Here is a 72,089-nt window from a genome sequence, read left to right on the forward strand (position 1 = left end):
TGAGTACTTTTATGATGACACAAAAGCAAAATAAAGTAGGAAGAAACACAAATACACTAAAATCAGATTTTTTTTTTAAGTGGAAAGAGAGAAAGGAGTAGTAGAAACTAAGCTGATTGGCCTTCTCAAATTTTCTCCCTGTACTGGGTAGAATGAGGTAATGACACTAGACTGGGAGGAGGGTCCCAGATCAAATTTACACTAGGGGTGGGCAACTGCAAAGCCACCAACTATAAAAACACTATACCAACAGGAAGGCAGGGTGGGAAACAAACTGCAGAAATGTTTCTCACAGCTGAAAAGCAGCGGTGAGCCTTTAAATGAAAGTTTTAAACAGCTAAAGGAGCCTCTAGAAAAAGAGTTTAACTGCAACAAGTTATCAGAAACAAACAACCCAACAGATGCTTAATAAAAGTGGACAATTTCCAGTTAATACCTCACACACAGTGAAACTAGCTAGAAAAATACACAGTACACAAAGTGCTATAAATAACAAAGAAATAAAGAACAAAATAAACAAAAAAACAGGATACTTAATGTTATATATTATAGCTCTGAGTTTCCTCAATGTCTTTCCTTCGATCAGCTCAGTGTGAAATGGCAGAACACTCACAACTGAACTTCTTAGGTAACAGAAAGTTGAAACCTGAGACAGCTTTTAAGAAAGAAATCTCAAAAGAACCAATGAGGTGCTTAGTCTAAGCTGTAGTCCAGGTGACCTCAGTCAGCCAATGACCTCAAACAATTCTCTCTCACTGAAATGCCTGATGGCTTTGGCTAAACCAAGATGCCCTGAATATGTGCTCAGACACACAGCCTCCACAAACACTAGGCCCAAATACAAGCCTGAATATGGAAATGCTACAAATATCCCCACTACTTAGAACAAACTTCAGAAATGTTTCTCACAGCTGAAAAGCAGCAGTGAGCCTTTAAATGAAAGTTTTAAACAGCTAAAGGAGCCTCTAGAAAAAAAGAGTTTAACTGCAAGTACATACCAAACTGTCAGATACATACCAAAAGGGGCATTGTACTCTATAATGGGTCTAATGAGTGATGAGTAGAGGGGAACAATGACCTCTTGTTTTCTGGATGAGAAACCTTTTGTGATGAGGTGTGCCATGTAGAAGGATTTCCTGACTACTGTGGCAATGTGATTATCAAAGGAGAGACTACTGTCCACCTGTGTCCCAAGGTCTCTTATCACACTTTTGCTGTTAAGTATACTACCACCTATGTTGTAGTTCATGGGTACAAAGTTTTTACCAAAGGGGATGACAATGAACTTTTTGGCATTGAGCTTGAGGCCATGGCTTTGACACCAGGCATCTGTCTCAGTGAGGCACTTTTGTAGGATGTCCACATTGTTAGGAGCTTTGATTATGGCTCCTAGTTTGCAGTCATTTGTGAACTTTGTTAGCCAAAGACCTTCTGTGTTAGCCTGTACTTCAGAGAAGTAGATACCAAACAGGGGAGGACCCAGGACTGAACCCGGTGCTACTCCACTTGTCACTGGTCTGAAGTCGGATTTGGAGTCTTCCACTTTCACAGTGTGGGTTCTGTCAGTGAGCCAGTTGGCAACCCATCTTGTGACATAGGGATTTACACCTAGTTTAGTGAGTTTATCTATAATTCCATAGTGGGGGATGGTGTCAAAAGCCTTAGCAAGATCTAGATAGGCTGTGTGAACCACCTTACCCTTGTCTACGGCTTTGGTGACTGCTTCAAAGAAGTCTATCAGGTTTAGGAAACATGATCTGCCTTTTACAAACCTGAAATGGGTGGGATCCAGAGTTTGGAGATTACCAATGTCTTTGTTTATAAGTTCCATAATGATACGTTTCATGGCCTTGCAGACCAGGCTCATCAGGCTAATGGGGCAGTAGTTCTCGGGGTCCTTGTGGAGTGGGATAACCATTGCTGTGCACCATTCAGCAGGCACAAAGCCTGAGGTGAGGCTATGACTGAACATGGTACTTAGGTGGGGTGCCAGTTCGTTCGATGTTGTCTGGTCCCATGGATGCTGTGTTCTTGGCTTTGGTGAGTGTGGTTTTTACCTGTGCAGCTGTGATTACAGGAACTTTGCATTCTTCCGGTACAAAGATGGGCTCTTGAGGGGGGTAAAGTCAGCACTGAACCTATCTGCCAGGATGTTTGCAATATCAGTTGGGTCTGTATATTTAGTGCCATTGTGCTGTAACTCAGAGCAGATCTGAGTGTTGCCATTGAGATTCTTGACATAGCTATAGAATGCTTTGTGGTTGTCTTTAGAATCAGTGGTGATTTTGTTTTCATAACTAGCTTTGGAGGATTTTATCAGGGATCGCAGCTTCTTACTGAGGCTGACCAGGTAGCTCCTCCACTCGTGGGATTTTACTGTCTTTTGCAAGAGTTTCTTCCTTCTGTTGTATAGTTTGTTTATGGCAGGGGAACACTAGTTTGGCTTCCTTTTTTGGGGGGAATAGCATCTTGGTTCTGTTTGGGATAGCATGATCCATGCACTCATGTAAGTGCTTATAAAGTGTAATTGTGTAGGATTCAGTAGTCGTAACTGTATTGTCCATCTGCATGGGTGTCATGAAGTTCACCACTTCTGTCTTAAGAAGCATGAAGTTGGCTTTGGAGAAATTTTTTACCATGGTTTCCTTAATGGGGGGTGGAGGCAGGATGTGGATATCTAGGGTAATTAGCTTATGGTCAGATCGGACCAATGAGGCGTTAACTTCAGCTGTGGAGCACCGGTCACTCACATTGGTAATGACTAGATCTATAATATTGTTGCCCCTGGTGGGGGTGTGGATAAGTTGATCCAGGGCATTGGAGTTTATGAATTCCAGAAAGCATTGAGCAAAGGAGTTGGTACATGAGTAGTTTTCCCAGTTAATGGTGGGGTAGTTGAAATCGCTCATTATTAGGGTGTTTGGTTGAACCCTAATATTTTCCAGTACATCAAGAAATGAGGAGTGGGAATCCTGGGGCATGTTGGGTGATCAGTAGTAAGCTACAATTTGGATTGCAGTTTTGCCCAGAGTTAGTTGCACTTGGATAACCTCAGCTGCATTATGCTGAGCAACTAGCCTGGAGGTGTGGATATCCTTAATGAATATGGACACACCTCCACCTTTGGTGTTCCGGTCCAGGTTACATGGCTGAAAAGTGTGGTAGTGCATGGGGTGCTCTCTGGAGCCTTGAACCAGGTCTCAGTCACTGCACAGATATCAATGTTCTCCATTTTAAGGAGTGCCTCAAGTGAGTGCTTTTTGAGATTTAGACTTCTAGCATTGAGAAGCATCACCCTCAGTTTTTGCTTGCCTGTTCCTGTTATGGTGGTGAATTTGTCATTTGAACCTTGCCTAAACAAGGCACTATAGGGGCGGCAAGTACCTTAGCCAGTATCCAGAATCCCAGGGGTGACAGGTGCAGGCCATCTCTGGCAAAGCATCATGGTCTGTCGACCATGTCATCCCAGGCAGACAGATACTTTTGTAGAGGAGCAAGCTCCAGTACCTCCCTTGTAAGGGGACACCCCCAAACTTATATATATATATATATATATTGAAATATTGCACAACAATGGAGAAAAGAGAAAACTCCACTATCTCTGAAAGTTGTTTTAGTGACATTACCTTGAGTCACTGGCTTTCAAAAAAACAACTGCTGACCATCTGTCACACTCCCATCTATCACTATGGCAAGTATACAAAAATGTTATTGAACATTACCCAGTTCATCCTCTTCAACTTCTAGGACACAGTGCCCTTATGAATTTTCCCAGACATCTTATGTAAGGATCTCGTATAAAATGGTGGGTCTGAAGGAGAACCTTTCCCTAGAGATCACATCCAGCTTCTAGTGTCTTGTTAAAGAATGCAGAGAAGCTCAAGCTGCAGCTGCAAAAATCTCATCCAAAGGATCTCTTGGAAATAGAGATTGTCTTAGTGGAATTAATCAGTGGAAATTGTTTGCCATGCTTCTCATGGCAGAACTTGATGCATTTTATCAACCTTCTTGCCAAAGTAACCTTTCACACCTTTTGTCCTAGCTTATTTTCTAAATACAAAAGAAACACCTGATTGTCTTTCCTATTTGACTTTGTTTTACGCAGCAAAAGTTGCAGTTGCCAATGTATACCCAAGCAATGTATCCTCCAGTGTCTGTGTAGTGTGAAAAGAAAGAAGGGTTTTCAACAGATACAAGTTTATATATGTAGTTCTCTTGAGTACAAAAGTTTGGCTGGTGCTTAAAATCAGTCTATCCTTATGGAAGGTCAGGAAAGGAGGTTAATACCTGAATTTCTGATAACATTAACTGACACTAGAAAATAGCCTTGAAGCATACTTTAGCTCTGTCCTAAATACTGGTTTAAATGGCGGTAAGGTTAGCTTTTACAGCAAAAAAAGTTCAAACTGTAAAAAGGGATATGGTCCTTTAGAGGAAGTCTGATAAGGAAACTGCTTCAAGGAATGCCTTGTATAACTTTAGAGACATATTATTATGTAGACCTTGGTGCTAATTTGATATGGCAGCAAGATGAACTTTGATAATAGAGTAACTTAGACACAAATTAAGAGTTTGAGCCAAATAAGATTCACAAGTTCATTGGAGATTACTAGGTTAACGGCAAGTCTAGCCAATATAACCTGATTTTACCCAATATATGGCCCCAGCAAGAGGATGGCATGAATTTGTGCCTGTGCATTGAGTATCTTACAGAATGCTCCTGTCCATAAGGGGCAAAGGCACTACCCCAGGTGTGAATTTGTGATTCCACATCCACTGATCCAAACTGCATTTGAAGAGGGTCAGGGAAGGGCTCTACTTAATGTGAACAGGAGGCCTATTCCAAAGAACGGCAATCTCTGAGACACATATCTGTCTTTCCAACATGTTTTGCTTGGGTTGCCAAGTTTAGATCCCTAGACTGGGTGACTCGTGCTGTTTGACTTGCAGATGTCTGGCAGATCTATCAGGGCTGGATTTGTGAGTGCCTTGTAGGTAAGGCATAGATCACCCTTTAATAGTTGGTAGGAGACAGAGTAAATAGATAGGGCTTTTAGTCTATCTGCATAGTTCACATTATTTACACCCTGTACTTCCTTTGCAAGGAACATCTGGGGTTGCTCCAGCTGCTGTAAGTGATTAGTCAAGTATATGCACTGTACTTGATTATTGGCCTAATGAGGGCTGAGTACAGGGGGACTATAATTTCCTTGGATCTGGATGCCATACCTTTACTTATACATTGTACCACATGAAGGATTTCCTCACCATTATGGACACATGACAGTCAAAGTTCAGACTTTTATCTATCTGTGCACCTACATCTCTCACCTCCCAGTCTACTCTAAGTGATGTGCTATTGATGATGTAATTTGCAGGGGTATTTGACTTCCAAAAGGGTATGATAATGCATTTTTTTTGCATTTAGTTTTAGGCCATGGTTCTGGCACCAATCATTTGTATGATCTATATCCTCCTGAAGATATCTACATCACTGGGGAGTCGATGATTGTCCACAGCTTGCAGTTGTTGGCAAACCTTGTCATTCAGAGGCCTTCCACATTTGCCTTGACTTCAAAGAAGTATAGTCAGAACTGGAATGGTTCCAGCACTGAGCCATGTGGCACACAACTAGCAGCTGGCCTCTTGCTGGATCTGGATTCACCCACTTTAACCACGTGTCCTTGTCAGTGAGCCAACTGGCTAGCCATCTGGTGACATAGGGATTTATGCCCAGTTTTGTGAGTTTATTTATAATACCTGAGTGGGGTATTGTGTCAAATGCATTGAACAGGTCAGGGTAGGCAGCATGTACTCATCTATGGCCTTAGTGACTTTCTCAAAGAAATCTACCAGATTCAGTAGGCATGACCTGACCTTGACAAAGCTGAACTGGGTCAGGTCCAGTGTTTGGAGGTCTCCTATGGCATTACTTATCAGATCTATGATTATACTTTCCATGGCCTTACATCTAAGACTAGTCAAACTTATGGGACCATAGTTTTCCAGATCAGTAGATGGTCCCCCTTTATGCAGAAGGATGACTGTTGCTGCCTTCCACTCCATCGGGACAAAGCCAGTCCAGAGGCTGTGATTAAATGGAGATCCTAATGGGCCTGATAAGTCCTGACTTAAGCTGTTTAAAAGGTGACCTGTTATACTTTCAGGCCCCATTGAAACCATGTTTTTAGCTTTAGAGTGCACAGTGGCAACCTGTTTTTGGTGATAACTGGAGAGGGAGTGGTGGAGGCTATTTCTTGGGGGAGAACTCCGGTGATGGGGAAGTGAAATTTGAGCTGAATTTGTCAGCCAGCAGATTTGCTATGTCTTCTAGATGGGCATAAGTGATGCCATCTACAACTAATTCTGCACATTGTTGGGTGTTGCCCTTAAGATTGCAGACATAACTGAAAAATGCCTTATGGTTATCCTTAGCTTTGGAGGCTATTTTTACCTCAAAGCCTACTTCCAGATACTTGACTAGTTCCCTGATTCTCTTGTTAAGACTAACGAGAGTCTTATTGCTCTGCTGTACACACCCCCTCTTACTTCTCAACAGGATTTTCTTTATTTTGTTGTACAAATAATACCAGGGGTCCACCAGGGTGGCTTGTTTTTGCGATTTGACCTGGGTTTATTTTGGTCTGGTACTGCTGTTTCTATATAGTTGTTTATATAGTCATACAGGGTTTTTTTTGGTGTATGCCTCTGTATAGGTTTCTCTGTTTTTATTTTGGATTTGCGTGAGCTTAAACCTTATCTATGTTGTCCCCAATAAGGGATAATTTACTTTAGAGAGTTTCCTAAAGTTTCTGGGGTTAAGTGAGAGACTAGTTTTACCTTTATTATAATGGATAATTGTGATATGATCTTATTAGTGAGGACATAACACTAGGGGGTGCAGTACTCTCCCATATTTGTGAGTATCAGATCTAGGATATTTGTTCCCCTAGTGGGAGTGCAGACTAGCTGCTCCAGGGCCTTTAAATTTACAAAGTCAAGAAATCTTTGGGCCTGCAAGTTAGTGATCATGTATGCCTCCCAATTAATGGAGGAGTAGTTAACATCAGCCATGGTGAGTGATTCTCGTAACTTCAGGTATGATGTATGGATTTTCTGGTTCATGTGGGGGACATGTAGCTTAGCAAGAATATGTAAATGGATTTTTCCGAAGGTTAGTTGGACATGGAGTAGCTCAAGCATTTCATATTGCTTGACCAGCCCTGATGTGTGCTTACCCTTTATGTAGATATACACCTCTACCTTTTGCTCTTTCATGTTCACTGGATGGTCAGAATGTCTAAAAGACATTATAGCCATGCACTGCCGGAGTGCTTCCATGGCTCTGAACCATGTTTCAGTAACTGCACTGACAGTAGCGCTCTCCAGGATGAGGAGAGCTTCCAGACAGTGCAGTTTCTTGTTGAGGCTCCTAGCACTGAGCAGTAACACATTTAGCTGTTGAGTAGCTTTTGTTAAGTTGGAAGGTTTGTCTGTTTGGCAATGCCTAAAAAAGGTACTATAGGGGTGGATAATGCTTTGGCCAATATACAAAAGCTTAGAGGTGGCAGATGAAGACCATCCCTGGCAAAGCAGTGTGGTCTATCAGTAAACTCCTCCCAGGCTGACAAGTATTGGACCCCTTTGGAATGACACCAATAGCTAAGCCAATTGTTAAAATCAATCATTTTCTGCTGGTATTGTAGCATCATACTTGGAGATGGTAGAATGCTGCTCAATGTTAGTTTCATACCTGCCTATGACACATACTCTGAGAGTGCAATCATGTCTCTCTTCTTATAGTCCAAGGAGAGACATCTTGGGTCATTCTTGCCCACATGGACTATGACTGAGTCATACTAATACCTAGGGGTTCATAGTTTCATAGGTAAATACTAGGCAATCAGTCTGCAGACTATTAAATGCCTAGCCAATAAAGAGACAGTGACCAAAGGTGAGAATGAAACCCAGTACCTTGTGTCTGTCAGGTAAACATCTTAACCATTACGCCGTCCCCCAAGTAAGGCAAGTGACCTGAGTGCTTATGTAATCTGGTGAATCCTGGCCTCTGACAGGCAACTAACTGTATCCTACTCCTTATCTAGCCTGGTAAGAGGGGCATCAGTGTGTCTCACAATGGAGTCTCTTATGACTAGAAAATTGGGTCATGGAGTGTTTCACTTTAAAGGCTTGGTATTTCAGACATAATGAGATATGGCTTTATGTGTTGTGATGGGAATTGATTTGCTTGTGTACGTGCAGAGTTTTTGAGGACTGTGCTTCAGAGGCCTTTGAGATTTGGGTAAGTTACATGTGAGCACTTCCGCACATGTGGGTCTTTGTGTGTTGTCCTTTGTGGGTGCAGTGAGTGATGTGCGTGAGTCACTGACAACCTGCTTGTTGCTTTTGGTGTCTGTATATGAAAGTCTAGCCTCCAATGTCAATGTGTAACTACGTCTCTCACATACTGTGTTTGTCTGTTCACAAATTAATTGGTTGTCCGTGTACGTAAGGCAATTGCTACATGGCCACAGGATACCCACAGTCCACCAAGCTGGATGCAGAGATAACAGAAAAGCGCCCATCCATGGATGCAGGTCTTAATGTGCACTTGAAAGGAATAGGAGTGGAGAATGTTTGTAATCTTATGAGGGAAGGGTGCTCATGTGATGTAATCTGCAGCTAACCTAACCAGGTGCTGCCTAGTGCCAAAATCAGATGCTCTCTGAGCAGCAATAGTCCTAGGTGCTATAATAAGGTAACTAGCACAGTAAACTTTCACAGTATAATGAAAAGAAACAATGTTTCCAGATGTTTTCATCTGTACAGTGTACTGACACAGTGAGCAGCTCAGTGCAAATGTGTTGAATATATACGAGCACTGGAAATACAGAAAATTGACTTGAGCTCTCTGGCCAATACAATGACTATACTTAGAGCCCTTTTGTCTGCTTCCCAGCTCTGACAGTATCAGAAGTGAACTGCTATTATAAACAAACTTAAAGATACAAATACAGCAGTGCACTTTAAACAGCTTATTAAAGTGTTAGTATTCAATAAAAGCGCTTTGCTTTGTAGAAATAAGCCAAGAGCCCCTCAACTGTATAGAATTTATAAAGGAACTAAAAACAAGATAAGCTGATTAATAAGCCCTCCAGCCAGCAAAACAACTGCATGCAGAAATCCCTAGTGTGTTTCCCCAACCTATACTGACCAGGCTACCACCCGTGCTACTAGGTAGAAAATCCACTGACCTCTTGATGTAAAAACACAGAAGAGTTGCTAGAGTGTATAAATATACTACTTTATCCAAAAGCTAGCTAGCAAATTAATTCAGAGCATGTATATCAGTAGAACAGACAAAGAGAGGCAAAATGCAATTTTTTTTCCCAAAATAACCACAAGGAAAGGCAAATAAATAATTCAAGATATGAACAGCACTGTAGAAAAGGAAGAGCTTGTAAAGCTCAATTTACAATAAGGGTGGGCAGCTTAAAATTATCAAGTTTAAAAAGGAGATCAAGGAATGAGAGAGTAGGTGGGAAAATAACCAGCAGGGAGTTACCAACAGTGCTTGTAGTTTTTGAAGGCTTTAAGTATCACTCAAGAAACAAATTAACCAATGGAAAAAAAAACATGTGAAATGTGCAGCCTATATATAATTTAATTATCTCCCACATACAACAAAAACACCAGACAAAGCAGATTTCTTAAAACAGAAAACAAAATGGAACAAGTAAAACAGAAAGCAAAAATCCACTAAAGTTGGAACCAGAGCTGAAATATGACATTGCTCTTTAGCAGTACCACAGGTAGCACGCTTAATTCCCTTGCTCTTGTACATAGAATCATAGGAGGTTACTAGGCTAATGGCCCTGGGGCCCTTACAAGCCTAGCCAAGAGTTTATCCCCAAAAAAGAAATCTCAGTCAGCATCTCTCACCCCTGTCAATGAGGGACAAAGGTGGAACACCTGGGACAAATTTGTGGTTTCCCATACACTCATCAAAGTTGCGGTTGAAGAGGGTCAGTGAGGTACTCTCTTTGACATGTATGGGAAGTTGACTGCAGAGACAGGGCAGCCTCTGGGAGACAAACCTATCTCTCACAGGTTTTGTTGATGTTGCATATTAGATTTAGGACTATCGCGTGGGTAATGTGTGAGGAGTTAGACTTACAGATATGATGCATCTCTAGTAGGGTAGGGTCCGATATTGCCTTGTAGGCGAGACACAGATCACCTCTGAGCAATCTGTATGATACTGAGTAAAGTGATAGTGATTTGAGCCTGTCCACATAAGACAGGTATTGGAGGCCGTGGATTCTCTTTGTGAGGCATTTCTGTGGCCTTTTCAGTTGGTGCAGGTGTTTGGAGAGGTGCATACAAAATGAGGCATTATACTCAATTACAGGTCTAATGAGGGAGGAGTACAGAGAGGTAATAACTTTCTTTTTTCTGGATGCAATCCCTTTACCTATTAGATGAACTAAGTAAAAGGCTTTTCTGACCGCTGCTGCCACATGATGGTCGAATGTGAGAGTACCGATGTCTCTCACTACAGGTTGTGTGCTTAGGGGGTTGCCGTTGATGTGGTAATCAGTAGGGGCTGTGTTCTTGCTGAATGGTATGATAATACATTTTGTTGCATTTAACTTAAAGCCATGACTTTGGCACCAGTTATTTGTAGCTGTGAGACCCTCTTGCAGTATGTTAACATCATTTGGGGAGTTAATGACAGCACCCAACTTACAGTCATCCGCAAACTTGGTCAGCCACAGTCCCTTTGTCTTTGCCTGGACCTCTGAGAAGTAGAAGCCAAAACAGTAGGGGTCCCAGGACAGATCCCTGGGGAACACCACTAGTGACAGGTGTACAGTTGGAGGTGGTGGCACCTATTTTGACCTTGTGAGTCCTATCTGTGAGCCAGCTGGCCACCCAACTGACAAGATAAGGATTAACACCAAGTTGTGTTAGCTTTTCGATGATGCCTGAGTGGAGGATTGTCTCAAAGGCCTCGGCCAGGTCAAGTTAAGCTGTATGTATTGACTTTCCCTCATCCAGGGTCTTGGTGGCAGTCTCAAAGTCAACTAGGTCCAACAGGCAAGATCTGCCCCTGATGAATCCAAATTGGGTGGGATCGAGTGCTTGGATATTGCTTATGTCCTTGTTTATGAGATCCATAATAATACGCTCTGTGGCTTTACAGATCAGACTTGTCAAGCTAATGGGGCAATAGTTTCCCAGGTCAGTAATGGCACCACCTTTGTGCAAGGTGATGACAAAGGTGTTTCTCCACTCTGCTGGAATGAAGCTTGTAATTACACTGTGGTTGAATAGGGTGCTCAATAGTGAAGCTAGTTCTTGCTTGAGATGGTGCAGAATACAGCCTGGGATACTATCAGATACCATGGAAGCTGTGTTCTTTGCCTTGGACAGGCCTTTAACACTTGATCTAAGGAGCTGTGAGGTGTGGGACAAGTATTGGGGATGTTGACTGGGCCTTTGTGGGGCACTAAGCGGGTAAAGTTTGCACTGAACGTATCAGTTAGAAGGTTGGCTAAGTCAGCAGGATCAGTGTAAGTGGTACCATTAAGTACTAATTTGGAACAAACTTAGGCTTTGCCATGGAGTTTCCTAACATAACTGAAGAAGGACTTATGGTTTCCCTTTGTTTCAGAGGCTAGTTTCAACTCATAATTGACTTTGGTGGTTTTCACTAGTGATCTAATTTGCTTGTTGAGGCAGAGGAGGGTTTTTTCCGATTTGGAATTTGTTCTTTTTTATCCTTGGACAACAGTTTCTTCCTTTAGTTGTAAAGCCTGTTGATAAAGGATGTCTGCCAGACAGGTTTGTATTTCCTTGAGGAGCAGGTTTTAGTTCTGTCGGGTATGGTTGAGTCCATGCAGTTGTACAGCTGCTTGTATACTGCAGTGGCGTACTGTTCAGCATAGGTGTCTGCATTCTCTGAGGGGGCGGTGGTGTGAAGCTGCTGATACCCTCCCCAGCTTTTGAGAAGTTTTTTAGCCTGGTTACAACTGGGAAGGGTTTGGGTGGGATAGAAACTTTGAATGAGAAATACTGATGATCTGATCTCATCAGGGAAGAATATACTATGGGAGTGGTGCAGTGGTCACCCATGTTGGTGAGAACCAAGCCCAATATGTTATCTCCCCTTGTGGGAGATGAGACCAGCTGGTCTCGTGCATTAGAGTTGATGAAGTCAAGGAATCGTTGGGTGAGTGCATTAGTCCAGGAATAGCTCACACAGTCTATGGTGGGGTAGTTGAAGTCAGCAAGGATCAGGGTGTCAGGGGGTACCTTGATGGAGTCAAGTAGGTCCAGGTAGGAGGAGTGGGCATCCTGAGAAATGGAGGCAGGTCTATAGCTGGCTATAATTTGGATGGCTGTCTTGCCAACTGTCAGTTGCACCTGGATTAATTCCAGTGCATCATGCTGGTAAACCAGTCTGGAGGTGTGCCTGTCTTTAATGAAGATAAAGACTCCACCACCCTTAGTCTTTCCTAGCTCATTTTGGGGTTGGAAGGTGTGGAATGAGGTATAACCTGGTAAGGCAGGGGTGCTCTCCGCACCCCTGAACCAAGTTTCTGTGACTGCACAGACATCGGCATCTTCCAGTGTTAGGAGAGCCTCCAGTGTGTGCATTTTCAGATTAAGGCTCCTAGCATTGAGCAGTATGACCTTCAATTTGCTTTTTGACAGATCTTTTATGTTGGAAGATTTGTCTTTGGGACATAGTCTAAAAAAGGCATAATAGGGGAGGCAAGAGCCTTGGCCAGATCCGGAACCGCAAGGGTGACAGATGGAGGCCATCTTTGGCAAAGCATTGAGGCCTGCCAACCATGTCATCCTAGGCAGACAGATACTGGATCCCCTTAGAAAGACACCAGAAACTAAGCCAATTGTTGAAGTCAATCATTTTTTGTTGGTATTGTGGTATCATTCTTGGTGAAGGTAGGACGCTCCTTAGGGCTTGGGTCATACCTGCCTGGAGCACATACTCTGAGAGCTCAATCACGTCTCTCTTCATATAGTTCAGGGACATACATGTCAAGTCATTCACACCAACATGGACAATGACAGAGTCATACTTGTACCAGCTGTGGAGAGACTTAAGTGCAAGTGTGATGTGGTGGATTCTAGTACCTGACAGCTTACTGTGATTTTTTCCTTGTTGAGCCTGGTGAGGGGAACATCAGTGTGTCTCACTATTAAGTCGCCAATGACTAATATGTTTAGTTTATTATTATGCCTTATGGGCTGCATAGTTTATTGTTATGCCTAATGGGCTGTGTTTGTGAGACAATGGTGTGTTGACTACTGTATGTGATGTGATTGGTGTTGTGTGTGGAATGTTTGTGTGTGTGTTTTGGGAGTCTCTGTTGTTTAGGTAAGATTTTTGTTGAGAACCCCTGCATATGTGGGTGTGTGACTCTGTGATGTGGGTGGTGTAGTGTTTGTGCTGGCAATCTTCTCTTTGCCAGAGTATTAACTGTGGTGTGAGAGAGCATGGATTCCAGCTTACTGATGTAGATGCATCTCTCGCAAGTAGAAGAATTATGTGCTAGGAGAAGGGGACTGTCCGTGAACATGAGGCAGTTGCTACACTGTCTCAGTATGCCCATGTCAACCAGGCTGGCAGGGGAAACTGATAGGCATTGTCCAGACACAGTGCTCTGAATACTTGGCAGATTTATGGAGAGCAGGGTTTGATAAGGGTTTGTCCACAAAAACCCTAAATGCAAAATAACTGGCCTGTAGCACAAGTGCTAAATCCAAAACTAAGATGCTTAGAATAGCATGTAAATTTAATCAGGCTACTAACAAGCAGTAACAAGTGCAGAATAAGAGCACTTGAACACTTAAGAGCACACAGAACAGTAAACTAAGGTAATAAAGAAGGTAGAAGACAGTTACAGTAAGAGGAGCTGAATAATTCATCTTGTGTTATGTCTTTGAGCGAATGTCAAGATTCATATGATCCTGGAAGGGTAAAAAATGAGCTATGAGAATCACTCTTGGTTAGTTTGCTTTTGTTTTTTGAATGAACGTGGTAATCAGAGAAAGGGATAAAGGTGTAAATGAGGCCTGTGGGTCAATTCTAGACTACAGCATTCCTGCTCCACTGCACCACAGGGGAGCAAAAGCAGTTGTCATATGTGATGTTGACTAGCAATGCAAAAATGTCATGGCCAGGCTTGTCCTGTGACATTACATATTCTGCCCTACTGCTAAACTTAGGGACCATTAGTACAATATCAGCAGGCAATGGCTGAGCCTACTTGCCAAAAAACTGGCCATTATTACACTTTCATGTCCACCTGACACAGAAGGAATGAATGGATACAATGAACTTTGTTGATCTGTCCTGTATGATGGCCATACTCTCTGGAAGATGATGGGATAGGAGATGAATGGGAAACTGATTACTGACCATCTCTATAGTGGAACTCTCAAGAAAGCCCACTGAGGCTCCACTGAAGCTGTTCTGCATAAGAGTTGGAATGAAACTCTTGGTTCTACTGATCATTTATGCCCCTGGTTGGCTGTCTGCTCTGAAAGCAGCAATAGCAATGTTAACTGATCCAAGATTGTTGACTCCAGTGTTGCTTAAAGCAAAGTACACTTACTTAGGACTACTCTGAGACCTGGTGAATGCTTATAGTTGAGGCTGAAAATGGGATGCCCACAGGTGTGAAAGTCTTGATGTCCCACTTACTTCCCTGACAACTCTCTCTTACCTGAGGTCCAAAAAAGTCAGTTCCAATGAGAGGAGTATTCTCAAAGGATGATTTGAAATTATTTTTTTATTTTTTTTTAGGATGATTTGAAAATATTGATAAAGTCAGTCACTCACAGCCAAGCATGGCAGCAAATCATGATGCTAGCATCTGCCGCTCCATCCACTGCATTATGTGCCTGATGGATGGACAGGTTTGATACTGAAGAAATAGTTGTTGTCTGAGAAATGGGTATAGCCTTCAGAGCTGTCACTTCTGCAGCAACTGATTCATTGCCTTGGTAACTCATCTGCATGATCGCACTGAACCCCGTACATATGAGACAAACATATTAGCACCCTGACATTCCTGCAGCAATCTATACTCCTGAACTCCATTAGGAAGATGGATTGCTGAGTTTGGAGAGTTGGCTTCCTCTTTAGGGCTGCTACAGAGACATTAGACTGCAAAATGAGCAACTTTATCAATACATCTTTGTCCACATACAGCCAAAAAAATCATTTCTGGTCTTCTTGGAATGAAAGGTCACCATACACAGGTATTCCAGGCCTCCCAGAAAGCCAAAAAATAATTTTCTGGTGATACCACTCAGGAAGTTGGAAGGGTAGAACAGAAGGCCTCCTGTAGAACCCTTTCTTGGGAAGCAGACATGTTAGGGGGTCACTCCCCTCTTATGCATTAGCTCAAAGATCAACCCAAATTTGGAGTCATCTGGGGAGAACTGAAGTGTTGGCTTCAACGCTTCATCCCAGTTATCAATGTCTGGAATGAGAGACCAGAGAGAAAATAGGATGCTTTCCCTTATATTTTTGCTTTTTTGGGGGCTGCTCAGGGTCCAAAGATGAGGAAGTGAGGGAGAAAGAATTGTACCTGTGGATGTAAGGTATAGGGGGGGTCTATGGTGGTTTTCCATTCATCTGTTCTAGGTATACTGGAGGACAAAAGTTCAGCATGAAAAGATTCTTGGATGGCTCTTGGGTCAAGGGGGTGCAACTCCAATGGCAGAGTCAATGCCTGAAACCTAGTCAGCACTGAAGTTATCATGGCTAAGGTAATGTGTCCTGCACTGGAGGGTTTAGACACTGAGCAGATGACTGGCACTCACTTTGAGGGGATCATCAACACTGACTAGTGTTAACTCTCTTGGTACCAAAGTCTCAAAGGCTGATGACACTGATGAGGTTTCAAGCAGTGCTGAAGGTACTGGTATTAACATCTGTCTCAAGTCCTTGAGCCCTGGTACTGAAGAGAGGATTGCCATTACAGCAGCAGCTGCAAGCAGAGCTGATATTATTTGCCAAGATGACAGATAAGAAAAAGAAGATGAAGATAACAATTTTGGGGCACCAACAGTGCCAAAAGCTGTAGACATCAAGGCTTCTGTCCATTCTGACATGAACAATTCCAGGACACTCCCAATCCCTCAGAAAACAATGCAGGGAATAGACTTGACAAGGCTGAGGTTAAAGCAGAAGGGAAAGGAACAGAATTCTGTCCCTCTTTGTATGTAGAGGGGGATGGGAGGGACCCATTTCACTTGTGCTGGGAGAAAAGCCTCTATGATCTTGGAATACTTTATGTCTATGGTAGCACTTCTGTGTGAGGATGCAGACCTGACAGACTTCACAGAGCTAGATGACAGAGGAGTAGAAGGGAACAGTCTAACCAGCTCTAGATCCAAAGCCAGAGACATACTTCCTTGTCTAGTAAGTTTTTGTATCTCAGAATCCAAGACAACCAGAAATGAGATGCCAGAAGAACTTGTAGTAGTTTCCTACTCTTCCCATTTTTTTTACAAGTAACAAGTGGATAACCCATATAGGAGAAAGAAGTCTTCTCTTTTCTCTTGACTGCCTTGTTTTTAGGCAATTGAAACTGAAGGGAGGAAAGGAGGATTTTTCCCATCCTTGCGACCTCATTGCAACAAGTCATTCAAAACAAGCTAGTTTCCAGGTATACCTGATTAAACAAATGTAAATCTCACAGGAAACATTCAGTTGTCCAGCTCCTAGACAAACCACACACATAAGAATAGTCAATTTTGTGGTGGCATCTTGTTACAGCCCTTGGTATAAGTTTTAAAGACAAAATGTTACATACTTGCCAAATAAACTCAAGTAATTAACAGAAAGACACTGCCAATAACAACAAAACAAAAAAACAAGAATATCACCTGCTCTGCCAAAAAACATATTGCAACTACAGGAAGAAGGCAAGATACAAACTTTTGCTGCCAAAAGAATCTAGATAAAAATAGAAAGCTCTGATATGACCAATGTCATTTCCCAAGAGGTACTAAAACAAGTCCAATTCTTAGAGGAAAATAAGCCACAATACCTGAAATGAGCTTTAGGCAATTTTACAAGGCACATTTCTTGAGCAGCAAAGGAAACCTTTAGTGAAATGAAAAGCACTGTCCATTATTACAGGAAAGGAGAAATTAGAGCCAGGGAAAGTTTTTGTTGCCAAGCAGGCTTAACTTCCAGCTAAGTTCAAGATTCCAAAGAGGATGAAGTGGATCATTCTAGAACAAAAGTTTCAACATTCTATGGTACATTTAACCAATAATCCACAACTAGGTGTTGGGTATAACAGGACTTACCCATGGTTGGTATGGTTTGATTATGCAGGTTAAGCCTGAGTGATCAAACAAAGCCAACTGTGGGCAAATTCTGATATACCCACACTGAGGAGTGGATTATTGCTATTATACAATGATATGATTTAAGAAAGAAATTGCTTACCTTTCTTAAATAATCTTTGTATGACAGCATTGTAGTGTTCCTCCATGTTTTCCCTTGTTTACTGATGTACTGTGCATACGTATGGGACTTACATTCCCATTCTTGCACAGTATATCAGTACAGTGCAGGAAAAGCAATGGATAAGAGAGAATCTCTGCTGCTGTTTTTTTTTTTTTTTTTTAATATATATATTTTTTTAACTACCGTGATTTCCTGAGGGACAGGGCAGGTTTCTGTTTTTTTGGTTTTGTAGAATATACATGCTTTTTCTCATATTTTGCTCTGACCCTCAGCATACATACCAATAGAAAGTCTGGCTGCTCAATGGTACTTCAGCGGCCAGACTTTTTGTTATTGGTATAGGCTCATTTTTGAATACTAATGAGAAGTCATTGCATAACAATACTTACTTAAACCTCTACCTTCAGTTTAATGCCATCCCAACAAAGACTGTACTTTTGTGCAGTCTGACATTGTGTAAAATGATAACTTTTGCATTTTAACATCTTGCACAGTTACCTTGGAGACCATCATAGCAATGGTTAACCACAAAAGGCCATGGTAAATGTGCCAAACTCTAAGATGAACATACAGCTCTCAGAATATAGCTGTGACCCATAGTCCCTTCCCTACATTCTAACAAATAATTAGGGGTATATCAAGGTTTTGTTTCCAATGTGGAGAGTTTAATATTGTACTTGATGTTTATAAACATTGCATAGAATGATAAAAACTATTCAATTGATTTGACAAACATTCATTAATGCCTGCTGAATGTGGAGGTGCAACCAAGGTGCTCAAAAGGCCACTAAGAGTTGGTACAGTTTAAGCCAGGTAAACGTAGGATGGGAGAACTCAGTTTGTAAATTCATTAAACTGAAAACCCTCCCTGCTAATAATTCCATGACAATACAGCTCATCAAGCCAGGCTAGTTTGTATCTGTAAATGAAGCACCTCAAATATACAGGACTAGACTGTAACATACAGGTTGATTGACATCCACATTTGTATAAATCTCCAGTACATTTTTAGATGCTGAAGGATGACAATACTCACATCCAGAGGAGTCTATCAAAATTCTGGGACAGCTGGCTCAGAACTATGACAGGGACAGCTTTGTCCAAAATTCCCATTTCTGTTCAGACACAATTCCATCTTTACAGACATGGAACTTTCACTATCAACACAGGAGTCAATCTAGACAGGGCATGGTGAATCCATGAGTCAGGCAGGTCATCTCCCACCCACAGTTAAGGATAATGAATCATACAGTCTTGTGATCCTTGGAAGTTTACCATTACAGAAGAATTATCTGAATGCAGTTTTTCAATAGTTAGTAACAAAAGGCAGTTTCTATTCAGTAAGTCTCCAAAATAAAGATGGATTTTAAATACTTGCTTTATACAGAAAGGTTAAAAGTCAAAACAGATTTTTTGAACATAAATATTATTCAAAAAGAGCAAGAAAGATAAAACGTAGCAAGTTAACAGAGAAGTAAAGGAGAATAATACATATTGAAAGGAGGAAGGCAGTTGTGTGTATCTAGCACATGCACCTAGTGGGGTATAGGGAAAAAGTGAAAAGCGATTAGGGGAAATGGGGGGGTCAGAGAAAATAAATGAGTAGTAATGAGTGATTGAGAACATTAAAGCCTGAAACTTCCTGTGGTGGGACATAAGTAACCAGATCAGAAGACAAGCAGGTGTCAATAGATACACGCTTTGAAGAAACAAACTTAAGTAATCTATTGGTTCATAGTAGTTTTGTCAATTCTCATAAACATATTATTTATGCATGCTTGATGAAGACAGATTATATATACAGATATAAATATTTCAGCATGGGCAGTAATGCCCTTCTATTCTGCCACTATACAAAAACAGTCATTTCTATAAGTGTGCAAGTTGTTCTTAAACCATCTAAAGTAGTAATTATGTTAATATAATTTTTTCAGTTGCTCTCTCAGCAGATCAATTTGTACATCTCTCATTCCTATATAATTTCCTATATAGGATGTCTGATGATTCTCTACTACTCTTTGATAATCCCAAACATTCCCAGAGGTAGTTGTCTCTCAGTGATCTATATATCTGAATACGATCTCCTCAAATAGATGTATGAGTCACTATACAAGTTCAGATATTTTAATCTTTCACTCAACTCCATGGATGCCTTTGGTGTACTTCCACGATCCTCTTTCCAATTTACTCATATTAGTTTTCTTATAAGATTTCCATTTTACTGTTCCATGCTTAGCAATGGTCTAATGTAAGTTATAATCAATGATTTCATCACTTCTGATTTCTTAAACTTTATAAATCGTTTTCTACAACATATTGTTTTATAATTATTATTAACTAATTGGTTGATATGACCAGAAATTCAATGCTGGATCTACTCATGTACTCAGGTCAATTAATCCACAGTTTCAATCACTGTCTATGTCCATGTCTTCCAAATCTCATACTCTATGTTATTGATTTATTTACCAGCCTGTTATTTTCCTGTGCCCAAATGATCAATTTAGTCAAATTCTTTTGCAGACATGCCCTCCCTCGAACAGATGTAATCAGTTTACTTATTTTAAAGTAATCTGTACACAGACTATATAACACTTCTAATTAAAAATGTAGATCTGAAAAATACAACTTAAACTAGTAAAAAGCCTAGGACAGAGCCCTGTGGAACACCCTGACTGTAACCTATAATTACCCCTGTTAAATTGTTGTACGATACTTGACAAGTCCTATTTATAAGCCATGCAGCTACCCATCTTATCTAGTTGTTCTGATTTATTAATCAGGGTTTTGTGTATTACCCTATCAAAGGGTGAAGTTAAGTCTACATAAATGACATCACAGCACCATTTTTTCATGTATAGCTGTAATTGTATTATAGAACACCATGTTACAGATAGTTATACATTTATTTTCAACATATGTATGCTGATATATGGTTTCAAGTCCCAACGTTTTCAATTCTGAGTATAATTTATCCACAATAACCTTCTTTATTATTTTTCCACAATAAGAAATTAAACATAGGGATCTGTATGACTGGATTTGTTCTATTCCCCTTTCCCTTAAAGATGGGTTTAATATCTGCATAACTCCAGTCTTGAAAACTTGCCCCATCCTTAATTGGCCTAGTGAATGATAGATCTAATGGCACTGTAAGTTCAAACTGAATTGTTCTCAGGGCATTATTATTAATTATTTCTCGTACCTGTGCTTTTTTTGGGGGTCAATCTTGCATAGTCTTTTTCTCTATAATCTAATTCATTTCAGTATCTGAAGTTACCTGGCTATTACTAGCACAATTTATCACCCCCTTAATGCACCCAAACGTCTTTGTATAAGATTTTGTAACTATATCTATAATCTGTTGTGTTTGAGAATACATTTTAGAATCTACACACAGTTTATCAAATTGTATGTCTTTACTCCTACCACATCTTGTATATTTATATAAGTTTTCTTCAAAATGTTCCTGATCTTATCTCTAGGGTTGCCACGTCTGTTTTTTTCCAGACTATCCGAAAATCAAACTGATTGTCCAGTAGTCCAGAAAACATTGTACAAACTCTGGTATTCTATTTCAAAAAAGAAACAGGCTATAGGAGTTTGCTAAATCGGCAGATTTACTATGCTTTTTTACAGAAAAGCATAGTAAATCGGCAGAAAGCAGGCATCAGGAATGGAAAAAGAGGGCATTCCCCATCAGCTGATATCATAAAGACATCACAAAACAGGTGGAACATGGATGGTAGAGGTGGCTGAAATGGGCAAGGTTACGGGGTGATGCGTGGGGTGTGGCCTTTCTCAGGTTTTAGCCACAGTGAAAGGTGGCAACCCTACTTATCACACACTGTCTATCCAATTTGTTCACTTTAGTTTTCAGTTATAATTCAACCTTGTTTCTATTTCTTATTTTTCTGTTTCATCTTAATTATCCCATCTTACAGAACTATATCCTTCTGACCTTGTGTGCCTAGATCCTGATGTTAAACTTTTTTTTACTTTTCTGCATTCAAACATTTTTTTCTTTCAAAACTTGCCACATTCCTTCCGTAGTATTTATACTGAATGCATCACTCCAATTTAGTTTTACAAAGCAACTATTTTGCTTCTGTATAGTCTTTTATTAATCTTCTGTACGTTTCAATTGTAGTTTGGTAGAATTATTTACCAGTAGTTTAACATTTGTAACCCCTTGATCACTGCACATCAAATGTGTTAATACATGTCATGAAGTAACAGTCACCTCCTTAGGAACACAAACTATGCCCAGTATGTTCAGTTCCCCGGTAGACATGTTTGCAGTTTTCCACAATTCTTGTTCCTGTACACACACGATAAACAATTTCCTTACTAATACTGTAGAAACAATATCATTTCAGTCTGTTTCTGGTAAATTTTAGTCCCTACCTATTATTATTTTCCTTCCTTCCTTTGTTTCATGTAAGAAATAGTAAACTCCTGTAGGCCATCAGCACTTTGCTTTGATGGTCTATACACTCCAACAATTGCAGTCGGTTCCAGAGGTATTGTTGTAGTCACAATTATAACATCTACAGTATTGGTGTTATCATCAAACATGTAATAATCAGAGGTTTCACAGTCTTTAATCCTTATCATAACACCACTACCTGTTTCTTTGTTAGAATGTTAGTTACAGAAAAACATTAATACCCAACAGAACTGGTTTCCAACTATTGTTGTATAACCTGGTTACATAAACAACAACATAATTTTTTGCCAACATAGCAGACTTTCCAACAAAAAATATTACTAATACTTCTGGCATTTACACCCAGCACAGATAAATCAAATGTTGCTATTTGTGAACTGTTAAATTTCTAACTTGGCAAAAAAAATTGTCTTGTGTTAGTCAAATATTGCAATGTATCTGCTGCAAAAATATCTTCCCTTGTTTTGATAAGTGGACGCCATTCTGTCTAATTACACGTGTGCTCACAATTAGGGTTGGATATGTTACACATTCACTCTTTTTAAAATGGTACTTATTCATGCAGGTATTTAACCCCAAAATATATTCACTCATGCTGGCCTAACTCTCCTTTAAATATTTACTTTGTGAAAAATATACCCTTACACCTGTACAGGCAATGTTATCTAAGAGGGATGTAAGGTCCCTACTGACAGTCAGTGAGTCATTGAAGGTGAGATCCTTTGAACCAACATGAATAAAAAAAAATCTCCATGTTTTCTTACATTAAGACATTCTGAGTTCCTACTCACTTTCTGTATTTTTGCTACAGGCAGGTATATAACATTGCCAAATATTCATTATCCTCTCTGCTGATTTAAGCATCAGTTCCTCTAATAATTGAATCTCCATTTACTAGTATATTATCTTTGACCAGATCTAAAGCATCTCCAACTTCTAATTCAGTACCATCTGTTCTTTCAACTGTTACAAAATAATGATCATCATCATCACCATTAGTCATATTAATCTCACTGTCTCTGCTTATTCCAATTGTAAGTATATGATTCTTCTCTATCTGCCTTTGTACTTTCACAGTCTGAGCCATGTTTTCAACTTTAGTGTATCTTTTCTCTTACAGTCATGTTTTTAATCCTTTCAAGTTCAATTAATATTTCTTAATTTTAGTTTGTCCCTTCCCTCTTTTTCTACCTCCCCATTGGAAGAATGTCGCTTTGTAGTTAAACAATGTTAGCATTCCCTGCAATCTGTAAGTTACATAGCTATATTCTCTGGGCATTATAGACATGAAAGTATTCTCATTTATAGCTATTTATTGTGAACCGCAGTCTTTCATTTTTATTTTCTTCTACAGGCTCTGAATTCTCAGATTGCTGAATACTTGTAGCCTGAAATCCAAAGTTGCTATCAATAGTACCATGTTTAACAGGGGTTGAGTGATCTTTACTGGCAGAAGAAACTTCTGCCCCTAAATGCATTCTGTTAGTACTTTACTTAATATTATTTATCTTATCAACCCAGTCATTAATATATGCAAAAAGAAATTATGTACTCACCATAACGTTCCATCTGTGTTGTCCATTCTCATTCTTCCTCAACCCTGTGAGGTTCAGATCCAAACCTCGGATCCAACTTCATCTCTTTTTATTGCCCTAGGATGATTCTCCAGCTCCTCCCTTACCCATAATGCCTTATTCCCCCAAATTACCTCTGATCGAGCTTGCTGCTAACATAGTATAGAGTACAGTATATCTATCTCTATATACAGATTAGAAACAGATAGGAAAAAGTTCAGGGACTCAAACAGGAAACAAATACCTACAGACACATCTGTCAGGTCTTTCACAGTTATGGGCAGGGGAAGGTTGAGGAAGAATGAAAATAGATGACACAAATGGCCCATTATGGTGAGTACATGATGTTGTCATTTTCATTTATTCCAAAAACCTGTGGGACAGAGTCCCCAACTACAATAACCTTGGGTGGCCTTCATGGATGTATATTCCAGAGCACTGCAGAACCAAAGGCAGCTTTATCTCTAGAGACAATATCCACTTTGTAATGTGCAACACAGGTATGAGAGATGAACCAAGTAGCAGCTGCACAAATGTCCTCAATTGAAACTCTGGACCAGAAGCCTTGAGATGTAGACATAGCTCTAGTAGAGTGAGCCTTGACATGCTGAGGTAGTAGAATACCTTTGGAAGAATATACATGACATATGCACTCTGTAATCCATTTAGCCAAAGTGACTTTAGAGACTGGCATTCCCATTCTAACATTTGAGAAGGAAAGAAATAGCTGGTCTGTTTTTTGGAAAGATTTGAATTTATCCAGGTAAAAACTTAATTGTCTATGAGCAGCTACAAGATGAAGAGTACAGTCACCTTTGTTTTGAAAATTGGGGAAGAAAACTGGTAGGTTAATGACCTGATTGAACTGTTCTTGGAGGCAACTTTGGGCAAAAAGGAAGGATTGCTACGCAAGGTCACTCTGTCTTTATGAAAAATCAAATATGGGGAATGTGGTTCTAGATGATAGTGCATGCCATTCAGATGCCCTTCTAGCCAAAGTGATGGCTATCAAAAGTGCAGTCCTCCATGAAAGATATTTAAGTCTACCTTGGCTGAAGGGTCAAAGGTAGGTTGAACAAGAGCTTGTAACATCATGGTTAAATCCCAAGGAGGAGTGGGGTCCTTTATAGGAGGTCTAAGTTAATGGGTACCCCTGAAAAAGTTCTTACATAGTTTAGATGATGCAAGAGAAGATTAATTGTCCCCAGTGTGATAATTTGAGATGGCTGCCAGTTGCACCTTAATAGTAGAAAACTTGCCCAGTCTTGGGAAAATTGAAGCAAGAAAATCTAGAAATGCAGGCATAGGAGCTGTAAAAGGCTCCAAATGTTTTTGGTGAGCCCATATCAAAAACCTCTGCCATTTACTTCTATAGATTTTTCTGACAGAAGCTTTGTGTGAGGATATTAAGATCCTCTGAACTGGTGATGAAAGCCTGGTGTTTCTAGCCATCACTGGAATTGGAGAAACCATGCAGTTAGTTTAAACCCTGGAAGACCTGGGTGAATCTGCCCTGATGGGTAGGACAGGAGATCTGGAGACAGTTCCAGTGAGACCAAATTAAGTGAGACCAAAGGACGGGGAACCAGACCTGACAAGGCCAAAAGGGAGCAATGAGGCTCACCATGCATCTGTGCTTTCTGAAGAAACTTGTGTATGAGGGGTAGGGGAGGATAAGCATAAAGATGACCAGAGGACCAAACATGGACTACAGCATCTCTAAGTAACCGTCTCTGAGGTGGGATCAAGGCAAAGAACTTGCTGCATTTGTTGCTGAAGGGTGAAGCAAAGCGGTCACAGCAGGGTTGACCCCACTTGTGGAAAATCATGTTTGCCACTGATTGGTTTAGAGACCACTCATGAGGCATCAGGATAACTCTGCTGAGCTTGTCCACCAGAATGCTGAACTTCCCCAGAATGTGTGTTGCCAACTAGGAAGCAGCTGGAAGTGACTGCTCATTGCCAAACCCTCATTGCTTCTCGACACAGGGGTTAAGATCCGGTTTCTCACTGTTTGGTAATATACCATACAATGGGCATATTGTCCATTTGTATCACAATAGTCTTTACAGGGAGAACGCTCTGAAGTGCTTTCAACACTAGAAGCACCACTCTCATCTCCAGGACACTGATATGCAAACTGGCCTCTTGTGTTGACCATGTACCTTGGACTGCCTGACCCAGGTAAAGCACCCTCCTCCACTCCAGCTGGGAAGCATCCTTGGTCAACGTGGCATTGGGTAAGGAAGGACAAGTGGTTGTTCTTGTTCAACTTCTTCCAAGTGGAGTCACCAAAGAAGTGAGTCCTTCCACACTCGGGACAATATGATTGGATGATTTAGCAGACAGAAGTGTAAAGACCATTGAACCACCAGTGTCCATTGATGGATTCTCATATGTAAGCATGCTGTTGAAATCAAGGTTATCATGGCAGCCATAAAACCTAATGCTTCGGGTACTAGACTTGCTGGTTGTTTTGAACTGTCCAGAATTTGTCTGATATGCAATCGTAAAGTGGATATCATGTCCAGAGGCAGGTAGATGAGACAGTTGGCTGTGTCCAGACATGCTCTTATAAGTCTACAAACTGTAGAGGATGTAGCCGTGATTTCTGCATGTTGATCGTGATGCCCAAGGTAGGGTCTAGGTGTAGGAGATAGTCCTTGGCTTGTAGTAGTAGATGCCTGGTTGATGCAGTTAGGAGCCAGTTGTCTAGGTAAGGAAACATGTTGAATCCATGCAGTCTCAAGTGAGTTGCTACTACTGCCATGCATTTGGTGAACACGTTGGGGGCTGTAGGTGAGACTAAAGGGGAGTACTCTGAATTGATAATGACTGTCCCCCAGCCAGAAGTTGAGAAACTTTCTGGAGCACCTGTTCATTTTGATATGATAGAACAGGTCCTGAAAGTCGACTGAGCACATTCAGTCATCCTTTCATAACAGAGGTAGAATGGAATGAACCGTGACCATCCAGAACTTTAAATTGTCTACTGATTTGTTCAGGAATGTTAAGTCCAAGACTGACCTGAGGTCTCCTGTCTTCTTTGGCACTAAAAAGAACACTCTTTTGAACTAAAAAGAACATTGAGTAGATTGCGAGTTGGTGTGGTGGGAATGCCAGGATGACTCTTTTTCAAGCAACTTTGTAATTTGTAACGCTGCTTTCTCCCTCTAATTGGGTAGAACATCAGGGAGGTTTTTCCTTGGTTTTGGCATTTCAAAAAATTGGAGGTAGCTAAGACCTGTGACTAAAGCCCTCGGCCAAGAAAGGGTCCAAGGGTATAAGGAAATCTAGGGGCAACTCGCCGTACCAAATCCCAGTGTCCAGATCATGAAACTAGAACAGCCAAAGCATGGGTTCAAAAAGCCAACATCCATTTTGGCTCAATTGTCCAACTCAAATCAAGCACCCCATGTAGATACCTTGTGCAAATCATGTTTCAAAATATTTGCTTTGCTAAAAAATAAAGCAAAGGCACCAGAAAAATGCTACAAGCAAAATCAGCATATGCATGCACTCAAGTAATTAGGTGGAACATGCTCCTTAAATCTCAGTTCAGGTATAAGCAAAACAAATGACTGAAACCTTAATTCTCAGCTCAGGAATGAGCAAAATAAACAAGTAGCATGTGGTTGGCCGCAAGACAGGTACTCCGAAGCCAACACACGAAATCTCAATTTAAAGTTGATTTTTAAAGACACTATGCCATCAGTGCCTAATCATTGTAAAAGAACTAGTACTTTTATACCTGTAAGTAATCCGGTCATCACAGCCTTTCACAACATCTGTGAAAAACAGATACGTGAGTTGCATAATAGTAATAACTTTAAAAAGCTGTTTAACTTAAAAAGCAAGAACTTGAGGCATTGAATGCTTTGCAGACTAATGAAGACATTATCATTAAGGAAGCTGACAAAGGTGGTTGTATTGTGTTAATGAACCATTGTGAATATATTACAGCAATGAATTAATTGGTATCAGATACTAAGACATTTGTAATAATCAATATAGCGGTACCTAGGATGATTTGTAGAATAAATATGTGTGTTTATGACTTGCAACTCATGAATAATATTTCTATTGATACTTTTATTTTTTTTTAGTTTTCTGTCCTGTTATTCCCATACTATGTGGTCTCCCGAAAATACAGAAATCCCTCTATCATTCACCCATTAGACCAATAGTGACTTGTAGGGGTTGGGCCATGGAGCCCATTTCTGTTTATTTACAGACTATTTTGAAAAAATATTTGTTATGTCCTGAGTTTTATCAAGGATACAGGGGACTTTCTAATGAAACTTTATGAAGGGTACAACTCAAAGGTTCATACTGATTTCATCTTTGTAACTTTAGATATAAAATCATTATTTACAGTTATTTTGAATGTATATGGTGTGAACAGAATTAGAGAAATTTTATGTGAATATAATACAAGTGAGATTGAAACTATCTGTGAATTACTTAAGCTGGTGCTTGAAAATAATGTTTTTCTTTTTAACCAACAAGTATATCATCAAATATCAGGTATTCCAATGGGTACTCTTGCTGCGAACACTTATGCTAACTTAACATTAAGCAAATGGGAGGATTTGAATATCTACAATGGATCAAAGAAATATAGTTCCAAAATACTCTTTTAAAAGCATTTTGTGGATGATTTTTTTATATGGTATGGACAACAGTGTGGGTTAGATGAATTCATACTTTTTTTAAACCAAGCAACACACTTCTTAATTTTTGAGATGAATACCTTGATAACTGAGATCAATTTCTTAGATTTAAGATTACAGCTTAATGGAACTGTGATTAATATAAGCATTTATAGAAAAAATTTACATACGAGCAAATATTTACATAGGAGGAGTATGCATGCTAAACATACATTTAAGGGCATTGTAAAAAGCCAATATATGTGAGTAAGTAGACTCAATACTGATAACTTAACATGTACTGAACAAATGCTCAAAATGACAAATGAATTTTTAGCATGAGGTTATGACTCAAACTGTCTAAATATTATTAAGAGTGAAGTGTTAGAATTAAGACAACATCAAGCGAGACCACACTTTTCAGACAAGGATGTAATAGATGAACAATTGTATATTAATAGGGATTTGACACCCCCGTAATATCTTACGATGATGTAGTCAGTTGGTTGAAAAAATTATTAAAAATAAGTGGAGTATTTTGAAGGCTTTGCCAGATTTAAATCAATGGGTAGGTGGTAAACCAGTATTTACTTATAAAAACTGTAAGAATCTTAAAAAGTGTTTATGTTATAAAGACTTTTCTATAAACAGGAAAAAAGGTGCTAGTTTTAATAAGACATGCACTTTTCCATGTTCTCTTTGCTCTTGTTGTAATGATATATGTACCTCCAATGAATTTACTCACCCCATCACATCTAAGAGGTTTATTTTTAAATGCTCTGCTACATGTACTACATCTTTTATTATCTATTTAGCTATGTGTAAGGGCTGTCCAGCCTTTTACATAGGGAAATCAACTAGGAAGTTGAAAGATAGATTTGTAGAGCATAAATTGGATATACACAGGGAGATTATGACTAATCATCTGGTGAAACACATAAATGATAATGACACTACACATATTTTTGTTTTAGAACAACTGAAGTGTTACAAAATAATATGAGGAAGGGTGATGTAAACAATAAACTTGAAATGAGAGAATATGATTGAATTGTTCATATGCAGGCTGATTCATATCTTATAAGCATATATATATATATATATATATATATATATATAAATATACAGAATGGTTTTTACAGTTGTGTGTTAAATAATGTTTCTAGGCTTCTTTAAGAAGAAATTAACTATTAATAGATTTTGCTAATTAGTTCCTGTCATTGGTTAGGTTGTGTCATGTGTGTTTAAGATTTAGTATAAGTACTGCAATTTTATATCTGTTATATGTTCACACTGATGAATGATTATATCCAAAAGCTCAGCAAGTGATTAAATATTTGATTTTCAGTGTTGTGAAGTACTGTTTCTCAGTTTTGACTAAAGTCTGTATCACAGGAAAAATACTGCAATATCAATTCTGGTGCAGGAAGAGATGTCTGTGATTTCTCCTGTACTCCACATCCTCAGATTCTACGAAGTAGGATCTTGGCTCGGTGTATGTACCTGTTACTTGACCAATCCAGTCAAAACCTTTCCCTGTCTGTATTATCACTGTCTCTCCTTATTTCAATGGATGAAGAAATCTGCACGATTTATCATAACTGGACTTCTGGAAAGAATGTATCCTGAATAATTGTGCTCTAATGGTTCTGTTGTTCTTAAATTATGCCTCAACAAACTGGAACTAACGGGCAATGTTTTTCTGGTTTGCCTGGATAGAACGAAACAACCAAGCCAATGAAAAAACGTTTATTTCTCTAGCGCCTCGGCCACAGTAAGCCTTCAAGGAGTTGACTCCTTGAAGGCTTACTGTGGCCTAGGCGCTAGAGAAATAAACGTTTTTTCATTGGCTTGGTTGTTTCGTTTTGTGCTGCAGCAATTTATCCACTTGTTTGTTTTATTTGCCTGGGTAGAAGTCTGTGAGCAGGTGAGCCAAGTATATCATCACAGGGTATGTTTCTGATATTGAGTAAATTCAAAAGGACATCGGTATTGTCACGCTTTGACCTTTCAAGTAATTGTTTTGCACTCTGTACTGCATGTTCAGCTAGTCCATTTGACTGTGGATATTCTGGACTACTAGTAACATGTATGAAGTCCTATTCTCTTGCAAATTTCTGAAACAAATGACTAGTAAATTGAATACCACTGACAGAAATAATTAAGTGGACTACCAGGGACTGAGAAATGACATTTCAACTTAGTGATAACAGTAGCAGGTTAGGTTATGTAGTAAATCAATCTCAAACCAGTTTAAGAGTCTACCAATATTAAGTAATGATAATTGTTCCACTCGAATATATCAGTGGCTACTGGTGACCAAGGTAGTTCAGGAACTTGACTTAGCTGAAGTGGTTCTCTTTGCAAATGTGGTTTAGTGCTGTTGCATACTGAACAAGAAGAAAGTACTTTAGCAATGTCTTTTACTAGAGAAATCCAAACTCTAGTTCCCTCACCCTTCTTTGGTAGATTTGGGACCTGGGTGACTACGATGCAAAATCTGGCTATATTCATGTTGTAAGGAAGCAGGAACAACAATTTTAGGACTTTTGAAAATAATGCCATCTTCCATCAGCATCGCATCTCTGTAAGTAAAATAAATTTGCACTTCAGGTGGTACACTAGATTGCTTTGATGGCCATCAAACATTAATGTAGTGGTTTAGCTTTTGCAAAACTGAATCAGTCTTTGTATGATCTCTCAGCTCATCAAGTCTTGTGGTAGAAAAATTACGCACTTCCATTACGTCAAAATTCTCTGCATTAAGCTGTTCCATTGTATTTCTGTGTGATCTGGATAAGGTATCAGCCAGATAAAGACGTTTGCCTTTTGTATAGGCCATTTTGAAGTTGCACTTTTGCAATTTGAGCATTATTCTTTGTAATCCTGCTGCCGCTGAACACATAAGCTTCTTTAGAACAGTAACTAGAGGTTGGTGATTTTTTTCAATCTGAATAACTTGACTACATATATAATCATGAAATTTAGAACATGCATATACTATTTACAAAGTTCTTTTTCAATCTGAGCATACTGCATATTTCAGTTTGGTTAAGGGTTCTAGATGCATAGGCTACTGGTATGCCTTCTTGAAGAATAACTGTGCCAACACCAAATTCTGAAGCATCACAGGAAAGAGTTACTGGTTTATTGACATCATAGTATCTTAATGTAGGTGAGGGGGGCAATTTTTCACTTAAGGTCTTCAAATAAATTCTGGTGCTGTTCCAACCAAAACCATGTAACATTTTTGCACGTCAGCTCTCTCAAAAGTGCTGTCATTTCACTAAAGTCTAGTATAAACTTGTCTAAATAGCTGACCATGCCAGAAAAATGCTGTAGAGGTTGAACATTATCAGGTGCTGGCATCTCAAGAATAGCTGCTTGCTTGGACAGGTCTGGTCTCAAGCCAGTGCTGGTAAATAAATGACCAACATAGGTAACTTCTGGTAGTCTGAATTTGCACTTTAGTGGATTGAGCTTTAAGTCCACTTCACATGCCCTATCTAGAACTCTCTTAAGGTTTCTGTCATGCTCTGCTTCACTATTGCCTCCAACCAATAAATCATCTTCTATTATGGCACAAGGATAACCTGAAATAATTTGCTCTTGGTTCAGTACATATTCTGATTTCATCTGAGCCTTTCTTGTGGGCTACCATGGACAACACCCATTCAGTTGGATCTGTGACTGGACAAATTACACTGTGTTGTAACATTTTATCCAATTGAGCTTTAACTTTATCCTGCATAGCTATCGGAACTTTTTCTTGCTGGTCTGACCACTGAACTGACCTCTGGATCAAACTTCATAGAATACACAACTGGAAGTTTGCCCGACTTGTCAATGAAAACATTAGCATACTCTGAGAAAGCAGCTTCAGAAAAATTGGAACTAGGATAAGTGCTTATATGATGAATTTCTTTGGTAAAAGAAAGCAGATTCATTCTTAAACTGTCACTGAGACCCAATAATGACTGCACAGGTCTTCGGACTACATAGAATAACAAGCTGTAACAATTGCTAGCCGAATAACATGAAAGCAGTACTGAGCCTTTGGTTTGAATTTCTTCACCTCCATAAACAACAAGTTTTGCACTGCTACCCACATTCAGCTGTTCACCAGCTCTCACTTTAGCAAATGTGTCTGCTGACATAACATTACACTTTGAACCAGTGTCTACTTTGAGCTCAGTGGATTTACCATTTATCTGGACAGTACAAAATGGTCTATATCATAATATTGAAGTATTAAACATTCGAATCACTAAACTTTAAACTTTAATGATCGAACCTTTAATACTTCGAATGTCAAAAAAAACATTTTAAGCCCCCCCCCCAAAAAAAAACGCTCTATGCAGCCTGCATCCCCCACACTCCCGCTACTTAAATATAGCAACTCGGAGATCTTCCCTTCCCGCACTCTATGGCAATCTCTGTTACATGATTTAAGGTTTTAAAACTTCGATCATTAAAGGTCGACCTTTAGTGATTCGAAGTTTTAAACCTTCGAACATATGATAGGAACCCAGTACAAAACACTTTGCTCTTTGCCAACAAATTCATTGTATCAACCTTTTCACCACTTACTGATACGCCATCTACACAGAAAGTAGAATTGCAACTCTCTATATGATCAACTTGCTTTTTTGAGTGACCCTTCTTTATAATTGTGTGAGGTCTACTGGATTTGCAATACTTTTGAAAATGATTCAATTTTTTTACACTTGCGGCATTGCTGACCAAATGCCAATCATTCCTTTATTTTAGACTCATGACTGGCACCACAATTACAACAGTTAATTATAAAGATAGATTTGAGTTTGAGTTTTGCTGATTCACGCTTATACTGCAATAAGCATGCTCCTTTCTTAGAATCTGCTGTAAAACTATGCAATTTCCCCAGGGAACCCACAGGGGCTGTGACTGCCATGTTCTTAGGCCTGCTTCTGTTTGCCATGATTTGCATGCTGTCTACATTTGCTCTGGAGCCTGCCAAAACCATGCTCTTATCACTTGCAAGCATACTTGTGTGCCTTTCTCTAACTTCATGAATTTGACAAATATCAGTAGCTTTGCTTAGCATTAAATCACTGTCAGAAAGCAAAATCTTTCTCACAGCAGCACTATTAATACTACACTCTGACTGACTTAACTCATCTTTTAAGTCACTAAGCTGATACATTTGAGCTTTATTCCTCAGGTCAGTAATATAAGTTGCAAATGTTTCCCCTGGTTTCTGATCTTTTGTGTAAACAAATGCCTCTCTAATGTAATATTTGTCGTGGGGTTACACATTTCTCTGAATCTGTGCTTCAAACACTCGGGGGCTTCCCTTGATTCAGTCTATACAACAATATGGCAGTTTTCACCTTCTCTCTCATATACTGCTGGTGCATACACAAATGAACGCTCCCTTTCAATGGCCTCTGACCCAGCTAGTTTTAAAAAAAAATGAATGCCCTGGTGCATGCATCTTTGTCAGAATAAGCTGCTTGTATAAAAATATCATACTCCTGCTCAAATATTCTCCATTTCTCTGCAATATTCTGATCAAATACAAGTGGTGAGGGCTTTTGAAATCCATCTGCTACATTAACACATACCACTTAATGGTTTTGCAAATATGGACGAACACACACACATATGCCAGAAATTTATGCCAGTATTCGTAACTACATCCAATAGCACAACAATCCTCTGAATAACTGAACTTTGCAAAATAAGTCTTTTGGGCACTGTAATACTCAAAATTACTGTACTGCAAGAAATCATCTCTTAGTGTAAGAAACATTTCAAAATAACTTCACTGTGTGAATGAACTGGGCAGAAGAAGCTCAGAGTAAGAAACATTTCAAAGTAACTGCACTTTGCGAATAAACACTACACCGCACACTGAAACTTCTCCAAAATGGTGGCACTTTGCTAGATAATTATTTACAGTGCAAGAAACACTCTGCAATGTTGGCACTTTGTGAATATACACACCCAGCACAAGAAACTTTTTGAAATGGCTGTACTTTGTACTTCACAAAATAGCTGCACTTTGCATACAAATAAACTCATCGGAATACCTGCATAGTAATAAGCACACACTGTAAGCACTTTTACACACTTTGAGATAATTTGAATAACTGTAGTTATGCCCTGAATACAATACGAAGTGGTAGTTATGCCAAAACACAGCACTTTGCCAAAAAACATGCAGTTGCCTTGCTTTATTCAGGCTTAATGTGAACCCTTTTGCCCTTATTATATTTGTTTTGCTCGCTTAATCTCTTTTCAAACCCATTATATTTTTCTTTGTGCTCGTTTTACTCTAAACATGCCCGTTTTGCCTTAAACATGCCTGTTTTGCAATTCTGAGGTAATTTCAAACCCCTTATGTACTTTTCTGATGCTCGTTTTATCAAATCTCTTAATTTTAAACATTTCATTTAATCAATAAACCTTCTGTGCCTCCTGCTTGTTTAATGTGGTTTGTGCCCTTGTAATGTTCTATCTTTTTTATAAAATAAACTGTTCTTGCAAGTTTTCATTGCCTTTGTTCTTTTCTAGCTCTATTTCCTGCTCGTTTCTCTTAGTTTAACTTCACAGTGAACTCTGCACCTCATAGCTCTGAAAAGCAGTCTCTGGAATCCCAGTTCTGACACCATGTCACTTGTCTAGTCAGGATATAATAGATGAGACTTCATGAGTTCTATTCAAGCAGCTTTATTATGTACAAACACATCAGGACTGAGGCTTAATAACTTTAACTTAGATAAACTTGTATACAAACTAGCTATTACACTCATGCATGCTCACTCTCTGGCTGAACTCTTAAAATGCTTACTATTTATATGCATGTTCAGTCCTTGAAATGCTTCATAAAGATAGAACACACATGCTCTGTTCTATACTACAGACTTCCTGGGTGTCAATGTGAGTAAAATGACTGATGGCTCATATGCACTTATCATAAACCCTTCTCTACAAATTCACCTTTGGAAACATCCAGTTGTCACCAAAAACATACAATTAATAATCTTCCTTTAATCACAATTTCTGTGTTCATACCTTATGGATTGTGATAAATGAGCAGACCTGAGGGACAGCTTTACCTCTAGAGGCTACCCCTCATCATTAATCAACACTGCAAAAAATACAGCATAGAATTTTTCTAAAACTGATCTTTTATCCTAAAGATCCAAATCATCTGATACAGAATAGAAATTCTTGAATACGTTACTGCTTATAGTAGAAATATATTCAAACTCAAGCAAACTGTTCAACAATTTTAACTGCTTAATAACTTGTTTTGGAAGGCCATTCCCACAGATACACAGACTTATATGAAGGACAACGTTTGGTTCCATGACTAGCATACTTCAAAGCTCCACCTATAGTTAATAATAATTACTTTGAAGGAAGTACTAAACAGTTTGGCTACTATTCATGTGGTTCTTGTTCCACAAGCCCACGTATGTAGAAAACTACCCCTGGGATTTGAAAAGGCCTACTATGATATGAATGCCTTACACTGGAAGTTTTCTGCATAGTGGTAAACCTTCCAGTACAAAGAGTGGTCTCACACTACAGTTTTCCCTCAGGTGGAGAATGTATCGGAGTAGTCTTGCTGGGGAAGCTTCATTTAATGCAGCAGACCAGAGAAGTGGCTGATGCTACCTAGTTATATGCTGTCCTCAAAAATGACAATGGCTGTTGAATAACTTGGCAGAGTGATTCAGAGAATCCCCCTGCAGACTTACGTTGTATAACAGGAATCAAAAGTAAAAGCTATCTTTAGATGGAATTCACACATTCACTCCTAAGCAAGTAGTCAAGGTACAAATAAGTGCAGTTAAGCTGTGTGTATGTCAGTCAGCCTATCTGTACGTGGATATAAAGGTGTGTGTCTGTAGGTGCATAAATGCAGCTGAATGAAAGTGTGTATGGGGGGGCGGGTCAAGAAAAATAAGAGACCTGGACAGTTGCACTACAGAATTTAGGTAGTGGATGTCAACTGTGTATGTGTGTGTGATGGAGCTGCATGCAGGTCTTTGGGCAAACATTGATGAATGTCAGTGGGTGTGTGGGGACTTCTTTGTGGATGACTTGATATTTGTGTGTATTCATGGGTGTACATGCTACTATGATGAGTGGACATTTATGGATAATACTAGCTCTGTCAGGTCTGACAGTGCAGTGTTCAATCCAGAGACATGGTTATGAGCTGTTAATGAGGTGTTTCACTATGCTTTACCATGTGTCTGAATCAGAGATTCTCTCCATTGCACTAAATGATCAAACTATATTGGCCAATCAGCATGGGTGGAAAAAATCTTTTTTGTTCCCAGTCTATGATTTTTTTTACATCATTTAACACCCACAAGGTTCATCATATTTGTAAACTTATTACATGTATCACAGAATGGATAACATTTGGCAAAATTTACATGTCACATGTATTAGGCTGGACAGACCACTTGCCTGCTTAAACAATACTTTTTTTTGCATCTAAGATCTGAATGAGGAGCTTTATTCAGACATATTTTTTCACAAGCGAGCAGTCTTTACATTTACTGGTATAGATAGTGTAACTCTTTCTGCTATGAACAAATTCAATTATATAAACTGTTTAAATTAAAAGGAAAAGAAAAGCATACATGGATTAAGTTAGGTACTTTAGAACATCCTGACCTTAATTATTTGTTTTTGAGATTTAACATCTGTTATAAATATATACATAAACAAGTTTCTTTGGTCCACTTTAGGAACTATAGTAATATTTTTCTGAATATTGTGGCTATAATTTTTTTAATTTGTGTTTGATTTTGTCAGTTTATTTTGGATCCACATACAGTATTTCATTATATCCAATATTCAATATGCGTTATTGATTGATTTCAATTATAATCAAATTTAATTAGCACATATGGATATTTTATTAGTTCAATTTCATCATGTGACAGGTGACAATATGTTTACATTAAGCATTCACGTAATTTTGAGTTTTAGTACTGAAGATACCCATAAGGGAGAAACTTGGTTGACTAAGTCAGTTGCCACAAATAAAGATTCATTTAGCTCTTCCAGTTTTGATTGTTTTTTTTTTTCCTAAATATTGTATGATTAACTACTATGTGCACCTGTTTTCCTTTTACCTGGACACCTACACCGAATGCAAAATCCTTAAATGTCAAAATGTTGAAACCTTACAATGCTGAAATCAAAATATGTGCGGATAGCATATATGTACACTGCACCAGTTTACAATCAGTCAACAAATAAAAATCACTAAAACTGATCTTGTGAGGAAGTGGGCAAGCCCAGCTCTGTACACATGTAAGGGAGTAGTTATTTTAATTTTTGTGTTATTCCCAGTACTTTAATATTTATCAACCACTCTAAATAATTCCTACTACTTCTTAACCGTATCTCTTTTTCTTTTATTTCTACCTTATTCTTAAACTCCACTTTCAGTGTATCCCACTCACTAGCTATAACTTCTGAAGAAATGTATTTCTTCCCTAATAACTCTTGAATAATTTCTACTACCTGTTCCTTAAATTTCTCTTTTGAATGGGTGGATGGGGAAGTGCCAGTGTCTCAGTTTTAATTCATTGGCCTGCATTTTTTTCTTAGTTATTTTTGGTATATGATCTGAAATCGCTATTGGATGTGTGTCAAAGCTTTCAATTAAATGCATATGTTCCTGTGAAATATAACTTCTGCCTAGTGCAGCCCAGTTATTGTACAGGGATAATATGTAAATTCTCTCTGACTTCCTACTATTGAATTCACATCTTTCATACCAAATATTTTCATAAATTTCTTCAGAAATCTACATTATTTTGTTATATTTTCCCTTATAGGTCCCCTAGATACATCCTCACTGTTGCAAATCAAATTTCAATCCTCACCTATAAGTAATATTCCCTGCTGAATGCTGACATTGTTAAGCTCCATAATAGCCATTTTAAGTGGAGTATAAATACATGCTAGTGTAATCCTCCTTCCTTGTCATTGGCCACTTACTAATATTAATCTACCATTATTATATTCCCCCCCTATTCTATCATTATTGGAACTCCTTTAGCAATTAGTATAAGTACTCCCCTTTTACAATGTACTGATACTCTTGTTGAATATCCCTCCTGAAATCATTTTTTATCAAATTCACACACTCATTTCTTTCTAAGTGTGTCTCCTCTGGCATTGTTATTTGCACTCTGCATTTCTTACTACAATTCAGTACTCATTCCTTTTTGTCTATATCTGTGAGGTCATTCAAATTCTAAAACAATATATTTAGTGTAGCCATTATAAGAAGTTACTATTCTTACCTGTAATATGTCAGCTTTTTTAAATGTCTAGCTCCAGCTTTTGTGTTACGTGCAGCCACTAATGTTTGGCAGGTTGATTTTTTTATACAGTTTTTCTTTTGTCATTTCCATTTCAATCTACGTAACATTTTACAAGACCTTTAATGAAAACCCACCAAAACCACCCACAGAACACCCCCATAACCTATTAACTTAAAAAACATACAAAACTATGTATATATTTAAATAGTGAAGTTTAACTGTGTTGATAGGAAAAATTGTCCCAAATTAACAACTGCATACACAGGCATAACCTAACCTAAAATAATTTTTTGTTTCTGGCTAATATGCATGTTACAGCCTGTGTGGCATAACCCAACCTACAATTAAGTTTTTTTTCAGGCTAATATGCATGTTACAGCCTGTGCTCCTGCCTACCTGAGTTGCTGTCTGCTCTTGACTTACATCCTTCTGGCTTTTACTTTATACCAGTCAGCTTGTCTTCATGGAAACCTAAGAATAAAGTGTACATCTGCCCTTAGCTACAGACTTCTCAAACTGAACACTTATTTGCTAAAGGAAACCTTTTCAGTACATTCATTGTTCTTTTATTTACTAACTTACATGAAAAGTGGGTTATTAGATTAAGCCAGGGACCTTAATCCAGACATTCAATTGTGCAAAAGTAAGACGAAAACATAACAACTCTACGCATATTACAATCTGTGCATGTTTACACCCCAATGTCCACTTCAACAACCCCACATTACAGCATATTAACTTAAACATGCTTCTGTCCAGCCTTTCTTTTTTTTTTTTACACTGCAATGCCTACATTTCCTAAAACTAAAAAATAAGAAAAAAAGGTACTTACTTACTTTAGTATCTTTATCACAGACAGCAATAACTGGAAATGTTTTATTATACAGCAACAAGGAGAAGGTCACGGTGAGCTGCCTGTCGCTTGCTAGGATCCGCCACATAACACAAGCACTCAGGTCACTCCTCCAAGGTAAGTACAAATATGACTCAGTCATCGTCCATGCTGGTATGAATGACCTGAGACATACCTCCCTGGACTACATGAAGAGAGACACAGAGGAGCTCTCTGAGCATGTAGCCCAGGCCGGTATGACCCTGACCTTGAGTAGCATCTTACCCTCACCAAGAATGATGCCACAATATGAAGACAAGATGATCAATTTCAACAATTGGCTTAAGTATTGGTGTCATTCAAAGGGGATCCAATGCCTGTCTGCCTGGGATGACATGCTCGACAAGCCACGATGCTTCGCTAGGGACAGCTTGCACCTGTCACCCCTGGGCTTTTGGATATTGGCAAAGGCTCTTGCCACCCCCATAGTGCCTTTTTTAGGCAAGGCTCAAAAGACAAATCCACCTCCATAGGTATCACAAGGGATAAGAAACTAAGAGTAATGCTACTCAATGCCAGAAGTCTAAACCTCAAGATGCACACACTTAAAACTCTCCTTAGCATGGAGAACATTGATATCTGTGCAGTAACAGAAACCTGGTTTAAGGCTCCCAAGAGCACCCCAGCACTACCAGGTTATACCTCATACCATGTTTTTCGGCCCCAAAATTTGGATCGAACCACAAAAGGAGGGGGAGTATCAATATTCGTCAAAGATACCCATACCTCCAGGTTGGTGGCACAGCACGAAGCATCAGAGACTACCCATGTGCAACTAACAGTGGGTAAAACTGCCTTCCAGTTTATAGCCTGCTACAGACCGCCCTCCCAAACCCAGGAACCCCACTCAGCCTTCCTGAGAACACTGGAAGATATGAAGGTCTCTCCAAACACCATTATATTGGGCGACTTCAACTACAGACTGGGAGCATTACTCTAGCTCCAACACCCTAGCCCAAAGGTTCCTAGAATTTATAAACTCAAATGCTATGGAACAACTTGTTGCCACTCCCACAAGAGGGGAAAACCTATTGGACCTGATCATCACAAACATTGGGACTCTATGCTCCAGACCAGAAGTGTATCCCTCACTGGTAAGATCAGACCATAAACTAATTTCACTAGATATTCACATCCCAACCCCAGCCCCTGCCCAGAAAACCACAGTGAAAAACTTCTCTAAAGCAAATTTCACACTCCTCAAAACCGAGGTGAAATCCTTCAAAGCCCCCGGGCCTGTGGAAAATACGGCCCAGACCACAGAATCCTTTATAAACACATTCTATGAACACCTTCAGGAATGCATGGATCATGCAATCCCAAATAAAACCAAGACCCAATCCTCCAAGGTTAGGCGTCCTGTCTGGTGGACCCCAGCCATAAACAAACTATACAATAGAAGGAGGAAGCTACTACATGATAGAGCAAAATCCCAAAAAGGGAAGGCATTTCTGATCAGTATTAGCAAAAAACTACGGGCACTCATAAAATCGTCTGAGGCCAGCTTTGAGAGAAAAATTGCACAGGACACTAAGGATAATCACAAGGCTTTCTTTATGTTAGAAACCTGGGTGGGAATTCCCAGATATGCTCAGAATTAGTCCAAAATGACAAAAAATACACCAAACCCACAGACATTGCCAACATCCTAGCTGACAGGTTCAGCGCAAACTTCTCCCCCCCTTCCCCACCAAAAGGGCAAATATCTATCCCAGCAGAGTGCTGCCCCCCTGACATCTCAGATGCTCAGGTAAGAGCAGTCCTCTCCAAACAAAAAACACAGCATCAATGGGACCAGACAGTGTCCCGGGCTGTGCCCTACATGAGCTCCAAGAAGAACTAAACCCAAACATAAAACTACTGTTCAATCTCAGCCTTACTACAGGATATGTACCCAAAGAGTGGCGTACAGCAACAGTGGTCCCTCTCCACAAAGGTGGTGCCTCAACGGATCCTGAAAACTATCGCCCCATAAGCCTGACTAGCTTGGTCTGCAAAGCTATGGAAAGGATCATCATGGACCTCATAAATAAAGATATTGGGGACCTACAGACACTGGATCCTACCCAGTTCAGCTTTGTTAAGGGCAGATCCTGCCTCTTAAACCTGGTCGATTTCATTGAAACAATCACCAAGGCCATTGACGAGGGGAAGGTGGTCCACACAGCCTACCTGGACCTTGCAAAAGCCTTCGATACAATACCCCACTCAGGCATTATAGATAAGCTCACCAGCTTAAATATAAACCCCTATGTCACTAGATGGGTTGCAAACTGGCTCAAGGACAGAACCCACATGGTTAGAATTGCTGGAGCCATGTCAGACTCCAAACCAGTTACAAGTGGCATCCCACAAGGCTCAGTCCTGGGACCTCTCTTGTTCGGTATATATTTCTTGGAGGTACAGGCTAACACAGAAGGACTGTGGCTGACCAAGTTCGCAGATGACTGCAAACTGGGCACCATAATCGACTCTCCAGCCGACACAAGCATCCTACAAAAGGGCCTCATAGAAACAGACAACTGGTGCCAGAGCCATGGCCTCAAGCTAAATGCCAAAAGTGTATAGTCATCCCCTTTGGCAAAAACAAAGTGCCCAGAAATTACCACATAGGTGGTAATCCATTAAGTATGGAAGAAGTAATTAGGGACCTGGGTACCCAAGTTGATAGCAATCTCTCATTTGACAACCATGTGGCCAAAGTGGTTAGAAAAACATTTTATATAGCCCACCTAATCATGAAGGGATTCACATCTAGATCAGGGGAGGTCATCGTGCCTCTTTACTCATCCCTCATCAGGCCCATAATTGAGTACAATGCCCCTTTTGGGATGTACCTTACCAGACACCTGCAGCAATTGGAAAGACCCCAAAAGTACCTCACCAAGAGGATCAAAGGGCTCAAACAGATGCCATATGCTGCCCGGTTAAAGAAACTCCAGCTCTACTCAGAGGCGATCTGTGCCTGACGTATAAAGCCATGTCCAACCCGGAATTAATGGACATGCTGCACCTCAGAAAATCCAAATCCCATCGAGCTACACGCTCGAGACTTGAACCTCAGCACTGAAATAAATAGGACATGCTGGAGGGACAGATTCATAACCCAGAGGCTCCCTTCACTCTGGAATAAAATCCCAGTCCAGGTTAGGCAGAGTCCCTCATTGACTCTCTTCAAGAGGAATCTTGATGAGTGGATGGGAGATTGTAGGTTTACCCTGGGTATCACTTCTGTGTCACTATTAGACAGAGGCAGAGTATACTAACCTCGAAAAAGGGCATAGCAAAATTCATTTAAAATGGGTGGCGAAAGCCAAACGCATTCTGGCTAGGCTTATTAATGCCCTAGGCAGATAGCCCAGTATGAACCTATGCAATTTATATCATGAAATATTTTATACAAATACTGTTAAGAACAAAAAAATGTAAGAGTTATTTTTTTCTTCCTCCTTTCCTCTCGGTGCTATTCCCAATATTAATGACATGAAGTGGGGTATTCATTTTTCAGGCCCCCATCAGTTTAATAAAGTCAATAAAAGTCATCTTTCTACTTTTTCTTGCAAAGCCATATTTCACAAATGTGATTGATGCTTTATAATCTCACATTTATTCAATAAATCCAATGTTGCAGGTCTTCTTCCTGTTAACCTCCATCTTCTAGCCCCAGACTCCAGCTCAAGTCCAAGGAACTCCCAATCCTACTGGTCAACTCCTGAGCTTTATTCTCTCTCTCTCTCAAGCATTTTTCTTTGGAATGTTGGAAAAGGTTTCACTGGCAAAGTCTCTCTGATAGCTTTATTATCAGAACAATGAGAAGCAGAGCTCCCCTTCTGTTTGTTGGCCAAACTTCTGCATTTCCTCCTTAAAACACAAAATATGTTTTATAACATCATGGCTTTGAAAAAGTATACTGTACATGCACTGTTACTTCTAGGGGCTTAAGTGCTTTTAAGTCTCCAACTATGGAGTCTGATTTAAGCAAGCAGATTTTGGCAGCATATCACTGCACCATGAAAAGGAACTGTATTCAAACTGAGGGAGATAAAGAAATGACTACAGGAATCTGTACTTATGGTGGGAACAATCTGGTATTAACAATCTGATAAGGAACTTAACAGGAAATTAGCAGCTAATAAAAAAGTATCAGTTATGTGAATGCAAGAGAAGCTTGAAAGAGATGTAGATGATAATTAATAGAGATTCAAAGAAACAATGCAGTAACACAACCTACCTTGCATCAATGTGTTGAGTTCTGCTGCTGTGTCATTTTGTGATGTGTAGTTGTGCATATCCCTACACGGGCAACATCTCATTACCTGGGAAACTGCACAACTTTGAATTGCTCTGCTTAACAGTTTTGCACTGCTCCAGTTGAGCACCCTACTGACCTGTAGTATGTCATACCACAGATCCCATCAGACCACACACACAGGCATAAATGCAACCACCTACAGCGATACATGATTATACACAGAAAAACACAAATACCTGTAGACAGTGATAAACACACTCATACTAGCATACACACATTGTGACATACTATACTTACCTCAAGTATCAGACACGGAAGTCTAAGTGCAGCAAAACTATGCTACAGATTGTATCTTGTATCTCTACCATACAAAGCTACCTACATACCCACCCACCTTTGAGTGCTAGCTTAAATCATATGCATAAATACACACAGGCTACCCCTTTGAAGAGACACTCAGACACTCACACAAACACACACATGCACTTAAGGAACCTCATTATTGCAGGTCTCACCTCAGCAACTGCACTTAAATATAGCACTGAAATGCTTGCTGCTGAGTAGCATGGACAGGGACATGGACATCTAGGCAACTGGAATTCTAAGAACTGGATAAGTATGCCTAGTATGCAAGCTGTACTGTGTAACATTGTATACTAGGTAATTCGTCTATGAATCTCACCCAGTGTTTCTGTGAAGAAGGGGCAATAGTAAGAGTAATGTGAAAGGTTTAAGTGCCAGCATCACACCTGTATCAATACTCTACAGGAAATGGCCAGTTCAAATGTAACAGCATCACAGAGTCTGAAACCTCACAGTATCCACTAGAAATGGCAAAATTTGCAATCAACAGCCCTCACAACATTAAACAGCTGGAAATATTTGCAACAAATACAAGGTGTCAGTTTCAGAGTACAACAAACATTTTAAAAAATGAGGTAGTAGTCTCTGTATCACACAATCTATCTAAAGTTTACTATCCTTTTGGTTTGTTTAATATAACATCAGAGGAACTTATGCTGTGATAAATCTGATAGTATTTCAGGTATCAGTTTATCTGAATATAAAATGGTTTTATCCTTAAAATGTCATTCTGCCAATTTTTTTACATAGCATCAAATACACACTGAATTATTTAAATGATTTGTAAATTGTGCATGCAATGCTTTTCTAATAAGGCCACAGAAAATAAAGTGTTTAATGGAACACACAGTAATAAAAGCAATTTATCATATTCATCAAATAACTTATTAATTCAGGATCTAAGAATATAGAGATTCTCTGTATGACTTGTTTCATACATCTGTTTTTTTTTTAATTCAACATAAGATACCCCATTGCCGCTATAAACTCAATGCACTCACTATGTTTCAGATAGCTACTCCTCTAACATTTGTAGCTATAACATTAAGGTTTTCTGTGTACTTGAGTTTATGAAGCCCATCATACTCAATGTAATCAACTCCGATTCTGCTGAGAACCTTTCCTGATTTGTTAATCCTCAAGCAGCTGTCTCCCCACAGGGTAATATAATTTATTTTGCCACTGGCATGGGTTACGGATGAAGAGAGTCTTTGGACCAGCCCATCTACCTGGTTAACAAACAAAGTTTTGACAAATTTTTCACAAGCAAGTCAAATGTTGAGAAAGCCACACTGGCAGATTGCAATTCCTTTGATGTCGACATACAGTCTGAAAGCAAACTCATTCCTACATTTAGTAATGATACACGAAAGTTCTGGACATACATGTTGACAGCAGCATTAACTTCAACCACCATATCGCCACAGTGGTAAGAAAGGCATTTTATATTGCTCATCTCATAAGGAACAGCATTGCCTCCAGAAAAAAAGAGGTTATAACCCTTATGTACTCTTCCCTCTTCAGGTCAGTAATAGAGAACAATGCTCCCTTTGGTATGTTCCTTTCCAAACACCTGCAACAACTGGAAAGACCATAAAGATTCCTTATGAAGCAAATTCAGGGTCTTCAAGATATGTCTTATGTGGACAGACTGAAATCACTGTCATTTTGTGTCATATAAACAGCTCAGAGGCAACCTGTGCCTTGCATATAGTGCAATCTCTGACCCAGCTTTGATGGTAATGCTGCACATTCACAAGTCAAATGGTACACAGGTCACTCACTTAAAGGACCTTAACCTGATATGTGACATCAACAGAACTTGCCAGAGAGACAGATATGTCTCAAAGAGGCTGCCCCACCTTTGGAACAAACTTCCTATTCATGTTAAACAAAGCCCCTTATTGGCCCTATTTAAGCGCAATTTGGACAATTGGATGGGTAACCAGAAATTCACCCTGTGTCCCTCTTGGACATGGGCAAAAGGTGCTAATTTTGGTGTCTTCTTGAACCAGACACCCTTGGGAACACAGGTTGAACTTGGCAAGGCTTGAAAGGGCCCTGGGGCCGTTAAGCCTAGTAACCTCCTATAATCTTAAATTATGTACTTACTATAACAACAGATTCAAGTGGTCTGTTCTTTATCTACTCCAACTGTGGGTTGTTGGATCCAATGGATCTGACCTGGGCACCGACTAGGAAGACTTTGCTCTGATTCCTCCCCTACCCATAATCCTCCACACTCCACCTCAACATCACAGATTGAGTTTGCATTGCCTACATGAAAAGATGGCGAATAGGTAACAAATAAATATTCTACATGATTGGATAACATATCCCAAGGCCATGAACCCAGTAAAATAAGCTTCTGAAAGAATTAGTCATAACATAATCTGGTCCTCCAGACTGAAGTGATATGCTGGGGGAGTTTTGTGAGATGGATGTTTAACTGGATGAGAACAGACAACATGAATCTATTGTTATGGTATGGATATAACTTTCATATCCACTGTTGTCTATCTTTGTCCGATTCAACTGTGGGACAGATTCCCAAACACTAAAGCCTGGGTGGATTAATGGAAGAACATTCTGGAGAATGGTGGAGCCAAAGGATGAAGGAGATCTTGATTGTTCATCCAATTTGTAATGAGAAATAAAAGTGTGTAATGTTGACCAAGTAGCTGCGGCACAGATGTCATCAATAAGAAGCCTGTTAGGAAATGCTGTTGATGTAGCTACTACTATAGTTGAATGTGCTCTTGGTTTGGATGATAGTGGTAAGCCTTTCTTTGCATACACAAATTAAATACATTTTGACAGCCAATGAGATAAAGTAACTTTGAAAACTGTTTTCCCCTATTTTTGCTTTGAGAAAGACACAAACAATTGATCAGGTTCTCTGAAGGGTCTTGCCTTGTGTAAATAGAAATGTAATAGCCGGTGAACATTCAATGTATATAAGTTGTACTCCCCTTTATTAGAAAAATTTGGGAAGGAAACTGGTAGATGAATAGATTAATTTAAATTAGATTTGGATGCCATTTTAGGTAAAAGGGAAGGATTAGTTCTCAAGGTAACCTTATCCTTATGAAAGATCAGATAAGGAGGTTTAAAAGAAACAGACTGTAATTCTGAAATTCTTTTTGCTGATGCAATCGCTACTAGAAAAATAGTTTTCTAAGGGAGAAATTTGATATCTGCTGTCACTTCTGGTTCAAATGGGTGACTATGTCAATGTTTGTAGCACAATAACAACATCACAAGGAGGCACTGGATCTCTGATAGGTGGTCTGAAAAGGAAGGTACCCTTTAGGAAGGCTTTTGAAATATTAAGGGAGGCTATGGAGGAACTGTCGATACCTGTATGGAACTTGAAAATGGCTGCTAACTGCAGTTTGATGGTGGAATAGCTGGAGACGGCATGAAACAATTCTGAAAGGAATTGTAAGATGGTAGGAATAGAAGCTGAAAATGGGTCTACACCTCTGGAATTAGCCCATATGGAAATATTTTTTCCATTTACTGTGGTAGGCTTTGGTGGCAGAATCTTTTTGCAAAGCTGACAGAATGCAAATGACTGCAGGGGACAGCCTGGCATCTCTGGCTATTCTCAAAACTGGAGGAACTACATGGTTAGTTTCATGGACCTCTGAGCTGGAGGAGGCAAGCTGGAAAGATGAGAAAGATCTGGAAAATGGTCCAGCATCCAGGGAGGATGAACTAGTAGAAGCCTTAGGAAGGGAAACCACATTTGTTAAGACCAAAAGGGGGCTATGAGGATTGCTCTGGTCTTGCACATCATTGCTTTCTGTAGGAATATGCTCATTAGTGGAAGGGGAGGAAAGGAAGATAGGTGTCCTGGGGCCAATAATGGACAAGAGTGCCCCTCATTGATTGTCTCTGCGAGGGGATCAGAGCAAAGTAATTTCTACATTTGTTGTTGAGATAGGATACAAAGAGACTGCAGCAAGGCTGCCCCTAGTGATTGAAAATCTCTGCTGCTACTATGGAGTTCAGGGACCACTCATGAGTCATCAGGATAGATCTGCCCAGCCTGTCCACTAGAACACTCTGGGATGTACATTACTATTAGAAAATTATGTGAAGACATCACCCACTGCCATACCCTCATGGTCTTCCTGCATAATGTGTAACAGTGCGTTTCCCCTTGCTTGTTTAGGTACTATACTACTGACATACTATCTGTCTGGATAGCTAGCACACCTTTGGAGAAAGTATCCTAAAGGGCTGGCAACTAAGAGGGCAGCTCTCATCTCCAGAATGCTGATGTGAAGTTTCACCCCCGTTTGCGACTAGGGAACCTTGGACAGTCTTGCCCTCAAAATGTCCCCCCACCCTAGGTCACTACCACTGCCCAGAGGTCCCTCACAATCAGGAGACCTTCTGTGAGAGAAGGGGACATTATCCATCATGATACATGATTTCTGCAAGCTGCAGTGATCCTTATTTCTGCATGAAGAGAGTGATGATTCAGAAACTATTGTATGGTTACTGTCCACTGAAGAACTCTCAAATGGAATCTTGCTAGGGTGCCAGTAGTATAGTGGATGCCATAAGGCCTAACATTTGAAATACTAATTTTGCTGGGCGGGATGCCTTAGTAGACCTGAAGCTGTCATTCAGATGGAAAGTGCTCAGCAAGGTGGCAGGCTGACTATTTGAGAGATTGTATTTAGGTGGCATCCAATAAATTCTAGTTTTTGAGTAGGAGTGAGTTGACTCTTTCCCTAGATGATAGTGATGCCAAGCCTATGAAGTAACTGTAGTAAGAGGTCTCTGTGTTGACAACATTAGATTCAAGGCAACTGTTAGGAGCCAATCTAGATATGGAAAGACCTAGATCCCCAGCAGATGGAATCATGCTGCTACTACTGCCATTACTTTGTTGAACACTCTGGGGTTTGTGGTGAGACCAAAGGGCAGAGCTCTGAACTGATAATGACTGGCTCCCAACTGGAAATGGAGAAATCACCTTGAATGTCTTTCTATCTTCATGTGAAGGTATGTGCCCCTGAGACCTACTGAGCACATCTTCAAGTGTCCTTCAACAGAGGGAAAATGGAGTAAATTGTGACTATACAGAATTTTGTCTGTTTCACAAACTGGTTTAGATAACTCTGGTCTAAAATGAGTCTGAGGTCCCCTGTCTTTGGAACTAAAAAGAACCTTGAGTAGACGCTGGATCCTTGCTGATCTTCGGGGACTGGCTGGATGATTTTTTTTTCTAGTAGCTTTGAAATTTCTGCTACTACTAGTTCCTGCTGACTGTGTGCAACATAAGAAACTATTCTCCTTCATTTTTGGTGAAAGGAAAATGGAATTTTATAGTCTCTGGAAATAATGTTTACTACACAGGAGTCACTTATTATATTATGCTAGGTGAAGGTATGCAAACAAATGTCCCCTGACTGCCTTCAGAGTGCGGCAGATGGGCAACATCTCAGGGGCAATAAAAGGGTTTCATGGAAAAAGATCCTCTGAAACTCTGATTTTGGAATCAGTTTCTGCCCCTTGGACAATGTCTGTTTTGATGTCCACCCTCTGCTACATGGAGGCTTATCACTAGAAGAGTCTTGTACGATTCGAGTGATTTCCTAAATGACATCTTCTTCACAGACCTCTGATTCCTGAAGAAGATCTATTAGGAGCAGAGAATCAGATGCTGACAGCAGACAGGGTCTTATCATCTTGCTGACTTCTAGTTGAAGTTTCATCTTTGTTCAGTATAAGGTGGACTCAACAAAGGGGGTGTTAATGAAAGATGTCTTGAAACTTTCCACAAAATCACAAAGACACATCCAAGCATACTGACGGACTGTAATGCTGGTGCCTGCTGCTCTGTATTGAATATCAGCAACATGGGCCCATTAGATGATGATTGTAGGGTCGATAACTGAGATTTCACTTTTTTATGGATATTTGCATGCAGGACCCCTTCAAGAGACTTGGAAATTTCCTTAGTCAAATCTCTCTTGGAATAGAGTAACATGAGCTAGATAGTTCAGCGCCAGCAAAGCAAAGGATGCTGAAATATAGGCACATTTCCCAAAATGATCCAAACCCATGGACTCCTTGTTGGGGGGATGGACTGAACTGCTCTCATTTGACAGTTCATGTTTGGTCACTGTAGCTGCTACCATTGCATCTACAGGTGACCTCTTACTCCAGTGTTTTCTATGAGAAGGTGCAGATAAGATTTTATCATTGTTTTAGTTATGGCTTCCTCCATGTCTGGGTTCTTCCATGCCTGTTGTGCTATCTGGTCAACTAAGGGGTCAATGGGGGGTACCTCTCAGGATGTTAATGGAGAGGAACCAAAGGCCTCCAGGAACACAGACTTCTGGAGAAGGATTGGTGGTGGACCATCCCCCTTCCGCTTCATCAATTCTAGAATTTCCCCAAAGGTGACATCTTCAGGTGGGGACCTGGAGCATCCTTCTCCTTCATCAAAGTCTGTGTCTGAAGGACTTTGGACAGGAGTCTATGTCTTTCCACTTACACATCTATTTATGGTGTACCTGCTCTGCGGGAAGTTCAGAGGGTTCTGTATCAGACCGGCAGCTTATACACAAGTGTCCTGGGGTGTAGGTTCTGTCTATCCCTGTCTAACAGAGTGATGATGGAGACAGCCAGGTCTGACACAGAGCTCAGGTGGTTCTGGTCTGGATGAAGGCAGCTTATTCCTTGGAGCCAAAAGGACTCTGTGAAAAGACTTGAAAGCTGAAGACAATATCAGTTCTGAGGAACTCCTTGGCTTTAAATTTGGAAGGGACCCTTGGAACTGAAAGATCTCAACTCTGAACCTAGCTATCTTGGGAGAGATCAGCACCAAAGCAACTGGATCTGAAGATCAGACTAGTGTCAGAATTTGCAATGGAGGAGCAATTGGTGCCATACATAATAAGTTTAAAAGTGACTGTATTGAGAGAACTGCACGCTGAATCTGAGCTCTCAGAAATCTCCTCATCACTCTGTCAATGTCATGTTCCGAGAAGCTCCTGTAAGACTGGGTAGAAGAAGCAAAAGATGAAGGTTTGGAATGTCCCCTGTCTTGTAATATTGGTGAATGCAGCCTAGGACTCACTGGTTCTGGTGAGACCTAGAACCGATCATGAGGCAAACAGATCTGAGAGGCTGATGGATTCAATTGCCAAGGAATTTTCAGATCTGATTCTGGAGCAGGAGTTGAATCCAGTAATCTTTTTCTTGACTTCACTTGTTTGTCATTATCGGTCTCCTTATCCTTGGATTTCTTTTAGGTTTTAGACTTATCAGCTTCTTTATTCTTCTTCTTCTTAGCCACTGGAGATGGTTCAGCAGGCAAAAGTCCCCTATCAATTTTTCCTTCCTCTATTGAAGAGTCTTAGCAATGAAAGATGTGCAAGCCTGGCAAGAGGTTGCTAAATGCTCTGCCCTCAGGCAGTAGACATCTCTGGTCTTGTAGTGGCAGCTTATGGCCACAATCCAAACATTTTTTTTTAAATTTGGGCCTCAGACATACTGGACCCTTTAGATAAGCTATCTAGACACCCTACAATGACAAAAATGTAGTAGAAAAGACACTATCTAAATTTTATTAAATATTACTAAATAATCTAAGCTACCTATATAGTGTATACATCAAAAAAACTTTAGTAACATCCTAATTTAACTAAACAATCTATGTGCTAAGTTACAAACTAACAGTAGAAGAAACTACCCTATTTTGAAGAAAGCACTTTAAACATTATAGAGGAGGAGTAGAAAATGATATGAAGGCTTGGTAAGCCAATGCAAAAATGGAGTCGTCAAAGACGCATCTGAAATCTTCTGTAGCAAATGAGATCAGAGGTGTTGAAGTGAAGCATGCAAGATTATGGGTAGGGGAAGAGTCAGAGCTCTACAGCAAAGTCTTCCTAGTTGGTGCTGAGATCGGATCCATCAGCTCCGGCAACCCACAGTTGAAATGGACAAAGACAGACAATAGCAGATCATTAAATCTCTGTATAATGTGGTAGTGTTTTCATATTTAAGGCCTTTTACAGAAATACAGAAAAAAATGCTTGACATAATTTTTACTAAAAACAAATGGCTTGATGTCTAAAATCTAAGGGATCATAAAGAGCAATAAAATTAGCAGAAAGAGGCAGCAACACAATCTTGACAAGTAGCATATAATATTTTAAGATGTACATGATGCCATTTTATTGATGGTGAAACTTATGAAGTTATTTCAAAATCCAGGTATTTAAAGACATACAAGGATTGTATTAATATTTTAGATAAGGAGGAACATCAGTTGTATTTTTTTCTAAAGAAAAGTTTGGATGTTGATAATGCCATTACACCTGCATTTTACTGCCCAACTAAAACTACAAAAATACATGTGAGAAATCTGCAGGGGAGGCCATTAATTACTGGTTGCAGTGGTAATTTGGAGAAGGTTGGCAAGGTTTTAAACATTTACTTAACAAAATATGTTGTCACACTGGACTCCTTCGTTCAAGATTTTAAAGATCTATTATATATTTTGGATATCTTTACTTAACATCATGACTATTTATGTGTAGTGGTGGATCTGAGTTTTCTCTGTACTAGTATCAAACACTGTCACAGCACAGAGGTAACTGACTATATTATTTCAAATCCTTCTGGTAAGTTCACTTGTGAACTACTTCAGTTCTGACATAATAATTCATTTATTTTAATAATAATTATTTTGTATATCATGCAAAGAACTAACTGCAAAAGAAAAGGACCACCTTGAAGCCAAGATGTGCTCTCACTTCTGCAAACCTTTCTATGGCATTATGTGAAATGCAGTACTTACACAGTCATCATCCCCTACCCCTTTTCCCCATTTTCTACATAGGGTTGGGATGTCAAGTCAACTGTCATCAGCTTTTTCGATTCAGTGCCACTCCCCTGCCTTCTTTGATGGTCATACCTGACTATCGCAGGTCTTCTCACACACAGTCCAGCCATCCCTTTGCTGGAGGCTCTCATTTTCTCTTGCCTTCTTTCTGCCTTGTCTCAGATCTTCTTCACCAGCCTTGTCTTCTGCTTTTTTTGCATGCACCCAAACCACCATAATCTGTTCTCTTTGACCTTCTCTGCAATTGGAGTTACTTCAGCTTCTACTCTATGTCCACATTTCTTTGTCTGTCAGTGTGCATCCTACCATCTCCATACATACAGTGTATTCCCCACTATACAGAGAATGCTATTAAGTATGCAGATTATAACCAATCACCATTTGCATTAAATAAGGAAAGACATAGGATTTTGTGACATTTCTGGTGAACATGATAATCATTCAGGGATTCCATTTATCTACAAGGTTAATACAATTAATAAATATTTCAGTATTCACTTTGAAACTATTCCTGGATCTAAACTAATTAGTAGGTTTTATACAAAAGAAAAGGGTGGTAATAGAGTTTTGCATGGACCAAGTTGTATTTTAATTTTCCTTTTGTCTTCACTCCCTTATGGGGAATTTCTGATAGGAAAAACACCTTAAAGTCGGTGGTCAAATTTTCTACAAACATCATACTGAATGATTGGGATGTTTTGGACGAAGTGCTCTGACATCAGACATTTAAAAGGGATAGTGGTAAACTTGCTAACAGTAGACCTAAATTATTATATCAAGACACCAATTGTAAAAAGTCATCTCTCCAAATCAGTTAAAGAAAGTATATTTTGTGAGAAAGCACAAAGTGAGTTCAGAGGAGATAATTAATATTACTAAAGTATTAGCACATGCTTAGGATGGATCCATATTTAAGCACTTTTAATACCTCATCTTTTCATGGTTTCTTTTTCTAAAGAGGCAGGCTTAAATAATCTGCTGGCTCATAGTCATTTTTAAGGCTTAGGGATAAATTATCTATGTCATGGCATTTCCGGTCACTGTTTTTTCCATATGTGTGTACTTATAGGTGATATGGTTCATATTAACAATCCATTCACTATCAGATTACTGTGTGGTACATAACATTCCCAACAACCCAAAGTTTTCCTAAATTCAGGTAAAAGTTGGTGAAGCACTTTGGAGTCTGCAAATAGAGGTAGCTGTTATAACTTAGGTTCCACAGTTGTATGCAGTTTTCCTTATGTAAAAGCTTACACTGAGGAGATAAAGCACTATTACAGAACTAGGCTGCAGAAATGCATAAGGGACATAGTGAGAAGGGAACAGAAAAGTCCTGCTGCTGTACATTTCCTAAACTGTTTTAACAATGATTATGTTACTTAAGGCTGTAATATTTTTTCATATACAATATCAAATTATGTATGAGAAAGATGGTAAATATGTGGTAAACAGAAAAGTTTTATTTATTTTAAAATATGGTTCTTTGCATACTAATGGCCTTGCTACAGACTACTCGGAGATAATAATTTAACCAAATGCAGCTGTTCACTGCTGGGTACTTTTAGCTTTTTGTCCATAGACATGCATGCAGAGTGTGTTCTGTTTCAACACACTTAGAAGGTGTAAAAGGCTGAGCTGCTAAGGATTATTCTGGATATTTTAAAAAGTTTATTTTTATAAAGTTGTATTTTTGGAGCTAGTATATGAGCTCAAATACCATCTGCTTGAGTCCCATATACTCACTGATGAATGTCAGTTTACACAACTCCATGTGATACAAGCAACAAACAGGCAAAACAATAAAATGGTGTTCTTGTATGTGCTAAGTTCCCCTGAACTCCCCTTGATGTGGGGACTCTGCCCTTGATCACTGTCTCTGAAGTTGCATCAGCCCAAAGAAAGCAAACTTACAAATCTGATATGTATTCACATCTGCTCAAAATCAAATATACAGACAAAAGTTAAGCAGACAGCCCATGAGCAGATGGAACACGAGTGAGTAAAAAAAACTTGTTTTACCTGAACATACGTAGTTTGCAATTGATAGCCTTAAATATAGTAGCAGAGGCATACACTTCCCTTCTAAAGCAGTTCAGTATCCTGTTCTCCTTACTGCTTGGGAGCATGTTCAGACTGGTTCTGCCTCAGAATCATTCTCAGCTTCCAACAAAACCGCTGGGTTTTGCAAAGTATAGGTCTCCTGAACTTTATAAAATCTATTAGACTTCTTGAAAGCAGGTGGCTATGAATCAGACCCTGGGGATGATGACTCAAAATTATCCTTGTATACCCAGAACATTGTGAGAACAGCAAAAAGATAAGCCCAAGAGGTTCTTACATCTCTTTCTATCCCCGTTTAAAACTCCCATGCAGAAGACTCAAGATATCACCAAAAGAGACATCCTAAGGAGGGGAAACAAGAAGAAATATTTCCTTGATCATCAGTATCAATGCCTGATGGTGAGAAAAATCCAACAGGCCAAGTTCTTAACTTCCAGCTCAGAATCCAATGAGTCCAATGGTGTAGATTTCCTTGTTTTAGTTAGTGAAGGGGTCACTTATGAGAAAGGGTCTTGGTGCTGGTAAGCTTAGTTTTTGACAAACTGCGACACAATCTTCTGCACACCTTTTGCAGTCAAAATCTAGCTAAGGCATTAATTTAAGAGTGTACTCCTGGGTTAAGGCATTGTACCTACCTTGCTAATGGACACCAATCTCTCTTTAGAGTGATGGATATCGAATATTTTCAACAAAGCCTTGCACTTGTCCACTGTCTATCCAATGTTTTAATATATTGTAGGCAAAATGACCATTTTATTGGAGGAGAGGAATCCTTTACTGATGTCTGTGAGCCACCATATAGCCCTGGCATCTCTCTGACATTCTCAAAGGCCTCAGTAACAGCAAAAAAAAAAAAAAAAATACAGTCCCACACTCTGCTTCCAAAGTCCAAAGGGGTAGGACAGGAGGGGGCTTGGTAATATGAATTGACAGGACTGGAGGTGAATGAGGCAGAACACTTTACATCTTCTCTCACACTCCCTAACACATTGTCCTTAAACAGGATTTTCTTAGGTAACTCAACTTTCCTAGTTTAGATAGTTTGAAAGCCAAGTTACTGATGCATGGCTCTCCATGGATATGGTTTGTCTGATCAAGGACTCAAGATTCTTCCGATCCAGGTGTGCCTAGGATTTCTAGCCTGCTTGCTAAAATCTTTTTCCTGAGAGTAGCACAGCACTTCTAATAGGACATCTGGTGTTCCACTCATAGGAGAAAAAGGCACTTCAATGAAAGTCTTTTAGTGGAACCTCTTTTCTGCATGCACCATTTGCTGCATCACTTTTTTAGGGTGAGCATGGGTCTTGAAACCTTTAGAGTTCCCAATCCAAAAAACTAAATACTGATACCAAGTGAGAGTTTCCAAAAAGGCTAGTTGTCATCATCAGAAAATCACTTGGAAGGGAAAATGGATAGATGAACAAATGACCGATTACCTTCTGTGGCGAAAAGGAACAGAGTAATGTTGCAAGCAGCTGCTCTTAAAGTGTACATCAGAGAAGGTTGTGACCGAGCTTGCAAACGGGCATCCACAAAAGCTCTAGAATACAGAACAAAATGACAAATGTCAATTTTTGTTTATGTGCCATAGATAAGGAATTTACCTGCAGCAGTGACCTTGTGATAAAAGGTCTATATTTATTATGATGTGAATAATTATTGCTGAGCTTTAACAAGCTACTTAACTGAGCAGCGGTCTAGATCTACCCATCAAGGTGCTTATTAAGCAACCTGTACTTTTTATAAATGAAATTTTAGTCTCATACCATAATACAGAATTTTGCACAAGCCAAGAGCAGTATATCTCTGCATACTGAGAAGTCAGCAATATACTACTGAATGGTCTGAAATGCATGTGGGGGAATTGCTACTTCACCTACTCAACAGATTAGTTGGACTAAACTTAGGGAAAAATTAAGCCATGTGTACAAACAGCAAAAAAAGGCAACATACTACTGAATGGTCTTAAATGCATGTGGGGGAATTGCTACCTCATCTACTCAACAGATTAGTTGGACTAAACTTAGATAAAAATGAAGCAATTTGTACAAACAACAAAAAAAGTTTATATTGTGTTTTAATGGGGGAAATTAACATCTAAGAGTCTCTGGATCAACCAGTAGAGATTTTTTAACACTCAGTTTCCCCTGAGAATAAGAAATGGTAGCTCACTCAGCTGAAACAGAACTGCCTCTCCTATTTGGCCACTGATACTGTCCAAAATGTGCCTCATACCATTCAAACATCCCAGTCTCATTCTAGCTTTTATGTGCATGCTGCATTCCTCAGATACCCACTGGGGGGAAAAAAGCTACTCCCGCAACACAGCCTATCTTGGATCTTTTCCTTGCTAATATGGAGGCATCTTTTACCATCCCTTGCATATCTTTACTTGTTAGATTTGACCACGAAGCCAGCATCTTCTAAATAAAACTGAAATCAGAGATCCCTTCCAATGTACCTTTAGGAATTTCTCCAAGACAAACTACCTACTCCTACAAGATAACTAGGTTTAGATGCTAGCCAGTGTAACTCCACTGAATATGCAGAAATACACACCACCACACTATATCAGCATGCAAACAGTTGCACAGATGCATCTGTACACTGTAGGAACATGCACAGAGGAAACCTTGGAAACAAACCCTCTCAGTGGACACATAACATCAACAAGCTTTACAATAAATAAAATAAGATTTTGACTAAAAGTAAGAGTAATTCCCAGATGATACAGCCCTTCCCACTGAAATAATCAAACTCAAACTAAAACCCACCAAAGCCATGTCTGATGCTAAAATAGCCACCCATGCCAAAGGCATTCACAAGACATTTTTCAGTTACATTTATAATCGCAGAAGCACAAGACAACAATGAACAGAGCTGATTTTGAATGAGGGTACCCACACTGAGGTTGAAGATATGGCTAATCCACTGACCAATAAATTCCTCTGGAACTTCACCCCGCTCTCCCTCCTCCATCAATACCACAAGCTACACCTGAAATTGACTCACCACCAGCTATCACACAAGACCAAATCCAGAAAGAGCTATCAAAAGCTAAAAACACTGCTTCAATGGGTCCTGATAATACTACTGGATTCACCTTAAACAGCTTGAAGTGTGAATGGGCACCTTATAGCAAAAGTGTCCTGTCATAGCCTCCATACATGTTTTGTACCAAACAAATGGAGAACCGCTACAATCATTCCCCTGTAAAAAGAAGGATCTTCTACAGACTCAGACCTTTAAAGATCCATAAGTCACACCAACCTCATATACAAAGCCTCATCATGGAACTAATAAATAAGGGCATAGGGAACCACCAAACACTGGACCATCTCAGTTTAGATTTGTCAAGGGCAGGTCATGCTTAGTCAACCTGTTGAACTTCTTTGAAAATATCACCAAAGCAATGGATAAAGGTAAAACATTGCATGCCACATACCCTGACCTGGCCAATACGTTTGACACAATTTCCTACTTGGGCATAGTACAAAAGCTAAATAAACTAGGAATAAATCCCCATGTTTCTCAATGGATTGCCAACTGGTTCACAAAAAGGATGCAGGAAATCAAAAGAGAGCACTAGATCAGTCACCAGATGAGTACCCCAGGGTTCAATGCTGGGACCGCTCCTATTTTGGCATCTACATCTCTGAAGTAAAAGCAAATAAACAGCTCTGACTGGATAAGTTTGCAGATGACTGCAAGCTAGGCACATTTACTGAATTCCCAAATGACTTTGCCATCTGAAAGGATGATTTGTACCAGACAAATAACTGGTACCAGAATCATGGACTGAAACTAAATGCCAAAACAATACATCACTGTATCCATTTGTAGTCATCTACCCAGTGAAACTACTACATTGACAATATGCTGCTGAAAGTTGCCCCAGTTGTTTGTGATTTGAGAAATTACATCTTAATATGGACACTGACCTAACTTTCGACTATTTGTCCACTGTCATAAGAATGTCCTTCAGTATTATGCAGCTTATAAACAAAGGGATTGCAACTACATCTAGAGGTGTCATTTTTTCCTTTACTCAGCGCTCATTAGGCCAATTATTTAGTATAACACCCCCTTTAACATATCTATCCAGACACATGCAACAACTGGAACACCCAAAGAGATACCTCAATAAAAGGATACAAGGCCTAAACAATATATGTTACATGGACTACCTCAAAGCCCTGACATGAACCTATAACAAATGAATTCCCCATAACATAAATCATTTAAATTTCAGCCTATTATGCTCTTCACAGTATATCACCATCAGCCCCCATTTTCCTGTTTTGTACATGGGGTCACATCAACCATGACTATCACCTAGAACCAATATTCATACCACTGGGTGGCTTTTTTTAAGAAGCAGTAGTAGAAGATGAAGGAGAAATTAAAAAAAAAAGATGTTGCAAACGGAAGTTCAAGCACAGACCTGTTTTTGACCCTCCTCTTCCTAGCCTTAAGACCATTTACATTCCATATTATAGAGATCACACTACAAAGAAAACTAAACATTGCTTACAGGGGTATAATCTCTGAACTATAGAGTAAAATGGCAAAACATGCACTGCGTGGTCTTCTCCAAGACATCCTACTTATCTAAAATGTGAAGAAAATAACAAGAAACAAAGAATAAAATACAAATATACTCACACACATAGCACTTAAAATAAATACATCAATGAGTAAAACTAAGTAATCCTGGAGGATCGCTCCTTCCTGAAGGCAGGGATAATAATACTGGAGAAACATCAGTAACCACCCAAAAATACAGTCTCTCAAGCAGTATTCCATGACACAGCAGTTACAAATTTGAAGCAGTAAAACTGATTGTGTATACAAATTCCACCACCCTGCAAAACGGAGCTAAAGAGTTGAAGCCACACCACTCCAGAAATACAGGCAGCTACTTTTTTTGCAGCAGCACCGCACACCAAGCACAGTACATGGCTAAACAAAGTTTAGCACCTCTTTGCATATCTACATAAGAAAAAAATGAGTGAGGCATATGCATTCAAGCAGAAATCCTAGTAATACCTTCATAAAGTATCTGGCCAAGAAGTTTAGAGTGATGTTAGAGATTTGCCTTTTTTCCTGCAGTTTCAATCTTTTTTTCCCCCCACTTGTCAGCACTCAGCATTTTGAGTGCCAACATTTCAATAGGGAGACAAAATACACCCCAAAATCCCCACTGCACTACCCAAGTCTGCAATTGCATGCTGTACATGTGAAGCATGCATTAGCCCTGAGACTGGGTGTATATACCGGGAATTTTTTTTAAAAAAATTCAATGCGACGATGCTGTCCACAGTTTAAGTCCAGGATACACATTAGTTCTTGTTCTCAATAAAAGTAGTATAAAGTGCAGTTTTTTTTTTTTTTTTTTTTGCTGCTGCTATCACTACAAAATTCATAACAAACCACCGGATAGACCTTCAAGCAAGCCAAATGATCTTCACACTCCAGTCCAGGAATCAGACCAGAAAATACAAAAAGAAAATGGAGTGCTCATACAATCCGCACTTATGACATGACATCACTCTGCATGAGTTCATTCCCACAAGGCCTGGACAGTTATACTAGAAGGCATTCCAAAACAAACACCTAGTTCCACAATACTGCTACCTCACCTGTATAATGTGGAATTACTTTTTATATTTACCATGCTCTACCTCCAAATCCAAAAAATAGTATCTTCTGTATATTCCACCACTGAACCTCACAAAAGCCAGACATCTATAAGCACTTAAAAGAAAAGAACACACAGTGCAACTCTACATCAGATAAACACCTAAAGGAAATGCTGCTACAATTATAAGCATTATAAACATGTAAAAAAAAATCTAAACAGTAAACATGATCCATATCTGGAGGTAGTCTGATCAATTTACTTGCAGCTCTACCAGAATCAGAAGACGACAGCCATGTGTACCAATGCAGTACTTGACAGCAGAAAGGGATCTTCACTAAATCTGATGGATGCTGCAAATAAATGTTCCACATACAAATTTTTGTATATTGCTTGATATTTATGTACACCAACAAGAAACCTCCTGTGTCAGTGCTCAGTTCTCCTTTAACAGTTTTCTCAGATGTTCAGGCAGTGTGTATTATGTCCAGCCTATCCAGATGATTCAAAAACGTTGACAACTGTTGAATAAGGAAGCTCCAAGTAGGCAAGCTTAAGGCTGAAGAACCCAGTGGGCAGACTCAAAGACATACTGGGTAAATAGCAACTAAGTGATACCACTAGAATTGCAAAGAAAAGGAGCAAGATGACAATGTGAAACATCAACATTCACAGGAGTACAAAGTGCTTTTGCAAGGCCCCTGCATACACCATATGCAGGTAGCTATGACCTTCAAATCTCCCACTTCTCTAACTAGACCAGTTTATCCAACCACAGCAGCAAGGAGAAAATTTCCTTACTCCCAAAAGTTCCATAACCACAAAAAATCTTAACATTCAACACTTGGGCATTAAGTAAAGTCCAGTGTAGAACAACAGACAATTTCATCCAGAAGAGTTTCTTCATCAGGAAGTGTTTCCTATGCTACAAAACTGGTATAATTTTCATTTGTATTTTCTTTTTTTCTCATTTTTCCCTGTTAACCCATCCTCTTAGAGAATGGGTTCCCCAGCATTCCTTCAGCTTGACTCTGGTACTTTGCAATGGACTTTTCTGGAGTACTAGGAAGGGCATCAAACTAGGTCTCACAACACCACAGAATTGTCTAATGCTGTTAAGAATACATACATCACATACTACTTAGCATTAATAAGTAGTCCTACAACTTTTAACAGAAAAAAATGAATACAAGTTATTTAATAACTATATTAGGCACAAAGGCTGCAGTTCATGCCTTCACCTTGCCTGTCATAACTGGAAGTTCCCTGATTTTTGTTTCCTTATAATGTAGTACATCTAGCATGGCTATATGCCATGCTATATGAAGGAACTGTTAAAAATGAGGAATGCACACAATTATTTTGTAGCCATCTGATACATGCCTAATGCACACTGGTGGCAGCCATAAGTGTGCTGGCTTTTGGATCTATGAGTTGGTTTGAGTTGTAACTTCATCCTTATCGGTGAGATGAATAAAAATGAAGACTGTATTTTTTTCAGCAAGTACATGTACACCGAGATGCAGCTTAAAAGGCTGAATCCATAGCTTCCACGTTTCATTGAGGTTTCCATGAGTACTCAAATCTTTTGGTTGTTACAGTGAAGTCATCTTAAGCCAAAAATTCAATAAATGCAGCAGTAGAAAAAAATAAGTGACAATGAATCATTAAAAAAACAATACTTTACACAGCAAGACTATGCTTCAAATCAATACAATGGTTTGTGTGGGGAAAATGCAAAAATGTGCAAATAAGTTTTTGTATATTTTTTGTTAAGAAAAATAAATATGAGATACGGAGTTAGACTTCCAAGATGGCTGCACGCTGATCATCAGCTTAATTTTCACTCTCCCAGTATGAAAAAAAACCTGAGAAATAAGAACCAGTGATACTGTCAGTCTGAGTAAAATTTAGTTACTTGCTAGTAAGTCCACTGTCTGGATATAAGAAAAGAAGAAATTTAGAGAACCTGAAAGGAAATCAACCAAAAAGATGAACAGAAAAAACTGTCTGAGAAGAATCCTAAACTATTCAACAAAAAAGCAGTTCACGCTTCAGCTTTGGTAAAATAGTTGTCTTCCAGTAATTTAAAGGAAAATAAATATATCAAATGTACTGAGGCTATTAAAACAAGGGAAACATTTAAGGAGTATATCAACTCAAATAATAAAAGGCTGGGAAAAAATAGAAGTTTTAACTAGCTATTCAAATGAAGTGATAAAGCTGCAAAACTCAAGACACTGAAATGAAGAAAAGGCTGGCTGAGTATGATAATTCTCAAGCAGAGCAGTTTAACAAAATGTACACTTAGAAGATAGAGAGCAGAGAAAACCTGATTTGCTGTGCCAGAGAAACTAGATGGAAAAGACTGTATTAATTTTATGAAAGCACAAATGAGCAACTGGAGTTGTATTCCATAGCAGGATTTATTAACTGACAGAGCACATCATGTGTATGCCCCAAACCTGGCCATGAGAAAGCACCCAAGACCTATATTAGTAAAGATGCAATTATTCCAGCAGAAAGAGTTGATCCTGACAAACCTATGGCACAAGAGAAAGTATTAATAATTGGAGAGAGGTTTGTGAAAATGATTATTTACTGTACACCAGGCAGAATAGAAGTAAATGTATCCCAATAATCAGGAGATTTCGAAAGACAGATGTAAGATCCAAGCTGCTGTATCCAGCTGTTGTCAAAATATTTTAAACTGGAGGATCAAAGACATTTTTGATGCAGAACAAGGCAAGAAGTGAATAAAAAAAAGTTCATCCAACAAAAAGTAACCCATCAAACAATAAGAGACTCTGCTTCTCAATCTTCTGGCAATAAAGCTCATACAGAGACTTTGCCAGTGAATACTTTCTCAGTGTTCCAATGGAATTGCTGGAGAGAGAGAGAAAAAAAGCATAGCAGTTGACTAGAACAATCAGGAGTACCTTGGATTTGAACCATAAACCTGTGCCGGCAGAGGAAGATGAACAACAACACTGAAATAAGTGAACAAATGGGAGACTATAAACAATCATATTTGTGAAATATGGGTTTATAAGGAACAGTGACTGAGAAATACTAGACTTTTGCTGGCTTTGTTAAACTTGTTAGTGTAGTGTAAAATATATACCCCACATTATTTCATCAATGTTAAAAAGGACACTAAAAGTGGAAAAAGTAACTAAGTAAAATAATTTGTATTCTTATTAATACTTGTATAAATCACTCAATGATATAATCTGCATGTTATATACAGTTATGCAGTTTTGTGCAGTGAGTAGTCAGTGGGATTTTAAAGGTGGGGGAGTCTCTTCAGTGACTGTTGTATGGGTTAAGGATATTAAAGCAAACATCATTTTTAGTTGCAAGGAATATAGACTTTACACTATAACAGAAGAAAGGATGGAAAAAGCAAGCTCAACATTAATATGTTGCCATCTTGGGCTGCACGGGTAAGGCGCAGAAGTACACTGATTACATTATATGCAGAATTAAGATGTTTTCTCTTATTTTTACAAGGGTGAATGTCTAGACTAATACCCTTGGCTTAAGCTTTAAACAAGTATTTTTTGGCAAAACAATGAAAGCCATAAAAAATGCCAAACTTTCTGCATCTGCAAATATATTCAGTTATTTTCCCCCCATTAGCAAATGTTCAGTGGGAGTCTAACTCTGTACATTCTGTTCTGAGTGAAATTCATAAAGATTCATTGCTGACTACTTTTACACAGAGACGAGCTGTCTGCAGATGCAAGCAATTTATATTGAAAATTCTTAGCATTCTTTGTTGGTAGAAATGCAAAATTTAAAAGTAGAATGCAGTTCAGTGTAAGTTTGAAATTATGGGAAGTGAATAGAGATAGCAGCCTTAATAATGTATTTAACAGAAAAGTGTATAACTTAGTTTTATATAAACATAGCAAGTGCACTCTTTCCTGTGGCTAAAAGTAAATATTTTCTTAAAGCATATGATCTGTTTTTTCACATCTGGGAGGAGAACAGAAATAAGACAGTAGACAACAGTGTTAATGGCAACACAGACTGTAGAATGCTCTTTAGTGTGGATAACCTTAATTGTACGTTAACTAATGACTGTGAGTGCAGCAGTCAATTTGGAGTAATTGTTCCGGTCTAGAGGGTTAAACTTCATTTTTTGAAGATGTACATAGTTTTGTATGTTTATTCTACATTAATAGGGGTTTTTTTTAAATTTTATTTAGTTTTTATCATTAAAACAAAAATTTTGAAAAATATGATACATGTTCAAATGGAGATGAGAAGAAACACTGTCTAAAAGATCAGCCTGCCAAACATTAGTGTTTACATGTAACATGAAAGCTGGAAATATACATTCAAAAATCTGGCATTTATAATGGATGGGAACAGCTTTTTATTATAATGGCTATGTTATCCATATAATCTTGACAACAAATGGACTTATCGTTGTAGACTAAAAGGAATGAGTATTGAATTATAAAAAAAATGCACAATGAAATCAGTAAATTTGCAGGAGACACATTTGGAAAGAAATGAGCATGTGAATTTGACAAATGATTTTTGGTTGGATACTCAGAAGAATATCTGGGACAAAATGAAAAACGATTAATTATACTAAATACCAAAAGAGCTTCAACAAGGACATAATAGGAAAAAGTACAGTAATTGTTGATTTGTGGTAGTAAGGGGCTTTTGAAAAGGGAGGAGGATTATGGTGGCATACATTTATATTCCATCAAAAACTGCTATTATGGAGCTTAAGAACATTTTGAAAGAAATAATCAGCTTTCAGCAGGGAATACTACTTGCAGGTGTGGACTGGAATTTGATTTGCAATGGTGAGGCTGTACCAAGGGGGATCCAAAAGGGAAAATATAACAAGAGGGGAGACTTGTGAAGAAAGTTATGAAAATACTTATGGAAAATGTGAATTCAGTAGTAGGAACTTTGAATTTACATATTACCCAAGGTACAATAACTGGGCTACAGCAGAATGAAATTATATTTCAAAAGAACGTGTACATTTGACTGAAAGCTTTGACACACATCCTATAATTACTTCAGATCACGCACCTATAAAACTATGATTAAAAAATGCAAGATAAAACAAAAATGAGACAATATCACTTTCTCACCTACCCATTACAAAGAAAGAAAAGAATTTGAGGAATGGTTAGTGGAAATTTGATAGTTATTAGGAAAGATATCAATATCTTAAGAAACTACTGCTAGTGAGTGGGATAAAATTAAAAAAAAAAAAAAAGGTATGTATTTACCATAACGTTCCATCTGAGCTGTTGGTTTTTCATTTGTCTTCAACCTGTGGGTTTGGATCGGACAGCAGATTTGACTCGGTCATATACTATAACTCTAAGATCAGAAAATCTGATCTCCTTCCTTACCCATAATGCCCTGCTCTCCCTTCATCCCTCAGATCGAGTTTGCTGCTGCTCACAATCTATCTACTGTGTACAACCCAATGTAATAAACATATGTCCCTGAAAGGAATAGAAAAAGAATACTTCAGGAGCTCAAAGAGATACAGGGATGTCCATAACAATATCAGTCAGGTCCTAAAAAAGATATCTGGCAAGGGGGTGGAGGGAGGGGAGGTTGAAGAAAAATGAAAAACCAACTCTGATGGAATGTTACGGTAAGTACATAAATCTTTACCTGAAGTTGTTTTTCATTTGATCTTCAACCTGTGGAACAGAATCCCCAGCTACATAACTCTTGGGAGGCCCTTATGGAAGGATATTCCAGAGCACAGCAAAACCAAAAGAGACCCTGCTCCTGAAAATTAAGTCCAATTTGTAATGAGATATAAAGGTATGTGAATTAGACCAAGCAGCTGCAAAGCAGATATTGCCAATAGAAACTCTAGACTAGAAAGCAGCGGAAGTGGATACCTACCTGGTAGAAGGATCCTTGATGGGTACAAGTAAGGGTATTCCTTTAATGTAATAAACAAATGAAATGCAGGTTGTAAGCCAATTATCCACAGTCACTTTGGAAACTGGTTTCCCAAAATTAGCCTTCGAAAAGGCTACAAAGAGCTGGTCAGACTTCCTGAAGTATTTAGTCCTACCATATAAAACATAACTGTCTACGTAGATCTAGCATATGGAGTTTGTATTCCCCTTTGTTTTAAAAATGGGAAGAAAACTGGGAAATTGATTACCTAATTAATGTTAGCCTCAAATGGAACCTTGGGCAAGAAAGAAGAGTTGGTACACAAAGTCACTCTATCCTTGTGGAAGATCAAGTAAGTTGGCTTAATAAATAATGCCTGAAGACCAGACACTCTTTTAGCTGAAGTGATGGCTACTAAGAAGGCAGTCTTCCATGACCAGAACTTCAGATCAACCTTAGCTGCTGGTTCAAAGGGAGGTGCAACCAATGTTTTCAAAACCATGGTATGGTCCTATGGAGGAGGTCCAGAACAGGATCCAGAGTCCACAGTGGACAAACTAGGTGAGACCAAATGAAGGGGAAATCAACTTGTTGAAGCCAAAAGGGGGCAAAGAAGATTACTTTGCTCTTCTAGCTCTGAGCTTTCTGGAGAAATTTGGGAATGAGAGGAAGAGGAGAGTAGCCAAAGCCAAGAACACAGCATGCATGGGACCTGACAACATCCCAGGCTGTGTTCTACATGAACTACAGAACGAACTGGCACCCCACCTAAGTACCATGTTCAATCATAGCCTCACCTCAGGCTATGTGCCCACTGAATGGCACACAGTGACAGTTATCCCACTCCACAAAGGGGGAGCCACCACAGACCCCAGAAACTACTGCCCCATTAGCCTAATGAGCCTGGTCTGCAAGGCTATGGAGCATATCATCATGGAACTTATAAACAATGACATTGGTAATCTCCAAACTCAGGACCCCACCCAGTTTGGGTTTGCAAAAGGCAGATCATTTCTCCAAAACCGGATAGACTTCTTTGAAGCAGTCACCAAAGCTGTAGATGAGGATAAGGTGGTTCACACAGCCTATCTAGATCTCGCCAAGGCTTTTGACACCATCCCCCACTCTGGAATTATAGATAAACTCACTAAACTAGGTATAAATCCCTATGTCACAAGATTGGTTGCCAACTGGCTCACTGACAGAACAAACACTGTGAAAGTAGCAGACTCCAAATCCAGCTTCAGACCAGTGACAAGTGGAGTACCACAAGGTTCAGTCCTGGGTCATCTCCTGTTTGGTATCTACTTCTCTGAAGTACAGGCCAACACAGAAGGTCTTTGGCTAACGAAGTTCGCAGATGACTGCAAACTAGGAACCATAATCAAAACTCCTACAAAAGGGCCTTGCTGAGACAGAAGCCTGGTGTCAAAGCCATGGCCTCAAGTTCAATGCCAAAAAGTGCATTTTCATTCCTTTTGGTAAAAACTCAGTACCCATGAACTACCACATAGGTGGTAGTCTACTTAACACCGAAAGTGTGATAAGAGACCTTGGGACACAGGTGGACAGTAGTCTTTCCTTTGATAATCACATCGCCACAGTAGTCAGGAAATCCTTCTATGTGGCACATCTCATCACAAAAGGTTTCTCATCCAGGAAAAAAGAGGTCATTGTTCCCCTCTACTCGTCACTCAGACCCATTATAGAGTACAATGCCCCTTTTGGTATGTACCTCACAAGACATCTACAACAACTGGAAAGGCCACAGAAATACCTCACAAAGAGGATTACTGGCCTCAAAGAGATGCCCTATGAAGACAGTCTAAAAAAACTGCAGCTTTACTCTGTTGCATATTGCCTACTCAGAGGCGATCTCTGCCTAACACACAATGCTATGTCAAACCCAGAGCTTTTAGACATGCTCCACTTAAAGAAATCCCAATCCCTATGAGCTACACACTCTAGGGACCTAAACCTCGTCACCACAATAAACAGAAAAGGCTGGAGGGATAGATTCCTGTCCCAGAGACTTCCCATTCTCTGGAACAAACTACCTGTCTATATCAAACAAAGCTCCTCATTAGCACTCTTCAAGAAAAATTTTGATGATTGGATGGGAGATAGGAAATTTACCCTGGGGATCACTTCTGTGGCTCTGCTCGACAGTGGCACAGGAAAATAATTTTCTTGGGTGGCGAAAGCCAGGATACTTTTGGCTAGGCTTATATAGGCTCTAGGGCCAATAGCCTAGTACTTACCTATGAAGTGGGCATAAAGCAGACCGGGGGACTAAGCATGGACTTGAGCATCTCTCTGTGACTGTCTATGTGTAAGAATCAGGGCAAAAAACTTGCTGCATTTGGTGTTGGAAGGAGAAGTGAAGAGATTGCAGCAAGGTTGACCCCATTTCTGAAAGAAGATGTTTGCCACTGAAGTGTTCAGAGACCACTCACGAGGGATCAGAACAGTACTGCTCAGCATGTCTACCAGAATGTTTGACTTCCCCAAAATGTGCACTGTCACTAGAAAGCGGCTGGAGATCATCACCAATTGCCTGAACCACATGACCTCTCGACATAAGGGGTAAGACTTGGTTCTTCCCTGCTTGTTGATGTACCAAACAACGGACATGCTGTTTGTCTGAATTGCAGTGGTTCCTGAGGGAAGAAAGGTTTGAAGAGCTTGCAACACTAGGAGTAGTGCTCTCATATCCAGGACGTTTATATGCAAAATAGTCTCTAATGGGGACCAGGTACCTTGGACTGTCTGACCCAGGAAATGCCCCCCACCCGAGCTGGGAAGCATCCATGGTCACTGTGGCCTTTGGGGGAGGAAGGATAAAGGGATGACCTTGTTCTAGAACCTGTGACTGAAGCCACCAAAGAATTGATTCCCTGCATACTCGAGACAGTCTGATCAGATGATTTAGAGGATAATATAGGAGGGACCACTGAACTGTGAGTGCCCAATGAAGAACTCTTACATGAAGATGAGCTGTCGGAACAAGAATTATGGTGGCACCCATGGAGCCGAACGCTTGTAGAACAAGACAAACGGGAGGTGTAGGTATGTCTAGAATCTGTCTGGCATGGAGTCTGAGGGTGGAGACCCTATCAAGAGGGAGAAGAGCTAAGCAATGTGTTGTGTCCAGATGGATTCTGATGAAGTCCATCACCTGGACTGGATGTAAATGTGATTTCTTTAGGTTGATGGAAATGCCCAAGGTTGAGGCTAGCTGAAGTAGGTAGTCCCTGGCTTGGAGAAGTTGATGCCTGGAGGGAGCAGTAAGGAGCCAATTGTCCAGATAGGGAAACACACGGAATCCTTGTCTCAGGTGAACTGCCACTACTGGCATACAATTGGCGAACACCCTGGGGGCTGAGGTGAGACCAAAGGGAAGTACTATGAACTGGTAATAATTGGCTCCCAGTCGGAAGCGGAGAAGCCTTCTGGTGCACCTATTCATTTTGATGTGACAGTACACATCCTGAAGGTCCAACTGAGCACATCCAGTCATCCTCCTGCAGGAAGGGCAGAATGGACTGAATTATGACTATTCAGAACTTTCAATAGGCAAGGGATGTGTTCGGGGTTGTAAGATCCCAAAATGAGTCTGAAGTCCCCTGTTTTCTTGGACACTAAAAGGAATTTGGAACAGATGTTAATCTGAGCTGATCTTGGGGGACAGTCTGGATGACTCTCGTTGCAAGCAGCTTTGAAATTTCTAATGCTGCAGCCTCCCCCTGACTGGGTGGACCATCAGGAATGGACTTGGCTGGAGTGAGACTTTGGAAATAGCCTCTGAATATGATGTTTAACACCCAGCAGTCATTTGTGATGGCCTGCCAGGCTGTTGGGTGTAGAGACAGACGTCCCCTGACTGCCTCCAGAGACAAGCAATCAGGCAATCTTTCAGGATTGCTTATTGGACCTGTCCGAGAAAGTATGTTCAGACCCCTGGTTCATGGGACCCTCTCTGCCATGAGGGCAGCTTTTGGCATTTGCACCATTTCCCCCTCTGCCTCTGGAGGAAGAATCTTCATGCAATTCCTAGAAAGGACCTTGAGATGTTTAGAACCACAACTTTGTACCACCATGCTGGTTCCTGGAGAAGGACCACTGAAGGGTGGCAAAACAGATTCTGACGGCAAACAAAGTCTTCCCATCCTTCTCACTCTAGAAGTGTCTCTCTAACCGTAGGACAAAACAATGATGATCCATCGAAAGAGCATTAGAAAATTATGCCTTAAAGGGTTCTGTGAAATCACAAAGCTGCATCCAAGCATGGCACCTAACAGCAATGCCTGAACCAGCCACCTGTGAGGCACTTTCTGCAGCATGCAACATTAGTCTCATGTGTTCACTATAGAAAGAAGGGTGGCCATTCTAGACGAAAAAGTTTTCTGTTCCTCTACAGACATGGATCCTGGGGTAGGACTAGAGTGCTCCTTGACCAGGTCTCTCTGTAGTCTGGTCATATGTGCCAAACAGTACAGCACTCACAAAGTGAAGGTTGCTGAAGTGTACACCCACCTACCAAACCTCTCCACTGCCCAGGACTCCATGTTAGGGGGTAAACAGAGGAGAGCACAGAAGTACTTTCTTGGGCCAGCTCCTTCTTGGTGGCTGCTATAACCACCATGGCATTGACTGAAACACCCTTACTCTAATGGGGTCTATCAAATGGGGCACTAAGGATTTTGTTCGGGCATTTTGGAATGGGTTCTAGTATGTCTAGCTCTTTCCATGCCCTACAGGAAATGGAGTTAATAAGGGGGTCCATCCAAGATGTAGATGGGCCTGATCTGAAGGCTTCCATGAACACAGATTCATCACGGTTAGGATTTTGGGCAGACCACCCACTCTTTTGGCGCAGGATCTACATGATGTCACCAAAGGAGACATCCATAGGTGGGGATCTTGGGGACCCTTCCCCTTCATCCAAATCTGTGTTCTCTGTGAGGGATTCTGGGGAGAAGGGGAGAATCCAAGTATCTCCTTTTACATGTACTCTTACGATGAACCTCCTTGGGGTGCTCCAGAGAGGTATCTGAAGACTATCAGTGTTCCAACTGTGAAGAGGTCTGGAAGCTCTTCTGGGCAGGCTACCTGGGAGGTGACAGAAAGGATGACTCAGGCACAATCTCTCTTGAGAAGGGAGAGTTGAGGCTCTCCTAGGGATGGAGAGAACCCTCTCCACCACCTTGAATGCCGAGGGCAAACAGGGATCAAAGGGAACATCTGCCAGTGCTAAGCTGTTGGAGGAGAAACCCTGCGAATCCCAGCCACTCCCAGATCTGAGAGGGGAGTTGGTGCTGAACTACCAAGCACAGATGCTCCAAGGGGAAGAAACAGCCTCAAAAAACTTCATAGCTGACATCAAACCCTTGGACTAAACACCTGTGCTACAGCTCCAAGAGTTGCACTGATCAGAGACTTTTGGGGCTGAATCACTCACGGCAACTGGAGTCGAGACAGTAGCTGTTGGTTCCTACATCTCAGCTCTTAGGACCCTTGGACCTGACAACTCTGAAGTTGGGTGTCAG

The sequence above is a fragment of the Protopterus annectens genome, chromosome 3.part1 (assembly GCF_019279795.1).
Source record: "Protopterus annectens isolate FY-2018-M chromosome 3.part1, PAN1.0, whole genome shotgun sequence".
Classification (NCBI taxonomy): Eukaryota; Metazoa; Chordata; order Ceratodontiformes; family Protopteridae; genus Protopterus; species Protopterus annectens.